Source organism: Ascidiella aspersa, chromosome 8, assembly GCF_963924565.1.
Source record: "Ascidiella aspersa chromosome 8, kaAscAspe10.2, whole genome shotgun sequence".
Taxonomy (NCBI): domain Eukaryota; kingdom Metazoa; phylum Chordata; class Ascidiacea; order Phlebobranchia; family Ascidiidae; genus Ascidiella; species Ascidiella aspersa.
The window spans coordinates 15,763,282-15,817,334 of record NC_139454.1 but is presented as its reverse complement, the minus strand read 5'-3'; the positions used below and the strand labels follow the sequence as shown (position 1 = coordinate 15,817,334).

The following is a 54,053-nucleotide window of genomic DNA, read 5'->3' as shown; positions in this document are numbered from 1 at the left end:
GGTCTTACTCGAGTCCCGAGTCTGACTCCGACAAAACAAACCGACTCCGCCAAGTCCCGAGTCCGACTCCGCAGCCCTGATTACCATGCAAGATTTTTCATGTAAAGCAAGTACTTTATTTTCTATAATACAAAACATTCAGTTCTAAACACAGACTTTTAGCTAGGGATGTTCAAAGTAGAATCCCAAGGTATTCTAGAATAATAGGTTTCGAATCTAGAATAACGAATCCAGAATAGCGAATCCTAGTATATTTTTATTAAATTATTTAACCTCGATTTTGTTTGGGGAACGGATTAATGTTAGTCTGCCCTACAGGGCCCACAATCACAGCAATAAATTGCCCAAACAATTTTCTAACATGTGTACATTATAATAAAAAAAATCTTCCATATATTTAACAATTTTAACAACTGTCATTTGAAACAGTGCAAACTATAATATGTCAACTGTCCAGGTTGTTGCCAAAACTTATATTTTTGCCAATAGTGAGTATAATGCAACACTGCACACAGAAGTCTTAAGCAATTTGGTCCTGTTTTTTCAAGCATTGTTTTGTCTTGGGGCTTATTTTTTTACTAACGTGATCTGTTATGCAGTCAAATAATGTACTGCAAAGAATACAAAGTTACTATTGACTTAACGAATTCTTGACAATTACACTGCGCATAACTGCATAACCTCACTGAATATTGGCCTAAAGTTGACCTTAAGTAACCCTATAGCGCATTTTGTGGACGGCCAGCACGTTTTACAACGTAATGTTACTTTTGCAACTTCATGCATTTAGGGAAATTGCGAACTCCACACCAGACATTACACGTTGATCGCTCGCACGCTTGATAGACACTTAATTATTAGACGAACGAGACGCGGTAATTGGTCGCCCGAAAAAACGCTGACACTGCACTACCAGGTTACATTTAAAGCAAGCACTGTAAATCGGTCGCCGCAGCAAGAGGCCAACTAACCACACGCGTTTGTGCAATTAGGCGCAACAATCCGCGGTAAAACATTAAATTATATCGGTTCCAATTACCCGACATAAACGGCAGAATTGGATTTGATATTTTACTTTGAACATCCCTACTTTTAGCTAAAATATATCTCCAAATTAGGACAAAAAATATGTTGTAAAACAAAAGATTCGCAGGTAGCACAAAAAATTCCAGTTACTGAGAGCCATGGCCTTGTGTCTAACCGCTAAGAACGATACTCGTATAACAATAACTTGAGTACTTTTTTCGCATGTATAGCTCAAAACAAACTAATTAGGGTACTTTTGTTGTTGTGCGTAGCTTGAATAAAACTAATTTGGGCCCGTTTATATCCGCACATAGCTTGAATAAAACTAATTTGGGCACTTTTTTGGTTGTACATAGTTATAATAAAACTAATTTAGGCAGTCTTTTGGTCACAAACTAAGTTGTTCCAAATCAATAAGAAATATGTGTTTTTGCAAACTACATGTATCCAGCTATTCAGATATGGAATTTTATGGACTTATCAAGTAAATTCAGAATTTCATAAGCATTTTTATGAGGGCATCCCATTGTGAAAATATAGCGTTGCGGACACTACAAAATATTTATAACTCTTTAAAATTTCATTATAAGAAGCCACACTTGCCACATTTATCAATACAAGGCACTATTTTAATATACTTAAGTGGTTTGACCAATAGAGACTTATAAAAGACAACTTGAAGTCATTTCTGAGCGCGAAACATTAAAAAGCACAACCTATTTATTTTCACAGAAACATATAAACGTGATGAGCACTTGTAATTACTTTCACAGGTTATGAAAATTTTAAAGTAAATGTTGATTTTGCATTCAAAAACATCAATAGTGTCATCAGTTTGATGTAGTGTCTGCAACGCTATCATATCTATAATGTTGTATTTCCAGGAAGAATTCTTTGTAGGTCCCCCAAAGTGACATGGGGTGTTCCATCATTACTTTTTAGCGATTATTTATTATGGATGTTCTAAAAACAGTTCATTATTGTGCAAGTGCTTTTAATGTTGCGGACACAACATATCGTTGCGGACACTACAAATGGCATATTTATTGAGAAATTTTGAGGTGATGAAATAGAAAATAAACCATCCTATGACATATATGCTAGGACTAATATACTAGTGATGTTTGGACCTACTAAGAATTCTTCCTGGAAATACAACATTATAGATATGATAGCGTTGCAGACACTACATCAAACTGATGACACTGAGGTGTTGCATAGTCAAATCGGCATCAGGTGGAACATGACTACACTATTCATAAAATATTTATATATGATGATTTACCAACACCAATGAAATAATTATGGACTTTAGTGTCATAATTACTATGTAAAATTTAAATTATATAGCCAATAATTACAATGTACATGAAAAAGAAAGAAAATGCATAACAAAAAAGAATTTTCAGCATTTAAAGTATTTGGTTACAATTCTAAGTTAACATGTTTCATTAAAAAGACAGTCAATCATTAATAGGAATTTGCAAAAGTGCTTAAAGATAACACTAAAAAAATATTGTAAAGTCCTGTTCTAATTTGCAGTAATCCATTTATTTGAAGTCATAGTGCCACTTTTTGCATCGCACACTTTCTACTTGGGGCCTTGGGAAGTGGAACAAATGCTGATAACAATATTTATTATCATTTTTTACTGATACCATTTCATAACATGGACAATAGATAAAGCAACACCTTATCCTGATTTACATGAATACGGTTTGCTGCATCCGGTGTCATAATTAAGAATGTACAACCTAGTTGTTAACTTTTATTGAAATAATGTAACAATGAAACAATTTAAAGAAGTGTGACATTCGCTGCTCTAAATCCAAGAAAGCTAATTTTTTCAAATGTCACGTGGTTGGAGACCACTGCTATATTAGATTGGCTTATGTATTGTGTCCTCTCATGTTTGATCACTTGAGCAGGTGTCCCAATTTTTGTATGACCTGAATTCAATGCACAGGGCCTAATTAATCAATTGTAAAAAGTTAATTGGGGTACTTTTTGGTTTTTATGTAGCTTGAAAATATATAATTTGAGCACATTTGATTGTTCATACTTCAAAAAAAACTATTTTGGGCACTTTTTTGTTTTTAATGTGACCACAAAAAAAATAATGTGGGCAATCTTGTTTGTATGTTAGTTTTAAAATTTAAATTGGGAACTTTTTAGTTTGTATGTAGCTAAAATGTAGAGAAATTTAGAAACTTGGACGATGTAAAAATGGATACTGAAGGTATTTAACTATCCTTGTAAAATAGTGCTCAACCGGACTACATAACACGATTGGCATGCAAAATCTGTAAAAAAATAAACATTTAGGTTTTGTGTCTGGAACTTTCATGAAAAAAATTATGGCAGTGGCCAATTTGTTTCATTTATAAAGAAGTCCACTGAATGGGAACAGTTGGTTCAACCCATACAATAAACATTCACCTTTTTAATAAAAAAATACTAAAGACTGTAATCAGGAAGATCAGCATACAAAAAACAGTACTTCTAATAACCAATGCTACATTCGTTTAAAGTTTAAACTGCAACTAAATAGTCTGTGCATTTGCTTGAATCTTGTATGTTGTGTGGATATTGTTTAACTACTACAAAATGCTTCTTAGGCCTAGCATTGTCTCAATTTATCCTTTTTTCAATATCTGTATTGCATTGTTTTTCATAAACTGTATCATCTTTAAAACATGCACAGTAGTGTGATTTTTAAAGTTCACTAACCTATGAAACTACCATATATAATTTTCTTTAGTTACCAAGACAAAACCTTGGCCTTGATTTGCAACCTTCTATTATTTAGGTTGTCATGTCATAGAATATTTTGAAAACTTATAAATTTATTGTTGTAGTTTTTTGCAATCTTAAATTTGGATGTAAAAGAGGCAGTATTTTTGAGAATTCATTTACTAAGGGTAGTTTTGAAACAAAAATTGGCTATGAGGAGAATACGCTTGCCAACAAATTTATACACTGTCAAGTGAGTCATCTTGTTTTTTACATTTTAGATATATATTTAAAGTTTGCTGATAGACCCATATCTTTTTGATGACTTGACATTAATCGATAATAAAATTGTGTTGTCCACAGTTAACGTTTGCTTAAATGCAATTTCATATTGCACTTACTGTATAGGCTGCCGCAATGCTAACTCAACAAAGAGCTGGGTAATCTATTTTTTCTATTACATTCATGTTCAACTATCCAGTTCACACTTTTTTTTAGATTTCCACTTCATTATGAAGGAGCGCCACAGAGAAGACTCTTCTTTCCTGAATGGTATTTCACTTTGGTAAAACCAAGAGAACCAATGCCAAAAAATTATGTTTGTTTTCATGTACCCGCTGAGTAAGACCTATTAATCGATTGTTTGTGTACAAGTAGTTGCTTAAATAACTGGTCAGTCACCATACCAGTGCTCACGAATTTGTGTTTGCCTGTTAGTACTTTTGAATGGTGTGGTTAAATATTTGCTTAAATAATTTAGTTAACAGTTAAATACAAACCTTTTTACGTAGACACAAAAAAGGTGATCAGAAAACGGTAGGAACCACTTATAAGGCCAAGTAGCTGGTTTAAAGTTGTTTGGTTAGTTTGAAAAAATTGCTAATAAATGTTTTTTTAAGTGGGCCTGGAATAAAGTGTAGTTGACATTTTAAATGATACATATCACATTTTTTACCATTGTAGGCTTAGTAGCTCGAGCGACTATCAAGATTATTTCTGGTTTAGTCAAGCATTGTATGTTATAAAAAAACAGGACTCAATTTGAAATATATGTAATTGTTGAATGTTGATGCCCACCAAGTATTTTTTTACAGTATGACAAAGTATGATGTCAAGGAATACTTGGACAAGATTTACAAAATTTCAGTGATAAATATAAAGCTTGGTGTAGTAAATGGGATCAGATATAAAAGTTCTAATCCATGGATGAAAGATGCCTTTACGTGGAAGTTCATGGAGCCTTGGAAGATTGCCCATATTTATTTGGTATGATAACCAAAATTGTTTTTAATCAACTTGTGGCCTAATGTGAAGTTTACTGCACATATCGTCAATTAAAATAATGGCTCATGTATGTTTTATTTCACCATTGCACACTTCAGAATTTATGGTTTATTGTTCTGTTACAAAAAAAAATTCTGAGTAAAGCTTCTGTGACCTTAGGCTTGACTAATTGTCTTTTTCATAATTTTTTATGTTCTAAATTTTATGATTAATTTTGTTTACAGGCAGATGGAAAAACATTTGAATACATAGATACTTTAAAGCCAGTTAAAGCAGTTGAAAATGATGACGATAGTGAACTAACAATTTTAGAAAAGCAAGAGAAAATGCAAAATCAACAGCTAAAAACAAAATCTGACCGTGACGATGTATATTTTGTAAACAAGTGGTTATAATAGACAACAATTCGACTTTTTGTAAATCTAGAAGTTTGCTGTGGTATGTGAATCTACCTGTAAACTGTTTTGTGTATTTTAACGTTATTAAGCGTGTACAATTACAGTTGTCCTTGCTTATGTGAATGTTTGTTTGTCACCTACAAGTTATAGATTAGGCCAGTAAACAAGGTGAAAAAGTTGCAACAGATGGTGAGTAAACTACGGCAACATCCTTTTTTTCGTTGAAAAAGACGATACCAAACTGCCAGATTTTGTCTCGCCTTCCCCTAATGTGAGGTGAAAATGCAGGTCAAGAAATGTAGATAGGGTTAGGGTTAGTGACGTAAACAAGCAACTCATTGAAATATATGAAACATGAAAATCAGCGTTTGTTTAATCAGTGTCGATTCTTTTATCAAATTTCTAACATGGCATAACTTGACTGTGCAAAATAGAAGTTGTGACTTCAGCATGGATCTTTGTCGGTTCGGCTCCTTAAAAATCTTACAAAAAACAGTTCAGGTTCGGTTACGGTTCGGGAAAATTTGGACCAAAACCGGTTCACAAAGTACCAGTTCCGGTTCGACTCCCTGGATTTAACGCAAACTATAAATTGTATCCGATCCGGAACTTTATGAACCGGTTTTGAAATAACAATGGTTGAACCCTAGCTGAACCGGGTTTCAAAAAAATCCTCAAACCGGAACAGAACATGAATCGGAAAAGTTAAACGGTTCGACCCCCACCATTTGAAAAGTCTAAGGATGTTTAGTTACCGAGAGGCTATTTCTGTTTCTGTTTTTAAGCATAAAGGATGGTTCGCTTTGTTTAATCACGGAAATTCCAGGTTGATTTTGCAAACTATCGCACGTATTGCAATAAACGCATTGTTATTATTTTTTTAGTAATGTTTTATTTATATAACGCCACAACAAAGCGAATGCAAAAGGAAAAAAAGAGGCGGGATAAAACACATGTCAGAAAGCGACGATTTGATTTCTGAACCGATTTGACTATACTGAGGAACATATTAAAATTCGGCACGGATTCGGCGTAGGTAGCCTACTTACAACGGTAAATAACAAAACGTCACACAACAGCAAACAATTCAAAAGGTTTCAGATTGATCTGCCACAATATCGAACAACATATAAACAGAATTAGGAAGCAGGGCTGCGGAGTCGGTTAAAAACAACCCGAGTCCGACTCCGGCCAAATGTAAGATTTTGTCGAGCCCCGAGTCCAGCTCTGACTCTACAGCCTGTATTTTACCAAGTTACGCAACTAAATTAAGGTAGATTTTCTGCAATCCACTTATATTGGTGTCATAATTGATCCACCCGCATTAAGCCTACATGGTTTAAAAATATTTCACCATTTGCTATTACACTTTTACAACTTAAATTTTTCTGCCCTAACAGTTTTAAAAATTGATACTGCGCACGTCGGACTCGGGATTCGGGTAGTTTTACGCGGTCTTACTCGAGTCCGACTCCGGCAAAACAAACCGACTCCGTCGAGTCCCGAGTCCGACTCCGCAGCCCTGTTAGGGACTTAGGGAGTACGTACATCAATTAAAAGTTTCACCGAGGTCCAGGCAGTTAGGCTAGTTCTTCTCAGAAAGTTACTACTTTGATACAAAAATAAAACACGGCGCTACAGTTTCTAATGCATCGCAGCAGAAAACACAATTATCCGAGAGCACAGGGCGTCGTGTTTATCGAACCTGGTCGTTTAAGTCAACATTTTATTTCATTAAATAAGCTATTGCTGCCAGGCATATGTGTTGCTCTTCTAGTAGTATATATAATAGATCAACGTCTTTATCAGGATACTGACGTATCATGAAAAACAGATTCCTTATAAATAGACAAATAACAATTCGTGCGATTACAAACTCGCACCAACGCTTATTGGTGTAATCGGCATTAGTACGTCAGAATGGATGTTCCACGACTCAAGAAAACCTTGCTTGTGGTAATCGGTTTCCTTCGTCAACACTTGAGCAGCAAAAAAGTTAATGCTGTGCTTAAGGGTAGTTGCATGGCTTGCCAACGCTGATTTCTTAGCATCCTTCTTGCCCACATCACTTTCGTGCTCCTTCCAGCGCATATTTAAACTTCTACCCGGCTTTACGATGTAAATTTCGTCACCCTCACCGCACGGTATAGCATACACCACACCCCTTGTCGCAGTTGCATCAACCGGGGCTTTTGGGTGCGACAGCATCTTACGTAGGGTGTTAATTGGTCCACACCACTATACTACGTTTCGTTCCGTGTGCCGTGCCCACATGACTTCTTCGCCCCATTCCATCCGCCACAACTTATCGTCCGCGAAGGAACAATGTATCTCCTGTAGCAATAGTGTGATACTTTTTGTTTCTAATAAAATTAAAAATAGATTTACGTTTGGTACCATCGCGAATACCGGCAACATTAAAAGAAGCAATGTTAATAGGCATAAGTAGGCTCAAGTAAACAAATAAAACACTTACATCTAAAGTAGTTTACACCCGCTCTACTCCTAAATCGATATCCCATTCGTATTCAAATGCACATCTATATGGGCACCTAGGTTTAATTTGCTGTGCTGTCTTTTGTCCACAGCTACAACTAATAAGTTTAAACTTACACAGGTGGTTAGTACATTCCTTGCTCGTAGTGAGCTTTGGAACCGGGTTAAGGGTTATGCATAAACAAGCAATTATGTACCTTTCACACTGGATGCATTCATAAACGTTTCCGTCCACTTGAAATTCGGGCTTGATTTCCTGGCAACATGGCATCCACCGCATGCTGGGTGGCATTTTGGGAAGCAGAATTCCCTTTGCTTGGCCGGGACCATCACGTACATAGCATCTTCGCAACAGGCCTAATTTACTACATTGAAATTACTCTTGTACTTGTAACAGTGAAAGTGCATGGAATTCAGAGCCATTGCGCTTTCCGTTTCACATTTGGAGCAAGTAAAAGATATGGTGTCTTCGCAGAAGCTTTGAAATTTGCTATCTAGCAAAGCTGGAGGGCTCGTGCGGAGACGTTTCTTGAAGTTCGTTGGTGGAAACGTTGTCTTGTTAGATACAGCTTCGTTGCTTGAATCTTGTTCGCAGACGTCTTTCCTTCGCCAGCCTTCAGGTGTAGGTTCTTATCAGTGCTCATTGGAGCGGCTTGTCCGTTTCGAAAGTGCTTATCAGCGCAAGTCTGGTCTGCAGGTTGCCTTTACTTTAAGGCAGACGAACCAGGCGAGATAGGCGTTCTAAGTTGCTGTGAGCTGGCATCTAACGGCGTTTTCCGTTGTCCGTCTGTAGCCTGGTTTAGGAGCTCTGGATTAGCCTTTTCGGGCATTTTAAATTTGTGTCCAGCTTCCCCACAGTATTTACAAGTAGGCTAAACTGCTGCCCATGGTAGGTTACACAAAATTCTAACCCATCCACGTAAATTTAGCTCGGAATGGGATTTTCTTGAACATCTGCTTTATTTATGGTTGCGATTCTCATGCCTGCCAGCAATCCCTGTTCATCTTTTTTATGAGTCATCTTTTACACCTCGCCAAAATGCGAACTCAGGTTTTCTTCAATGCTTTCACTAAAGAAAGCAATTGGCACCCAGCCGATGCCCACATTAATCACATCACTCTCGAAAAGACGCACATTTCGTATGTATGACACTTCGCCAAGCTCGTTGTGGAGCTCTAGTACAGGGTTTCCCAAACTGTGGTCCGCGGACCATTGGTGGTCCGCGACGACTGCACAGGTGGTCCGTGGCGATATGACAAGAAATTAAAAAGTTACACATATACGTTGTACAGCAGGGGTCGACAACCTACGGTCCGCGAATGTAATTTATCCGACCCGCAGCCTCTTTAACAAACTAGACACGAGTCCATTTCTCATACTTTTTGACTATTTTAACTACGTAAGTGCGAAAAATTTTCGCGCTTTGCGTTAACGATCCTTATACATCAGGTTTATTTACGTTATGAGGCTGTCATTTGAGCTAGATTAGCGCTTCTTGCGCTGTGGAAGACTGACTGCCAAGTGCCAAAGTGCTTCGCGTACAAACGGAAAACGTATTCAAAAATGTTGGACATACATTTTAATTCTTATTTTTGAAATGTAATAAAAATTTGCAAGAAATGCCGGTATACCCCCCAAAAAATATGAATAACGACGTGTGGACTCGAATTTTAAACCAAACAAACGCCTTTTTTTCCGCTTTGCGTCAGCACACTTTACTACTGCCTCCTTAAAAGTAACTAAAAGCGTTTTTCAGTGCAAAAACATAACCGAAGCCCGCCTGATTTACAGTTGTTCTATTTTTTAATAACATAATTCTTCGTTAACATTTTGTGCGGCCCGCAGAGACCTTTTTGAGTTTGGTTTTAGCCCGCGACTAGAAAAATGTTGCCGACCCTTGTTGTACAGTATGTACGCTTCCAGTGTCGTAAATCTTACGTGTTGCGCTTTGAATTTATGATTTAAGCAGAGGGAAGCAATCCCATCCGTCCCTTTGATGTTGTCAGTTTTGTAAATATATAAAATTTGGATTTATTTATTTTTTGGTTTGTATTGTGGTCCGCGAAAAAAACAGATTTACAAATAGTGGTCCATGGTCCAAAAAAGTTTGGGAAACCCTGCTCTAGTACATTTTCTAGACTTGTACGCGTTACTTTAATTTCTGTTCCCTTCATTTCCGCAATTACTATAACTTTGTTTAATGGAAAGTTGATGTCCTTTAACAGCTTCCAGAAATCTTCGCTATCAAGAGCGTATCAGCTCTAAAGGATAGACAGTTTCCTGCGCTTTTCACCGTCGCTTGCAGATAAGTCGCCTTGTTCATTGTAGGTGCGCACTCCTCGAGCGTCAAAAGCGTATGTTAGACGCATTATTTACCAGATTAATTCTACCTGGTAAAGGACTGCCGTTCTACCGATGATGTACATCAGTTACAATGGCAATAGGCGCAATAGTAACCAAAGAGCGATTAGAAACAAAACAGTTTTCAACTATTTAACCAACAGCGATTGCTTTGCAGCCAATAAATCCAGGTTAACGTTGTACAAATAGGCCCAATAGCTTTTTCAGTATTACAAATAACTGCTTTCGGTGTTTTTGAAATCCGAGTAATTAACAATATACCGTAGCATGACATTAGACTTTTGTTGGTTAGTTTCTGTGTCAGCTAATGAAAAACTCGGTTGATTGTGAAGAACAATCGTTATAGCATGCCATTGAACAGCGATTATTTGGGTACATGTTTAGGTCTTATCTAGACGATTTTAAATCTTATTCTGTCGTGCTTATTACTGCGAATTTGGATTATGTCGGTGGTATTAATACTTATGGTATTATAGATTATTCTGATTTAAATATTGTTGCTTGGTAATTTTTATTGTGTTTAACCTAAAATGTACTGTGGAATTAAATTATTTTTTCTTTGCTTACAGCGTAGGCTACCCGGCAGCCTTTTAAGTATATGCACCCCGGCGATCCGGTTAAAAAGCGCTGCTCTTATCAGTTCGTTAGTAAAGATACATCAGCGACGCATCGACGAGATGTGTTGAAATAACTTGCTGATATCCTTTTGCAAACATTCACTGCAAATAGAGGAATCAATGTTGAGTGGTAACAAATCACTTCTGTTGGAATATGTGCGTTTTGTACATAATATGCACGGCTGCAGGCTCAAGAAGAAGTGCTGTTTTCAATCAGCATTTGGTCGCCTGCATGTCAGTGCTGAACTGCACCATTAATTGATTGTCATTAAAAAAATATATTAACAAAATAAGTCGGAGTAAAAGCGAGTTCCGGCATGGATTTATCAATTGGCCAAAATAAAAATAAAATAACTAAAAAAATCAGGGTAAAATGGTCACACTTATCAGATGCAAAAGTATGATAAGTTGATAATGTGAGTACGAGATCACGTATAAGATGGGACGGGACTCCTAAGTACAATCTCAAGGCGATATATTCTTCAACGTGGTTCTTGTCTCCGAGCATAGACGGAAGGTGCGACGTCTGTCTTGCAAAAATGTCTCCTTCAGAGTTGTTGAGCCTCAAAGCGTGGAGAGTTGATATACACAAATTGTCTATTGAACTGATATGACGAAATTCTTCTGCTCTTGCGGTCTCGAAGTAATCGAAAGTTGTTCTTACAACGCGTGCTTCAAACGATCTGTTTTGCAGTCGTATTTGTTGAATGCTTGGTGCACGGATTCGTGCATAGAGATCAATGAATGGATGAATTTGCCTGGAATCAGTTTGTCGGTTGTAAAATGTTCTTTGTCTTGAAGTTTCTCTGGTTCTTCTTCTTTGGCGTCGACTATAAGATTCTAGACTATCAGGATAATAATCTGAATCTGATTGGGTTCTTCTGTCTTCTGGTGAACTTTCCTTAGACTTAGCTTGAGCACTTGGTATGTGCGTTGGTCTTTTCTCTCGTCCGAATGTCGAGCTTGATGGCCAATCACTACCCAAATCTACAAATGGGTTGAGAGTCCTTTTTGCTGAATGCGCTGATGAATCTTCTGACGAAGGGCTAACAGCGTCCCATTCGTCTAACTGTTTGTTTTCTACTGAACTTTGTGGACTGTAACCTGAACTAGATTTAACAGCCGAACAACTTGTAAATTGATCCTGAGAACTGGATTGGTTCAACTGCAGAACAACTTGTAAATTGATCCTGATTACTGGACATTTTATTTTTGTAAGCAATCCTTTTTATACACAAAACTTAGAAGAGAAATTTTCTGTGCGAGAAAAAGATTATGACGCAGCAATGACACGGCAAATGTTACATTATCTAATAGTAATTTCGTCACACGGGTGTTGGCTTATCGCCTTTCTTTCTCAACTTATCTCCTACAAGGAAGTTAGAATCTGTCCATATTAGTACACGAAAAGCGGCTTCTCCAACTGTAAAAACAATTTCAATCATTGTTTTGAGATGCGGCTAATGTGCCAATTCTCAAAGCGGCGATTTTTAAAGTCGCACATTTTAGTACAATATAAGGAAGGATATGCGTCAATTTTTGCTATTTGTCATCTGTGAACAAGTGGCCGAACTGTTTCGCAAGGCACTGGCAATTTACCGGAAGTTTTCACTAAAAACGCACACAGTAGCAATTGTCAACATTACATTTTCGAGTTTAGACACATAAAGCTCTTTGATAAATAGATATATTATTACAATTTTGATAAATATACAACAGGATGTTTTTGGTAAGGATGCGTTATGACAATTTTGATATTTAGACAAGAAATAATAAAGGGGCGCATGTTTTTGTTGTTCGTTAATTACTTAAAACGATTAATTAAACACGTAAAAATGGCCACTGCCACCACAATAACACAATAAATATCGAAACTTTGTAGCCTACAAAGTAAATAAGGGTCAAAACATGTTGTGTCAATTTTAAAATCTGTGCTAAACAGTGTTACAGAAGACGAACAACTACAATACTGTTCACATTTACTGAACCTGGAGAAGATGTCCTTAACCTCAATTGTGCCACGCTGGGTTATGCCATCATTGTCCGTTATCCTACAAACCTTACTATTGAACTTCAGTTTAGGTTTGACAATTTTGGTGCAAGGTGTCTAGCAAATATCCACTCATATGGAATGAAGTAAGACTATGGATTCTTTTATAATTCCGACGTTTTATTTGGTCGATAAAGGATTTCCAGCCGTAACGCTATTCGCCGTTTAATCAGCAGACAGGGTGATTCACAATTATAACTTAAAATGTCTCCGAAATGTATACTTTTAACTAAAATGTCTCCAAATAATAAAAAGCTCGTTAAATATCACCAAGCTCACCCCTCTCAATAAGCAATAACGTTTCTGCGTTATTAGTGTAGCCTATACTTGTTCAATGTATTTTTAATAAAATTCGTTCTTTCCGTCTTTTGTATTACGGTACACGATAGGGCGATGATGATGAATTACTGTAAGGGGGCATAGGCCTATAAGTTTAAAAATTACTGCGTTACACGTTTTGCGACACTTATTGAAACTTAATTATGTAACAACATTTTCCCCACTTTTAAAATTTAGAGAAAAAATCGATTAAAAATACTGCTATAATTTCTCTTTGTTTTATACCCGTGGTCAACAAAATATGGCCCGCGGGCCAAATCCGTTCCGCAGAGTTATAATTCCATCGGCCCGTGGCATATTTGTCTAATTAAGATAAAGTAGAGCTGAAATGTTTTCGAATATGTTTTGATGAAATTATAAGCTGAACGACTAAACACAGTGTCATTTCGGACTATCAAGGTGTAACTTGCATCGCCACTGGCGACTGGTTACCGCACGAGCTCCTTGTAATTATCTTCGTTAACCAACATCATGGTGACCTCAAAAGGCAATACTTTATGTAATAAAAAATAATACAGATTGTACAATACCATTAAAAGCTGTTAAAATGATTTTTTTAATATCTTCTTTCGTCTATTCCTTTCATCTATTCCTTTTTTAAGATGCGTTAAACAAGGCATGACAAAATTTATTGAATGCTTCCTAGGTTTGTTCTGAAAATCAAGAATGTTTTGTCCTCCAGACAGGAAACTGAATCAATGTAACAGCCATGCATTTGTGAAGTACCATATCTATTTTGTATTTTTCCCGAAGTTTCTGAAATGCCTTTATTTGTGTTTTTGTTTTATATTGTGACCCTCTTTACTTGATATTAGTATAGGGTTACCATATTTTCGTGGCCTAAAATCCGGACACTCTTTAGTCCCCACTAGAGGTTTTTAAAATGAAATATGAACACATTGTCTGTCAATATGACGTCACACTGGCAATGCTTTGCCTATCCATTGTAAACCGGAGCGGATTTTTGAACATAGTGTAGTGAATTCACTAGACTATTGGGTCATCTCTGATTTGACCTCTGGTGATCTCTAGGCTAGGGTTACTATATTTGATACTGCGCAATCCATAACAAATTTACCTCAGTTGCATGGTAAACCAACTTTAGAATATTACTAAAGTACTTTACCGCCATTGTTTTTTTGTGTGAAAGAAGAATAAACACGAAACTATACACAAACAGAAAAGAAATGTTGTATTGCAATACACGAATGCAAGTTCTCGTTAAGCATTAAACAAAACGACAATTTCATTGGTATTCTCATTTGGTCTGCAACAGACTTCTTGTTGCGCTATTTTTCTACTGCTTTATAATTTTTTTCAGCAAACGTACGCTCTTATTGTTTCAGACGTGTTCTAAAATTAAGTTATAAGGCCTTCAGCTACTAGCCCAGCTCCACTCATCCATGCATCCCAAATAGAGCGCTGTATTGTCGTTTTTGACGTAACAATGAAATTATTACCCGAAACGCAACAAAAATTTTTAAAAAATTCCGGAATTTTAAGCATATTTTGGCATTTCCCCCTCGGACGCAGTTTGAACACTAAAATTCCGGACATGTCCGGGGAAATCCGGACGTATGGCAACCCTATATTAGTAGGCCTACTACAGTATAGCGAAAAAATTAATAAACACACTGAAAACACAAATGTTGTGGACCGTGCGTTAATACAAACTTTTTGTGCACTTTGTCAGAAATTAGACTTCAAATGTTATAGGCCGGGCGGACACATGGCTATAGTGCCGGTCTTCCGGTAGGCTAAAATTAGGGCAGAAAAGTGACGAAAAAGCTGTTCGGAATAATGTATGACAACGTTGCTTTGTCACACTGTTAAAGTTTGGGAATAGGCGCGAGCCTTGGTTTGGAGCTAACGGATGAGTTAACGCAGGGTGGTCGAAGGTTGACAGCATCGCAGGCCACAATATTTCTATCTTTCTTTCATTCTTTGCGGGTAACGTAAATATATACATGCGTGCCAGGGGCGGATCAATGATTTTCGTTTGGTCAGGGCATGAAATGTTTAAATATGACGCCACAAGGCATCGTCAAAAAGTAACGTCGAAAGACATATAAGCTCCATAAACTTGCTGCTTTCGTCGAACTTGAGCGCAAATAAAATCGAGTGATATAGTGCTCGCGTAGCGCGAAAAAAAATGCGTATTTAACAAAACTTTTAATTTAGAAGACTGCATTTTAATAAGTGTGGATGTTTTTGAACTAGCTAAATTTTTCTGAAATTGCATCATGGAAAGGGTGTAAAAAACATCACTTTCCAGAAGCGCGATATATTTTATCGTTCATTTAGGATACTTTAAAGTTGCAAAAATTGTCATTTATATAGGGTCGTACTTTTTATGTTATGTTTATGTTTTACAAAAAATCTCATTCCCACAACCAAAATTTTATTTAGTTCCGCCAACAGGGGCGCAATATGTCAGTGTTCCATTGGTCCCGCAATTCCCTTACGCATTGCAAAAATCCAACAGAGCTCGCGGGCCACGAAAAATGATGTCGCAGGCCACATGTGGTTATGCACCGATACCACCCTAGTATCGGCCGCAATGTCTGTTCAATTATCCCCATTAACTTAATTTGTTGGCGAATCTTTATTGAACACCTTTTTTCACATGCGTCATGCTAACAAAGCTAAAAATGGAGACACCAAATAAATACACGAAAATCGACAATAGACACGTAAGCAAATATCTAACTGCCAGGCAATGGCATTGGTAAAAGTGGGACACCGCGAAGAAGTTGGAGTGCGTGAATCGATCGATTCCAAGGCCTCAGTCCAGCGGGTACGACGTTGTTGGTTCAAGTGAACGAGCAGCACAGTGGTTACTTCGTCTCACTTAGTACAGAGGCGGCACCGAGAAAGGGCCTGTAAGGCGATCGCACCCCTCATTACAACATCGCGTATATGACTTGCGATAGCCATTTGGGATACTTTTTTAGCCACTCGTACTACGAGATTGCAAGAGGGTCGGTATGCCTGATTCGTATCGGTGTTGTTGGGAGATGAAAGGTTTCCGGCACCATCGTTAATAGTCAAGCAAAAATTTTTCCTGACGACCTCGTTAAACTTCCGCCGCTTCGACGCTTTCTCGTGACCGAATTCACAATGTTACATGTAGCCTAGTGATCAGCCATGGACGATGCTTAAGGCGGGGGAATTTCGCCAGCACTCGTGTAGCTCTGGAGGTGGCAAGTCGCTGGCGGTCGCCACAACTTCCAGGCCAGGTTTGGTGCCAGTGCTCAAACGGGCAGAATGGAAGCTGTTTTTGTCTTTTGGATGGCACAGTAGAGTAGGTTATTAGGCCGGATTGACGAGGGTTTCCTAATCACTTCTGCTTGACTTGTATACTCATGTCGTGTGTTGACAGTTGAAGTCGCAAGCGCATACACATGAAAATACCGGGGGGATTTAGTTTACAGATGTGAGGCTGCTAGGTCATCAGTTCTCCTTACGATAAATCCAGCTAGCACATAGTTAGGAAGTGTTAGATTGTAGATGTTGTCCAACGGGGTTCCTGGAGCAGGATGGTTGAGGCTTTGTTATTAATGGCAAGTTGCTGGATGATGTTAAGCTTGATTGAAGAAGACATTTCACTGTAGGATGCTGAACTCACCGACACTACCTCAACAAGATTTTTTTCGTGGTAGCCGTGATGGGTTTAAGCCTTTGTTCTGCGAAAGATTTTTTGTGACATTGGTCCAACTATACAGACCGGGAGACCACATATGGACCAGATTCCATGCAAAATGCATCCGATTAAATGCCGCTTAGACACAGGCTATAAGATGACACTAAATGTGGGGAAGCATTTCGTTAATCCATTTCAGGGACAATCAGCGAAAAACAGTCAAGGGACGATCAACACGTATGCTGTATCACACTTTCGTATGCTGTATCACAAAACTTTACGTATGCTGTATCACAAATTTACATTTGTTAGTGATTTCCGCTAGATATACATATCACGAAATTTGTTACGTTGGGAGCCGGTTAGCGCTTACTTACTAAACTATCCCGAAAATTATGTGGCGCCGGAAATAGGAATTTGTTAGGACCGACCATTGCCTTCGCTATATTGAAATAGTGTTGCCACTACAACACTAGCCGTATTCTTAATAGGTTTCAGTTTAAACGTGTATTTTGACGACCTATTTTAGACACAATACGGAACATTTCTTTTCGCTTATCTTAAATTACACATTCATTTACACTTAGGCCTACACGAAAATGGTACACCATAATATGCGGTGGTGATCAAAAACCAACAGCTTGGTGGCTTTATACATTTTAACCGCGCAAAATCGGTGCATTGTACGAATGCACGTAATATATCGCGCTTATTGCAAAAGGCTGCAAAATATTGTTTAAAGTATGTGTACATATATATACTGTATATATACAGTATATGTGTGTGTACATACTATACACTTATATATTTTGATTACACAAAGTTATTTATTACGTATATATTTTATTTCTTACATTAAACAACACAAATTTAAAATTTATTATTTCAAATTGAAATACAGTATTAAATTTTTGATGTTTACATTTCACTGTGCAACCCTATTATTATTTTATGGTAGTTACACCAAAAAGTTGGGAGCACGAAAATGGTGTTGAATAAATACTCAGTGGAAAATTAAGAAAATTCCATAACATAGGGAATGTACATTAGGAAATTCGATAAATAGAACTATGACGGAATCAAGGAACAATATGTGTTTTTATACATGCATGTTTTAGGTTTTCGAAGGAAAATCATAGAAACTCATTCCCAATCTTGGCTCAGATGTAATAAAAAAACATGATCAAAAATTACGATTTTAGCTGATGTGATTCAAAATTCCATAATTGTGTTTGCAAGTATAAAATATGCGTTCTATTTTAAATTTTGCAGTAAATGTTCGTTCAAAAGTTTACTCTAATGAAGTGTTTGTGCATTTTAAAAAGTTAAGATTTTCACAGGTAATTTCGTAAAGAATCTTATTGTTTTAATCAGATACAATTGTTATTTAAACACATTTTTGATAAACTATATTCATGATCCCACATGGGGTTAACTTGGGGAGTATTGTGTCAATTTTTTTGAACAGTTTTACGTCACTGGAAATTTAAGTTAGATACACCAAAAAAATTCAGCAAATTCTGATCCAATAAAAACGTTTTCTGCGGTTGAATGATTTCCTAGGCTTTATAGAGAAAGCCTTAAACCGCCTTCAGATTACAGCGAGAAAGTTTATAAAATATACTCACACAGTATGCTATGTAAAGCAGATAAATTACTAACAAAGAAAAAAAATCAGGCCTTTAAATAAGGCAAAAAGTGGGGCGGTGACTGAAGCGAAAACGACGCATTGCATTCTGCAAATTAGATACTCGGAGCGAATAAAACACTACTGAGATAAGACCAAGGGTTTGGGCAACGCAAATAATGCCGTCGTCAACTACAACAGCCAGACTTCTCTTGATCAGGACTTGAGTCTTCCACGACAACTACTCCCGGTCTATTTACTCTGGCGGAACCTGAACCCCCAGTGGATGCACTAAATGACTGCTCACCTTGTAATTCTGACGTTTGAAGCATTCCTACAAAATAAACATAAGTGACGGATAGTAGAAAAGCATTGGGGAACTAGTTTATTTTTTAAACAAACACTGAGTGCAAGTTGAAAATCAATCATGGAATTTCTCCTCCTTCTTGATTGTTGTTAAGAAACAACTATTCTTGGTTCGGATTTTTTGTTTGGTCGACCGTAAACGCAGGTTTTTTTTTCTCTTTCGCCTTTCGTTGTTCGGCCAGGTTGCCTGATCAGCAAGTGTGTGTTCGACAATCAACAAGAATAAATCAAGCGGTCTTCGTTTTTTCTCGCTGTAAACGTCGAGTTAGGCGGTGCTAACGTTTCTCGCAGTTTGATGTCCGCGTTAATATCAGATGTTGGTGTAATACAGGAGTCGGCAAGCTACAGCCCGCGGGCCGGTGTAATTTATCGGGCCCGCTGACTCTTAACTATACACGAGTCCATTTCATGAATTTTCCATTGTTTTAATTATGTAAGTGCGAAAAATTTTCGCGCTTTGCGGGAATGATTTTTCTACGTCCGTTTTGTTTACATTTTAATGCTGTCTTTTGAACTAGATCAGCGCTTCGTTGCGCCGTGGAGGGCTGCCAAGTGCGTCGCGGACAAACGGAAAACGTATTCAAAAATATTGGACATATTTTTTTTCCGCAATGTAATTAAAACTTGCAATAAGTGTCAAAGAAATGCTTTAAACAAAAAACAATCGCGCTCGCTCCGCTCGCCAGGTGTGCCCTCACTTAAAAAAGTTAAAAACACTGATTTAGATTATCTATTAAAGTGGCGTTTTTATGTTGTGTTAGTCGAATAACACCCCCGAAAACGATCTTCGTTTATTATTGCTGGTGGCGAAAGACGTGCTTGTAATTTAGTCCGTACAGGCGTACATGGATCTACCAAAATCAATCACATATATTTCACGGTCTTGTTTTCGATTTACTCCTGAAGTTAACGATTGCATACTAAGCGGTTTTGCAGCTGGCGGCGGGCAGAAGTGTGGACAACGCACGTGTACGCTTGCGCCTAAAGGTTCGAATTTGCTGGATGTTAATCGGCTGTTTCTGACGATTCTTTTATTAATGACGTCATTACAATCACTATTTTATGACGTCATATTTGTCACTATTTTATGACGTCATTAACGTCAGACGGAAAAACGGGGAATTCCCCAGGTTGAAAATTCGGGATCCCCCCTTTTTAAATTTCTTGATACGCCCTTGTACATAGCGAACCAATTTGTTGTTTAATGTTGCCTTTTCATTATTACATGGTTTCCAAAGTAGGGTGATACTAATTTCTGTCTACGAGCGTGGGGAGTGGCATAGAACTTTCAGTAAGGATCTAAATATTTGGCCGGTGGGTGGTGACACCTGCTCAGGTAGTATGTAGGACAACTGCACAATTTGCATTGAAATGACTTTAATTATAAAGACAACAGCATAGAGTAAAACTATTTCAGCCTCTAATAATAACCTAGAGGTGATCAACCTACAAAATCGCATCGTACAATTAAAAACAAAATAAACATATGTGTGAAGCACTTTTTTCGAACCGGCCTATATTTTATAATTAAAAAAATACTATTATATATCGGCCATGTTAAACAACACAAATACGCTTGATCACCATTAAACCAACAAAGTCAGGAGAGCCTTGGTCACACCTTCCAAAGATGCTACACTTGAAACCACTGATATGGGGGCATATGAATTACATCAATGATACCTAATGTTAATATACATAATAACATAACCGATCGAAATAACACCTATTGCTTGCCCAATTGAAATTAAAATTGGACAACATTTTCATAAGACAGTTTAACAAAACATGCAGTGTCAAGAAAAGAAAAAAATCCTAAAGATAAAAAAAATTATATTTTAACTGAACATGCGCAATATTGCGACTTTTCATTCTAGCAACATTCAACCAAAAAAAAATTATCCTAGCAACATCAAACCAAAATAAATAAATAGACTTTCAGAAATATGCTGATAATTTCTAAATACATTAAGTGGTAAAACGTTTTATTTTTAATTAAACTCTTTTTTTGGGAAAAATTGATTACTTCTTCAATATACACTAATATTTCAATTTAGTCTTGGACCCCTATAATTAATTCAGAGGCCTCCATTATTATGCTCATAACTGCTCTTCGCCGGAAAGGAGTTAACGTTGACAATTCACGGCAATTTTCAAAACGCTTTGCTTTCTGTTCAATTTTGCTAAAAGCATCGTTCTAGATCAGGGGTTCCCAACCTTTTTACGATCTCGTACCACTTGGACGCTCTGTAGTGTTACGTGCACCACTTTAGCAGAAAAATAATTTAATTGAATCATATTTTTATCTATTTTTAGCTTACAACTAGCATTATTCAACGTTATTTGTAGCTTAAGGCTTAAGCTATAAAACACTAGATTATATCTATCAAGAGCAATCATTTGGCATAATTAACGCCCATAGTCTCACAGCGTTGCACACTTTACAAAGCAACTGTGCTCCTTGTCAACAATTGACATGGCCTGTATTTTAAAGATCGCATTGTTTCGAAACAACAGGAATAGTTACGTCACAATAAGAATGGGCTTCAGGGATTTTTTTATTTATTTAAATAAAACCAGAAAACAAAATATAAAGTTGTGAATCCAGGTTTTGTAAAAAACGGATGCTCCTTGCGTACCACCTGAAAAACCTTTGCGTACCACAGGTTGGGAATCCCTGTTCTAGATGGATAAATTAAGAAATTATTCAATGTAATTCGAATGATAAGGCGATTTACAGGTCCATGGACCCCAATTTAAGAACCCCTGCCATTTTTTTTTTAAACTCATAATTTATTTTATGAAATAACCATACAACCTACGTTTACTGAGACTGAGAAATAGTTCATCAATTCCCTTGTTAAGTTTGGCACTGGTGTGCACATGCTTTGCTCCAACTGACTTGGCATACTCTTCTGCATCTTCCACTGCTACATGACGGTTCTTTTCCAAATCAATCTTATTACCTGTCGATTAAGGATGTACAAAATATTGCATTTCTGCATTTTTCAAAATAACAAAACTGCATCAGTGTCAGCAAAAAATTGACTTTAACCATATTTCACTGCAATAGGGCAACTTCAATATCTTTAATAAATGAATGCCATGTCAATCAAAAACTAAGTGCATTTGGTCTTACAAGTTAAATCTAAACAATTATTATTAAATGTACCGACATTGATTTTATGATTCTTACAAAGTTAAAATTGTTTTAATAGAAATTGTATGATTTTTATGTTGTTTTAGCTATTTAACCCACCTTAGTAATACACCCTACATGTGAGTACTATGTGTTTGTGTATAATAATAATAGTACCCACATTTTTGTTCTATGTTTGAAACATATTTCGACAAATTTATGAAAATGCATTTGGTCATATATATCTGGCATTCCTTGAATTAAACATTGAACATTTCAGTTTTATTTGTTCAGTGTTTTTTTTAAGGTGTTTTGGGGGACCGAATCGGAATAATAATTTCAATCCTAACTTAATTTCTTACCCCACCTATGACCCACCAATAACACCGAACAGGAGCAAATAACTCAATGCCAAACCATCCGAAGCCAGACCGATTGCTCCTCAAATGTTCCAGACCCTCTTAGGCTTTATTCCCATGAATATAGGACTTTTTCCGACATGTTAGGTATTTTTTAGAAGATTTTAGATTTTTATCTGTCGTGGATATTGCTGCGATTTTGGCATTATTATGACGTTGGCCTGAATACTATTGTAAATTATCTTGCGTTAGTTACTGTTACTTAGTAGGCCTTATTGTATGGTCCTGGCCGAAGTCCTGTAAATTGCACCCCCGTTGCGAGTCAGAAAACATTTAGGGCAAGGTTAATTTAACAATCACAAAATGCAAGTAATACATTTACACTGATAGTTCATTATGGTTTCGTTGTTGTAAATAATTGATAATGGTATTTACATTTCTTGGTATTTTTGAGAATCAGGCAGATATTCTTACTGAGGCAGAACATTAGCGCTAAGATAAAAATAACCAGAACTCACGCTAAATTGTTATTTACGATAAATATAAGGTCGTAAAAGTTGCATGGGATAGAACCTGAAAAATTTGTTCTGTGATTGTGCATTGCCAGTAGCCTAATAAATAATTCGTTTAAGCAAATATGGCTATTTTTTGGTATTTAAATGAAACACTTGCGGTCTCTTAAAGCGGTCACCCAAACCAAACCTAAAAAAAACCCTGGTTAGGTCCATAAATTTTGCAATAGAAACATGTAAGTATTTTCCACTAGAATACAAGCATTATATTTACCAATCCCTATTAAATTTTATTTAAAACAATTTAATTTAATTTTTTAATTTATATTAATACTGTTTTTTTAAAGGTTTAAATCAGGGGTGGGCAACCTTTTTAACACAAGGGCCAGTAAGAAAATGTAATGCTAACAGGAGGGCCGCACATCAAGTAAACATTAATTCACATTTTCAGCTTTTACTAGAAAAACTAATGAGATACTAGGCTGTAACTACGGCAGTTTTGTCAGTGCTGTCTACTTGTGGATTCGGAAATACTTTTCCTACAATTCCAACGAAGCCTTTCTCGTACGGATCGGCTCAGTACAATTTAATTAACAGGCTTAATTCAAAACCAGCTGTTAAACATAACATCTCAGTCCATATGCGTGGAAAAAGTCTGTTACACCTTGAAAGTATCAGACAAGTGCAATTTTTGCAAAACAATTCCTTATCATAACAACGTGACACAAGTAAAACTTTATGAATGAAAATTGTTTTGTAATAGAAGCTTCCCATTTGAGTTGAACTGCATTAGTGTAGCGGTGTAACCTGTGGGTTACATCGCACTTCAGGTTACATCGCACTTTCGTGCAAAAGTCCCAACATGGTGCACGCTCATAGCCTTATTTAGGGAAAAATAGCTGGAATAGGATGAAGGGCCGCACAAAAAATGGAAAAGGGCCGCACATTGCCCACCCCTGGTTTAAATGTATATTTATTATCTTTAAAAACAAAATTTTGTTAAATTTTCACCATGTTTACCTTAAGCCACTGGGCACGAATTGCAAACCGTAAGTACAACATAAAAAAATAGCAATTTGTGCTTAAAAAAATGTTAGATGAAACAAACCGTACTTTATTATACATGATATGAAAATTAGTCAAAATGACAATTAAGACAACCCTACTTAAGGAACAGTTACTGTTGCCTAAAAGTTAGGCAAGTTGGGCTGAAGGTTAAACTTTGGTTACCCTATAGCAGGGTTTCCCAAACTTTTTTGGACCACGGACCACTATTTGTGAATCTGCTTTTTCGCGGACCGCAATACAAAGCAAAAAATCTATTAAACCAAATTTTATTTATTTATCTAGGAGTCTTGGCACCATCTTTGAAATCTAAGTAAACAGTTATCACAAAACTAAAAAGTGATTGCTGCAGTGTTACATCGGCAACATTGCACCTGGCATTCAAATCACGTCGGTGCTTATCGCAGCCAACGCTTAATCACCTAAATCAAAGATTAAAACGTCGGCGAACTATAGCTTTCTGCTAAACAGATAATAAATGGCTGTCTTAACTTTAGTAATAAGCCAGGTTTGTATTTTTCTTGCACAGTTTCAGCTGAATAATTTACTAATTATACAAAGGTCAAAAAGGGCGATTTTAAAGCCACGCTTTATACCAGGGGTTGGCAACCTTTTTCTAGCGGCGGGCCAAAACCTGCCTCAGATAAGTCTCTGCGGGCCGCACAAAATGATAACAGAGGCAGTAAAGTCTTGAAAAAAAGCGTTTGTTTGGTTTAAAATTCGAGTTCACACGTCGTCATCTATACTACTAATGAAAATTGTAATAAAACTGCTTTGAGGGAACGCGATAACAATTAAAGTTGATCTAGCTCATTGTTTGTTAAGCGTTTTAACTCGAGGCGCACCGGACGAGCGAAGCAAGCGCGATTTTGGTTGCCGACCCCTGCTTTATACCATGGAAAAAATTAAACTACAACTATCACCAGATTTGTTGATAAGTATCGTAAATTTTGCTGACAACGAAGTGCAACAGTTTGTGATTGATACGTCACAGAGGCTGTTCTGTAACCACAATTCCATAGCGTTTCGCGCGCAATTAAATTCCCTTGACAATCTGACGTGAATAAGACAATCGAACTTGAATACGAGGTGTTGCAATTTTTCTTACGTCAAATAGCCGACTTTAAACAGCCGTAAGCTCCTAATAAATTGTCGTTTTTAGCGTTTAGAATACACGAAACGTAAAAATTTTTGAGCTCCGCCCGTACACGCTATGAGTGTTCATAACACACACCCCAGACCCCCAAGGTGATTTGGGTTACTGATCATGTGACACAGTGACATATCCATTGGGGCTGGGGTCTGTGACTTATAAGGCCGGTACGCCTAATGTATGGATCAAGTACAGAAGTGCTTTATTGCCTACACTTAAAACCAGTACCGATAGATGAAAAAGAGGAGCGCGGAGAAAAAGTGGGAGGAGTAGGAGAAAGAGCGGAGCGGTTTACCACGCGGCTGAAGTCTTGGATTTTTTGTGGAGGCCTCAGCGTGATGCGAACGCCCGGGCGATTTGGATAAATTGATCGTGCGCCTTACAGCCCGGCCTTATGTATGAACAAAAATTAAATCACAGCAATTTATTGACAGTGCGCCTTATGGTCCGTAAAATACGGTAATGCGAAACCAAAATCTAACGCAAAACTCCGTTTTTGTCTTTTTTTGGTCGACCGTATAACAAAATATATTTTTTCTCTTTCGTTATTTCTTGAGGTTGGCTGATTGTATTATCAAGTGTGAATTCGACAATTAACAACACAAGAAAAAACGTTTTTTTTTTCTCGCTAAAACGTCGAAGTTAGGCGCAGCTAATGTTTCTCTCTGTTCGCTGTCTGCTGTAATATCTGTTGGTTAACAACGGATTTTTTTAACTGAAGCAGATTCTTAAAAGGTGGTATAATGATCACTGTCGTACGCATTTCAAAGTCGCCGTTTTTTAAGTTATGATAGTTAACGCAAAATTATTCTCTATTAGCATATTCTAAGACCACATGTTTAGTGTGCAGTTGACACAACTTACGTCATTACAATCACTATTTTATGACGTCACACACGTCACTGTTTTATGACGTCATTACTAAATTACGGAAAATAGGGGAATTCCCTAGGTTGAAAATTCGGGATACCCACCTTTACAAGGGCGCTACGCGCCTGATTTTAAGCATTATGTAAAGTTCTGTTATGTGCCTAATACATCACATATTCTGTTAAATAGAAAATTTTTGCCAATTCAAACAAATTACAAGTATTTTTTAGATCATTTTTTTAAATTACATGTTTGCACACAAAACATTTTACCAGAAAGTTGGTTTTGTCCAGCTGGTCTACAAATGTCAAACAGCCACAAGAGGACAAACACTTAAAATATATAAATATTAATAACCTGCAATACATAGGCTGATATCCTGGCCAAGCATTTTTCTCAATTCCTTCACCCAGTTTTTAACCTTTTGAAAAACACAGAAAAACCTGGTCAACAACTATATACATACATGATGAGAATTCTTTTTTTAAATAATCCGTTGGTTTAATAGATAGTTACACAGAATGGACGATGTGTTGTCGTTTTTAAAATATGTGTAAATGCTAATTGTTGTTTATATTATTGCTATTTTGACCATCTGGGCAATTTTATTTTGCCAGAATAAATTAAAACACTTTCAAGGGTTGATACTGAATTGCTGAAAATAGGCTTGTTGTCGATGAAAATGTCCTACCATATTGTTGATCCAATAATGTAACCTGCCTTTCTATTTCTTAAACAGTGGGTGCCAATCAACACTAGCCAGGGTGGTATTTAAAGGATACACACTTCAAACTATGCTAACCACAAAAACTGTAAATATAAATACCTTTTGAAAAGAATCTTCATCAGTAATGTCATATACCAAAATTGCACCATTGCTGTCTCTGTAGTATATTGGACCCAATGCATGAAAACGTTCTTGACCAGCTGTGTCCTGCATTCAAAATACATAATAATACAAAACAAGTCAAGGCATTTTAAAGTCATCTCACATAAGATTAATATCTATATATCTATATATAAATAGGCACAGAATGTGGGTGTGCAGAGCGTTTTGGACGCCCTGCCAAAAAGCAATATTACACTTCTGAAAAAACTATATTAACGATACGACACCAGTAGCACAGTTCCCTAAAATAATGTGCAAAGCTTATAGTGTGTGGTATCCGTTTGCATCTGTAGATATATATTAAACAATACGTCTTTTTTACCCATTTTACATACATAAATTTAAAATTTATTTATGCATCTGGTAAGTTTGTGTTTTAAGGGAAGATTTTCCCCTAAAGCGCTGGCCATGCATACCCTGAAGCTATTAACTATGAAAGGTTGGTCTACTGCAGGGTTTCCCAAACTTTTGTGGACCATGGACCACTATTTGTGAATTTGTTTTTTCGCGGACGGCAATACAAAGCAAAAATAAATAAAACCAAATTTTATATATTTACAAAACTGACAACATCAATGGGACGGATGAGATTGCTTCCCTCTGCTTAAATCATTAATTCATCATAAATTCAAAGCACAACAAGTAAGATTTACGATACTGGATAGCAAAAGATTTCGAAATCAATAAGTTGTGAATAACTGCGGCAATTTAATTATTTTTGAAAGAGTACACATACTATACAACAGGGGTCGGTTAAAACCAAACTCGAAAGGTCTCTGTGGGCCGCACAAAATGTCAACTAAGAATTATGTTATTAAAATGTTAGAACAACTGTTAATCAGGCGGGCTTCGGCTAAGTTTTTGCACTTAAAATCGTGTTTAGTTACTTTTAAGGAGGCTGTAAAGTGTTAGCACAAAGTGGGACAAAAAGTGTTTGTTAGGTTCAAAATTCGAGTCCACACATCGTTATTCATATTGAAAAGTGTAATTAAACCACTTTGAGAAAACGCGATAAACTTAATGGTTAACCGAGTTTAGTGTTTGTTAACATACTGTATTTAAGTCCGGGTGCACCTGGCGAGCGCAGCGAGTGCGATTGTTTTTGGGGTATACCAGCATTTCTTGCAAGTTTTTATTACATTTCAAAATAAAAAATGTATGTTCAATATTTTTGAACACGTTTTCCGTTTGTATGCAACGCACTTTGGCACTTGGCAGTCAGTCTTCCACAGCGCAAGAAGCGCTAATCTAGTTCAAATGACAGTATCATAATATAAACAAACCTTATGTATAAAGATCGTTAACGCAAAGTGCGAAAAAATTTTGCACTTACATAGTTAAAATAGTCAAAAAGTATGAGAAATGGACTCGTGTCTAGTTTGTCAAAGGATAAATTACATTCGCGGGCCGGATCCGGCCCACGGGCCGTAGGTTGTCGACCCCTGCTGTACAACATATATGTCTAACTATTTAATTTCTTGTCATATCGCCACGGACCACCTGTGCAGTCGTCGCGGACCACCAGTGGTCCGCTGACCACAGTTTGGGAAACCCTGGTCTACTGGACATGAAATGTTTAAGTATGGCGCACGCTCTGCATCGTCAAAAGTAACATTAAAAAACATGCTCATCAAACATGTAAGCAAAAAGTTTGAGTGATAATGAGACTGGCAAAATGTTGCGCGCAAAGTGCAAAAAAATTGCGTATTCCACAAATCTTTTAATTTGAAAGACAGTATTGTATAGGCGTACAATGTTTTTTGACTAACTTTGCTGAAATTGGATCATGGAAAGGGTCAGGGCGTTAGCCTTGTCACAGTGAAAACCTGTAAAGCAATACTTTCCAGAAAAAGTGTGATATAGTTGATTGAATTATCTTAAAGTTGAAAAAAAAGTAATTTATTTTGGGTCAAACTTTTTATGTTATGTTCGTATTAAAAGACGGAAAACAAACGCAAATTAAACTTATAAGCAGGGCTGCGAAGTCGGTGAAAAATAGACCGAGTCCGACTCCAGTCAAATGTGCAATTTCATTGATTTCCGAGCACTCACAATACATGGTTGGAAAATGTTCCACACTTCCACCTTCACAATTTCCAGTTGGCGGCCACATCAGTTTTAAAATTTGGTACTGCGTATGTCGGACTCTGGTAGTTTTACGTCTTACTAGAGTCCCGAGTCCGAATCCGCAGCCCTGCTTATAAGTTCGCAAAACAGACATTTTAAAAAGTTCTATAGGACATACTGCAACTTTCAAACCAGGTTAACACATACCAAAATTTAGGCGTCTTGACACCCCCTGGATCCGAACTTGATGAATGATACTAAACTGGTTTATTTAATAGTGTAACCGAAAAAATGTAATCATAACCAAACAATTCGAACATGCTTGCTATTCGTTGGTCGCTTATATTTGTTTGATTAAACCCTTAAAGGTACTCATTACAATAATTTAACAGTGCTCGCGGAAAAATGATGTCGCGGGCCACACCATCCTGTTTTACATTATGGCATGGCAGTGTTTTGGGCATTTAAGCGCCTTCTAATATTTCACCTTAAACTAAATCACCTGAATCCGACACTGTTTTCGTAGTGGTTTTACGTAGTGGACCTTTAACAGCTCTGGAAAGAGTACTTTGGGCCGCGACCAAAAAGTTTACCGACCACTGGTTTAAAACCTTGGAGTTAGAATAGTGAGTGAGGTCAAACATGTATATTTGCTATTAAGAAAAATCCACCAAGGAAAACTCACTATATAATCTTAATAAAGCAAATAGCCTGTAAGAGTCTAATAATTGTGTTTATGACATTAGCTTCCGTACCATATTTTACGGACCATATGGCGCACCCGATTATGGCGCACATCAATTTATAAGGGAAAAAAAGGATATAAACTGCGCCTTATGGTCCTTAAAATACGGTAAACAAATTGTGATAGTGATGCAGGATTGGGCTTAAGAACTCGCCCGCTCGCCAATGCGAGTGCAAATCGCTCCTGGCGAGTGCTGATTGACACCCACTCGGCCAACTGGCGAGTGGCTTCATTGAGAAATTTAATTAGTCGGTGTAGAACAACTTGTGTTAAGCACCACTCCTAACCAAATATTACTTAGTGCCAGTTATTTTCTTAAACACTAAGGCGCAAATACATTCAACACTACACAAATTATGAGGTTAATCGAAGGTCAGTTCGAAGCAATGATCGTAATAAAGACCCTTTGCCCCGTGTTATAATTGTAATAAAGACTCTTTGTCCCGTTTTAAGAAAATCTTTTACCGGCAAACAATTAAAGATGTCATTGCTGCAGTGGCAGATAGTTATGCGGTTTATTGTTTAACTTTCGTTGAGGCCTTTGGGAAAGTTTATATTAAAAAAAATCATCAGAAACAGTCAATCAACGTCCAGCAATAGCTAACATTTAGACGCAAAAGCGAACACGTGCATTGTTAACAATCCTGCCAGGCGCCAGCTGCGAAACTGCTTAGCTTGCAATCGTTAACTTAAGGAGAAAAACGAAAACAAGAACGTGAAATATATGTGATTGATTTTGGTAGATCCATGTACGGGAATATACGCTACTTTGCAAGCACGTCTCTCGCCACCTGCAATACTGAACGAAGATCGTTTTCCCGGGTGTTCAATTAGCGGTCGTTGAGGCCTTTGGGAAAGTTTATTGGACGTGCGATCTACCCAGTAATAAGAATTCTACTTTACTATATTTATTGAATTGTGTTGCAGTATTTTAAAATATCGCCAACTTGTGTAACTACAGCTGAGAATTAGCAATTATTCTACGTTAGTATGTTGTTGCAATCTTTTAAAGTTTATAGCGGTCAACCAGTGGCGTATCCAGGGGGGGTGGAGGTTCGGACCCCCCCCCCCTTTTCGTAAGTGACATTATCGTTTTTGTCAGGGTTTTACTCAAGCTGCGTGTTTTTAAATGTAATTGAATCACACGTCTTAAGCTAATGCGAAACCAAAATCAAATGCAAAACGCCATTTTTCGTCTTTTCTTCGGTCGACCATAAACGCAGGATATTTTTTTTTCTTTCGCCTTTCGTTATTTGTTCGGGATGGCTGATCAGCAAGTGTGTGTTCGACAATTAATAATATAAATTAAGCGGTTTCCGCTTTTTTTCTCTGAAAACGTCGAGTTAGACAGTGCTGATGTTTCTCGCTGTTTGTTGTCTGCGCTATAATCAGATGTTGGTTTAAGACTGGGGTTGGCAACCTACTGTAATTCGTCGGGCCCGTCGCATCTTTGACAAACTATGCACGAGTTCATTTCAAATACTTTTTGACTATAACTACACAAGTGCGAAAAAAATGAACTTTCAAGAAATTTACAAGAAATGCTGTTATACCAAAAAAAAATCGTGCTTGTTTCGCTCGCCAGGTGCGCCCAAACTTAAAAAGGTTATCAAACACTGAATTAGATTAACTAACTATTAAAGATCTTTGTTTAGTATTGCAGGTGACGAGAGACGTGCTTGTAATGTAGCATAGTCCCGTACATGGATCTACCAAAATCAATCACATATATTTTACGTTCTTGTTTTCGTTTTTCTCCTGAAGTTAACGATTGCACGCTAAGCAGTTTCGCAGCTGGCGCCTGGCAGGATTGTTAACAACGCATGTGTTCGCCTTTGCATCTAAATGTTAGCTTTTGCTGGACGTTGATTAACTGTTTTTGATGATTTTTTTTATTATTTATTACGTCATTACCATCGCTATTTTATGACGTCATATCCGTCACTATTTTATGACGTCATTAACATCAGACGAAAAAAGGGGAATTCCCTAAGTTGAAATTTCTGGGTACGCCCCTGCGGTCAACCAAGCCAAAGCTTAAAACAACACTGTCTGTGAATATTTTATATCGCAATTATGTTAAGATACGAATCGAAACCATTGCGGACACCCTTGGAAAATTATAACAACCCACTATAGAACATCTGGTGCATAGGGTTGTTAACTTTGCGAAAGAATGGTTTATTGTAATTTTACAATAATTTTGCTATTATTTGCTGTTCAACCAGTAACTATAGTGTTAGGTGAAATGTGGCGTGAAGCAACCTGCGGTGAAAGGTCCTTCAAACACAGAACAACCAGAACAAGAAAAAAGAGAGCGCGAGGATTTTTACAAACATGGAAAACAGGCAGGCCGTGGCTACCAAATTCCCCAAACGGTATGCAGTGTAAGTGGTGCATAGAGCATTATGAGAAAATAAAACATTGGTCAACTTCCATAAAATTTATCGAAGGGTACAAATCTTTCAAGTCTGAGTCAATTACTTATCACGAGAAAAGCGAAGCCCATGCATTAGCTTGTAAGTGTTATTAAGGGCAAAAATCACCAGCGATAGCTCCAGCTCAAATAGCATTAAATCAGCTCAATGAGCAATACAGCAAAAGAATGGGCAATTTATTTAGAAACGCTCGCGCAATTGCTAAGCACAGAAGACCGATCAGTGATTTCACATAGTGGTGTGAACTAGATGAGACAAAGGGTCTTGACGTCGGCAAATCATATCAGAGTAGAAAATCGTGCAAGACCTTTGTAAAAGAAATTGCTACAATTTGCAAAAAAGAAATAAAAGCAACACATAATAAATCTAAATTCCTCAGTATAACCTGCGATGGTGCAACATCGTTTAGAGCTTTCCCTCAAAGACGCAAATGGGGCTATACTATCTTTACCATAACAGCCCAAAACAGCGTCTAAACCTTAGACGGGCTTTTGATAGCCTCAACCAATGTGCCGTAATGCCCACGAGAGTTTGTGGTACAAGATGGGTGGGTCATACTCTGCTATCAATCAAGAATGTTATACGAGGGTACAGCGCAATCCGCGCTCTCAACTTGGAGATTTTACAGCAAAGAAAAGGGTAAAGGAAATTATTTAAAATTCGTTTTCGGTAAATTTGTTTTAATATAATTGGTATGTATTTACTTTACAGAGTGGTGAAGTAAAAAATAGAGTGGTAGGCTATTTACGGCTGATGAAGAGGTCTGATATTATGTCTTTTTTGTATTTACTTGCCGATGTGCTAACCTCGATTCATTTGTTGTCGCTGTGTCTACAGTCTGACCAGGTAACCCTGGCTGATGTGAGGGAAAAGTTTGAAATAACATTAGATGTTCTTCGCATTCTTGAAGAAGGTAATTTTTTACAGCAAACATATCTTTTTCAGTTTACACCAAAAATCTCCAAGACTGCGTTTTTTAGAAAAGTAAAATATTTTTTTTCAGAAATGGTGCTAATCTGAACAAATATTACGGGGAAGTTAATTTCGAGAAGAAAACATTTAAAGGGGAAGAAATGCGTGACGTGCCGATTGCTGAACAAGTCAGCAAATATCAAAAGTCCTTAGTTGCAAAACAAAACATAATTTACGCGCTAGAAAAAAGATTTTCTGTTGGAACCGACAGCTTCGTATCAGCAACATCGATTGCAAGCTTCCCAAGATTGCCTTCGTTTGACAAAGAAGAAATTAAAAGTAACTGGTTATGAAATAATTTCATTTTTTAGTTTGATTATTTCTTGTATTTTGCAGTATTTGGAGATAAAGAAGTGCAAATGATCTGTCAACACTATTCTACATTGCTTGTACGCGCTGGAATAGAGTGTTCCTGTGGCAGAAGAATGGCAGCTGCTAAAGATGCATTTATGCAGACGGTAAACCAATCTAAAATATAATCTTTTTTAGTAGTTGCAATATTTTATTTAGATTCAAGGAATCGGTCGCGAAACTATTTTGAGAGGAGGTTGGTCGTTCATTTGGTGACGATTACAGCAACATTTTTGCTGTTATTGATTTACTGCTGTGCTTTCCGGCTAGTTCATCCGAAAACGAGCGTGGATTTAGCAACATGAAATTGACGAAAACTTGTTTGAGGAACCGTCTAACCACTGATACAATGAACGACTTGTCGGTGGTGCAAATGTGCTCCGCTAATGTTACAGAATTCGACCCACAACCAGCCATTAACGGGTGGCTAAATGGAGCTAAGCGCCGCAGTAAAGGTACACAAAAAGAATCGCCATCAACATTTGTCATCGTTGACGCTGATTGCAGCTCCTCGGATGAATACGAAGAGGACAGTGACCATAAAGTAGAATTGATAAAGTTTTAAATTAATAGTGCTCCAATTTTCTTGTATAGCTCTCATATCAGGTTGTAAACAGGCTGGCAGAATCTTGCCAGCCTTCTGGTGACAAGCATTTTTGGCGTAAATTCTTCGTTTTTTTGGTTGTGTCCCAAAATTAAAATGATGTGCTCATCTAAGGAATGTATTAAGTTTATCAACCTTGTCATGTTAAGGCAATAAACAAGATTATTAAAAAGTAATCAAGTATGAATTAGCACGAAGTTGCCCCGAATTCGCAAATTTTTTTGTGACATAGAAATACGTATGGGGTGTGCTGAAGTACAGCCTGGTGGACTGGGGGTGCACATGTCTGCTTTTCTTTCTCTAACACTGTTACATAGATAATCTGTTTTGGGGCGAGCTCATGTGCACACATGCAGCTCAAAATCAGATTAAAAAGCAATAAAAAAATCCTAAAATTGAGCAGAATTTTTTTTTTTTTTGATGTGGGAGAAATTTTTAATTTAAAAAATAACAGTGTGTTACAATCCAGGTTAATAGAAATTAGAGTCACTCAGTGAAGTGCAACATGCCATAGTATGCATAGTAGCTTTGACTGAAAGATGCTTGAGAGACGCAACCATAGCTAAACAAGACCGAAGTTTGCGCGAAGCGCAAACATTTTTTGCGTTTACATAATTAAAACTGCCAAAAATATAGTTTAGGCCTTAGATGGAACAGCATGGTCTAGTACATCCTCGTTATGCCCATGTGAATGTCATACCTGTCTGTTTAACAGGAATGACGACTAACATGATTGCCTATTTAATTCAATAAAGAGGTATTTGCCAAATCAAGTAAAACTGCAAATACCAAACAGTTCTATCGAAATTTAGTACTTTTTAAACTAATAAACAATCAATATGCCAAACACTGGTTTTCCCTGCTAAATAACGCGCTACGCACTTTTCTCTGAATGGCACAAAAAATTATTTCCTGCCAAGTTCCTACATATTCAGCATTTTAAAAATATATTGGATTGAATATGTGTAGAACAAGCACACGTTTTTTTTGGTAAATGGATCTTTCAAAAAAATAAAATTAAAATTTTTTACAATTTTTTTTTTTTTTTGGACCAATTTCTTCGGTTTTCTGTCTGATTCTTCGGCCGACATAGTTGCCAAGTCGCCAGCTTTCTGCCATACTGGTTGTAAATATTGTCAGCGTATTTTTTTCAATAAAGATTGTAAATATATATTATGGCTAAAAAACTTTGTTTAAAGGGTAAACTGCTTTATGGGTCATTAATTTGTTCATCCATGCATGGAAATAAACGACCATACTTTTATAAAAACTAATGTTTACGTATAGAAACCATAAGACAGGTTAACGATAACCCAAGAAATGATCGCGGTAGGACGGAAGTTTGCAAACGGCGCCAAATATTTTTGGCGAGTGCTGATTGATAGCCGTTCGCCAGGCTAGGAGGGAGTGTAAAGTTTTGCTTAGGAACAACCGTGTGATGTTTTTGATCATTCAGACAAAATAGGCATGTATAATAAAAAAAACAAATGTGGTCCTTGTAAAACCTCCATAGACCCTTTTGCACCACCTGTTTAAAACTTTGATAAGATTTTGCAACAATGAGCTCAAAGGTGCTACTTTAATGGCTAAAGAACTACCATATTAAAATTTGTTTTCAGCTTTTAGCCCAGGGCTTTTTAACCATTTTTGTATGTTTTACCCTTTTAACAAAGATGAATATCAGATTTACCGCAAATATATAATATGGTGATCATTTATTACAAAAAACAAAAGTAACAAATTACATCAGTTATTTTTGAATGCGACGTCTGACCTTTTAAATTTTTAATTATACTGATCGATATCACATCTTTGTACCAAAAATGTGTAGTTTATAAAAGGGCTTCTTTTGCAAAATTAAAAAACTGATAAAAGAACAAAATAATTTCCACAAGAGACAAATATTTAATTAGCATAGTTTTTGTTTAAAGAAATGTGGATGAGTAAGCATGCATACTTAGTGGACACAATTGTTCGCTTAATAAGCCTAATCCTATATTTTAAAACAAATAATTTTACTCTGAGAAAATAAACCAATGCACTTAATAATCGAACTTTGCTGGAAGGTTGGGGACAGAAAAAAGACACCAAATGTTAGAGACAACTTCAACGTCAGGCAGAAAATGCTGAGAGAAAAGTTCAATGTTAAAAAAAAAATTTAAAAGAAAGTTTACAAAATATTAAAGAAAGTTTACACTATCCTTGCATCAAGATGAGGTATTTCAAATGAAAGCTGCCTAAAACACAGGCAGGGGCGTAGCGTGGGGGGGTATTTAGGAGTCTTGACACCACCCTTTGAAATCTCAGTAAGCAATGATCACAAAAATAAAACCGTAATTGATGTTACATCGGAAAACATTGCACCCTGGCCGCCTAATCAGGTCGGTGCTTATCGCCATTAATCACCGCTCGTTATCGTTGTTTCATTTGGCATTTTGCCTGTCACCGACTCAAGTAATCTGAAACAGGCCTTTTAACGCATATGTATTTTATTGGTAAAACGAACAGACTTCTCAACGACGTAGAGAAAACAGGCGTGTAAACTACATTTATGTGCAATAATTGCCTGTACGCCGTTAAATTTTCCGGACATATTGGCGGCGCCGTCGTAACCTTGGCCACGCATATTGTCTGAATTTAAATCCCACCTGTTTAAGCTGTCTAGCGAAACTTGCTCGATGTAAGAAACATTGCTAGTTTCGTTGGTAAAACGCTAAAATAAAAACGAACTTCTTGACTCGTGCAATATTTTTTGACGAATGACATCGCCGACAATATCAATAATTTCATTCTGGATTTGTGGACTGTAATACATGGCAGCCCGATTGGATTGAGGCAAATAATCTGTGACTGAAGTGCCCCCTGCCGAAGTTCGAAATCTTAAAAGTGCGCGAAAATTGCCTTCGTTTTCTGCAGTTCGAAAGTTTGCAGGAGCAGTTAGCTGACCAGAATCGCGATGCCCGCGAAGGGGAATGCCTTGAATGCCTTGAATATTATACTCTCTACCACAGAGACAAGAAAGTTATTTTTTAGAGGAAGCAATCGTTGTTGATCTCTATCCATTTGTTCCAAAATGTCTCCCCTCTCTAAGACCTGAAGAAATGACTCCGCTTTTACGGTTGCTGTTTTATGATATTCGAGCGACGCATAATCTTTCAACAACGTAGTCCCTTTTACATATTCTGCCGCACTCCGTAGTGGAGTTTTGACGAGCTGCTTTAGGGATGAACCTCCTGCCTTTTCCGGTGCAACAAAACGCAATGTTTGCAAAATGCACCTTGCACTACATCGCTGTAAACAAGCCAAGGATGCGCTTTAAGCCATGAAGCTAAGCAGCGTTAATTTTGCTGACAACGAAGTGCAACAGTTTGTGATTGACACGTCACAGAGCCTGTTCTGACACCACAATCTAATAGTTTTCGAGCACAATTGAAATCACGTGCCAATCGGACGTTAATGAGTCAACGGAGTGTTGTACTTTTCTAACGTCAAATAGACGACTTTAAACAGCCGTAAGCTCCTAATAATCGCCGTTTTTAGCGTCTAGAATACACAAAACGTAAAATTTTTCGGGCTCCGCCCGTACCCGCTAAGGGTGTTCATACGACGCATGTGTTCACTTTTGCTGGACGTTAAGTGTTTCTGCTTATTTTTTATGACGTCATTATTCATTACAGTCAGACGGAAAATAGGGGAATTCCCTAAGTTGAAATTGCGGGACACCCCCCTTTGAAATGGTCACGCTACGCGCTTGAACACAGGAGTCAAAAGTATGGCTCAACATGTCCAAGATGCTTCTCACAAAACAACTATTTGGGTTCTGTACCTCTGCTTTTTCCTAAGATAAGCAAGAATGCACATTTCCTATTCTACTCCTGATCTAAGCGGTTCGGCTAGTCTTGCCCATGCCAGCTATACAAAATTTCACATCTTTTCACTTCCGGTGCAGTTACAATGTCAGTTCCTGTTTTTTTGTATTATCATCCACACACTGGATTTTTGCAGCAAGAACAAACGCTCCACCAGATTTCACCTAAGGGTCAATACAGTTTGTTGCAAATTTACCTCCCAGTGAGAGCTTGTACAATACATGATTGTGCCCATGTGAACCCACACAAAATTGCTGTAGAGAAGAAATGGGTAAATGCTTTCTACGAATCGTATAGTTGACAAATTCCACAGAGTTCCAATGGACTATTGAAGCTTCATCAATCGCCATACCATACATATAAGAAAAGTCAATTCGTTCAACCGAAAGCTGTACTATCTCCTGCAGCACGGCTAAAAACGTTTGCAAGTTTTGTAAAGAGTTCCATTTAAAAGCAATTTTCAACCGATAAGAATACTTGCCGACAAGTGCCCATTTTAGACGGTTAAATCGTGCTACACTTGGCTAAACCCGTCACACAAACTATCCAGCAAAATCACTCCAAATAAAAATATTCATTTTTTATGTCTGTGTAAAAAATACTGCCTTTTTAATTAAGGTTATTGCAAAGCCTCTCTAAAAATCTTTGAAATTTTAGCTTAGTTTTTCTCACAACAGTGGCTAAATAAAGTGTTAACATTCATGGATTATTACGGAAATATGTCATGGACTTAAGCAGGTTTTTTTTAAGGTTTGGTTTAGGTGACCGTAGTTTTAAGAGACCGCAAGTGTTTCATTTAAATACCAAAAAATAGCCATATTAGTTGCAAGTCCAAATTTTGGGAAACAGCTGGAGAAATTTGGGGGACCGTTTCGGTCCCCCAAAACACCTTAAAAAAAACACTGGTAATGAGCTTGCCAGGTCGAAATCTAATTAGTAGTTTGATACAAACCAGCCTTTAGTATATTAATCTTAAAGGCAGCCATATTTTATACAAGTACAACATTTAAATAAAATTGGTTAAAGTGCATACAAAATACTTAGGAAAGCAACGATTTTTTTTTAATTTTGTAGTGCGCCTCTACTAAAACAATCATGCCAACTTTAATGCTGGTTAGTAGTATGTAATTTTTTTCTAATTATTACTGGTTGGGCAGTTCAAGAACCATTGATATAGCCTTATTTCAGCCTGACAAAAATAACTTGTTTGTATTTAAAATGAGAATATTTGTGCTTCAGTTTGGATGAAAACATCCCAAGAACAATTAAATAATACACACTCACCCATATTGATAGATTTACTCTTTTTCCTCCAACATTCAATTTTTTATTTAGAAATGAGGCCTGTTAAAAAAAACACTTTGAAAGAACATATTATACATACTCTAAATCTTAATAGATCAAAAAACTTTATAATTGTTATGAGAAACTAAAAAACTGCATTTTTCAAGGTTACTTGAGTATGTGTATGGATCATGATAAAGAGAAAGGTTTATCCCAGATAATGAGTAAAAATGTCATTTTACTATGATTAACCTAAATAGTATGGGTGACATGCATGTGAGTTGTAGTCCAAGTAAAAATTTAATTTATTTTAGACACGCACACAACATAACTTTTCGGGTATCTGGTAAATTTAAATAGTACACTGTTTTAGGTTTTGTATGTTTTTTTTAATTGTACAAAAAACAGTGAGCTGAAAAGTCTTAAAAATGGCTTAACTTTTGATTTGGCAAAAACGGCATAACATGACTTAGCAAGCCTTTTTATACAAATAATAGATTCAATCAAGCAGATAATTGCTATATTTTTCAATGAAGAGATTGTTTGACAGGCCACAAAGGCTTGGGGCGATGAATTACTTTGCGTTTTGCGATAACCTGCAAATAATAAATAAGTGTCAATCAAGTGTGATCGACTAACATGTAATGCCCGGTGCAGAGTCACAATTTCTTAAATGCGTGAAGTTACAAAAGTGCCATACCATCGTAGTAGAACAGTCTGCCCTTGAACAAAATGCGCTACAGGACTACTCAAGGTAAACTTTAGGCCAATATTTAGCAAGGTTATAAATGGAATGTAATTGTCTAGTATTGGTTAAGCTTTACTGGCAACAGTAATGTTGTATTCTTTGCAGTCGGTTATTTGACAGCATAACAGATCATGTAAGCCAAATAAGTAGAACTGAAACACAACTAGGTTTTAATTATACAAGGACGAATTGCTGAAGAGTACATTGTGTGGTGCTGCATTGTACTTACTGCATTAACAAAATTTGTTTTGTCTACAACCTGGGCATTTATTACAGTTTACACACAGCTACTTCAAATGGCAGTAAACATTTGGAAAATTATTTTTTATTACAATATATAATGTTAGTAAATTATTTTGTGATTTATTGCTGTGGCTGTAGGCCCTGTAGGGTATATTAAGAATAATCCCTCCTCCAAACAAAATCGAGTTGAATAATTTAATTAAAATATACTAGGATTCAATACTCTGGGATTTGTTATTCTAGATTCAAATCCTAAAGTCCTAGAATACCCTGGGATTCTATTTTGGACATCCCTAGTTACAACATAAAATAAAATAGTGGGAAAGAGTTCATGGCTTGAAAGATTGTTTTATAAAGTTTGACACTGAAAAATGCAGGTAGATTGCGCAATTATGCTAAAACACGTTGACACCAACAGTATTATGCGATATATTTCTTCAAGTGATAAATACATGTTTATCAACAGCAGTAAAACGTTTTACATAAAAAAAAATAAACAAACTAAAAACTAAATACTAGCAGGGCAAATCCATATCAAAGTCACCAACAAATTTAATCGCTATGCTTTAAAGATTTTTCAATAATTTTGTACATGTGTAGAGTTTTTTTGGTTAGGCACTTAAAGGTATTTTAGTAAAAAAAAATTATTTTATGCTAGCTGTATAATTAAACCGAATTTTTTTAGCCAAAGAAACTTGCAAATGTAAAAGAAACCAAGGTTTACTGGTCAAAATTTCAATATTTTTTGGTTATTTTGACATGTAATTTCCAAGTAGAAATATATGACAAAAAGTTTGTATTTTTTCCAAAATTACTAAAGTATACAATACAACAGCCAACCTGTAAGGTAGTGATGTGTTTGTCATTAAACTTGTCTTCACAGTATCGAAGAACCAAAGAGGTTTTTCCAACACAACCTTCCCCTAAAAGAACAACCTTAAATTGTTTTGTTCTGGATGCCATCTAATGCTACATAAATCTTTTTAAACAAAGTTAGCAGTTATTTCCTAAATTAAAAAGAAAAAAATCTTAAAGACCTTAATATAGTGTATAGTAGTTTAGAAGTTTGCCAAAAAATGAAATACAAGACTGTTTACTTTTTATGTGAAATACATGCTTCTCTCTGGATTTAAAATATGAATAAAATTCCCTAATACTAATTTCACTTAAAACAGAGCTGCAGAGGTAAAATCAACCCAAGTCTGACTCCACGGCTCTGGTTTAAACCTACCATCAATCCTACATTATTACAAAAAAGATTATTAAAATCTGGGGCGCTGGTCTAGAATCCCACCACAGTTCTAAAATCAACGCACACAATTTGAGTTAGGATGCGGGTTAGCGTTTGGGTGTGGGTGGGTCAAGTATTATTATATTCCTAATTTATTAATAATACTTGACCCACCTTAACCCAAGCGCTAACCTGTACCCTAACCCAAATGATGTTTCATTGTGGTAGGATTCTAGACCAGCGCCAAATCTGGTCATCCCCATTCAAGGACTAAACCCACTAAATTGTTTCAGTTCTACTTATTTGGCTTACGATGAATGGTCGGAACGCTCACTAATTTAAGTGTTACCCCGTTAAAACAATTATTAAACCAATGCACAATATTTGGGTTAGGGTGGGGATTAGCGTTTGGGTGAAGGTGGGTCAAGTGTTATTATATTTAATAATAATACTGTGAGCGTTCCGACCATTCATCATTCCGTAAACTAGTGTTACCCGTCTGTCCCAAGTCCTGATTCCTGGTACAACAAAATTTGTGTAATGACTGGAACGCACTATGGTCACGTGCAATCAACCGAGCACAAAATATCTGTCACAAGATCATCAACGGGAGTTTATTAGCATCACTTGGTTGCAAAATGTGAGGATATCTTCTTGCCTTTCGATCTAATCTTTTTAAACATTAAAAACAAAAAATAGATAAATTCGTCTACAAAACCGGATACAAGAAAATCACAAATAATAGCGCTTCACTTTATGTGAACTCTAATTCGGAAATTATGTCCATTATTATGTCACAATTGTATGGTAAGCCAAATAAAGTTTTTCTTGAGAAAAATGTTAGAAGAAAGATGGAGGTCAATCGTTTACGTCAAAAGAGTAAACAACCCCTTTCTTGGTCTTCTTTAAATCCAGAAGAAAGAAATATATGTACAGCAAATCAGTTAAACGTTCAGAATCAAAGAGTGAGGCAAGACCTTCAAGTTGTAAGTCTTAAGAACAACTTTTTTTTTAAATATGTTGGGTAGAAATGTTAATATCGTAATTCGTAAGTAATTGAACACGCAAACCCCAGACAGTTTATGGATAACTTATAAAGCGTTCTGGGTAACGTATTTTTCGTATCCCTTTATTAAAACAGACATATATAATAGCCTACATAAGTAACATTACAAAACTAAAAATTCTAAAAAAATACAATGTTGCCCAACATTAACAAGTTCAAGATGTCTCTATCCACGACAAAAGCATGAAATTTTGATTTGTTATGTTTCATGCGAGAAATTATTGTTCGGAAAGATACATGTTGCGAATAAGTGACATTTTAAACCGGGCTCCAGACTAAAAACAGAAATATGAACAACGTCAGAATAAAACATAGTTTGAAATACGATCAAATTAGGGCTATAATAAAATAGTTTTTTGTTATTCTTATTTTATCATAGAAAGATCTAAAGATCAAGTGGTAGTCTACTGTGACAAATTAAGTTATAACAAACTCAACGAAAATTAAACAAATATTAACACATGAATTTACAGGGATAGCCTAATTGTGTTTGCCCGCGTCTCTACGCAAAATTGTGACCCCAGGCTTAGGTGCTGACAATCTCGCATCACCCTGTTATTTTAACTTTTCCCCCGTTCTTCTGTTTACTTTCACTGTCCTAAGTGTAAACTGACACTTTCTATCATCTACATAAACAGTATTGCGAGATTAGTCGTCATGGGCTGAACCAGAGTAGAAGGAAGTATAGGACATGTCCTTCAAAGTTCAAACTGTTCATTGGAACATTTTGTCATATAAACGCAAATTTTTGTTGTTGTGTTTTTTTTAGATTTTAAAGAACTTATTTTTAGCCACAACGTGCCATGTACGTTAGGCTATGTGTATAGTATGTTGCGACGTACAAACCCATATTACTCAAGAGTAGTATATTTTGTTACATATTTGAACACTAGTACGGCCGAAAACTGCAGGGTGTTTTAAGATTATAGTTGTTGTAAAGGGCGGATTAAGGCGGGGCTGAGGGGGCTGCAGCCCCAGGCCCACCAAAAAAATAGGCCCACCGCTAAGAATTTAATAAGCCCAACCGATGTTATCTTTGTAAAAAAAAAAGTTATATTCCATAGAGCAGCGGTTCCCAAGTTTCAGTGGGTCCGCAAGGAGAATTACCGGTAGTCGTTAAGTTTTTTAACATTAGTCTATGTTTTAAACATTATATCTGTCATCATTATTGTCTTTCGTTATGCTTTATTATTTGATCATATACCGTGTTTTATAATGTCTCTCGTGACATCACAAAACATCTATTATGCTGTAGCCTAGGCCTACTATACCCGCTGTCAGCGAATTGTCCGCATTAGTTTTGTTACTTTAGAACAGGGGTTCCCAACCTGTGGTACGCGTACCACTAGTGGTACGCCAAGGTTTTCCAGGTGGTACGCGAGCACCTTCCGTTTTTTTCACAAAAACCTGGATTCACAACTTTATATTCTGTTGATCTGTTTTTTTTTACAAAAAAATCCCTAAAGCCTATTCATTGTTACGTAATTATTCCTGTTGTTTCGTACCATTACAATCTTCAAAAACAGATCATATCAATTGTCGACGGAGCACAGTTGCTTTGTAAAGCATGCAACGCTGTCGAACAGTGGGCGTTAATTATGCCAAACGATTACTCTTGATAGATATCATCTACCGATTTATTGCGTAATTTACAAATAGCATTGAATATTGCTAGTTGTAAGCTAAAAACAGGCAAAAATATGATTCGATCAAAATAGTTGTTCTACAACAGTGGTTCTTAACCGGGGGCACCAACCAAATCTTAGGGGGCGCAAGCTCTATTCCAATATTTAACTTTTTATAATGTTTTATCAGTTCCATGTTGCTTTAGTTACTAAATCTGCTTATGCTGTCTTATGCATAACATCAAAATTACACAGTTTAGAAAAGTAACTGAAGATCGAAACACGATTATAATTTAGCGATTTGCAAACTTTGGGGATGTGTTCATACAGAACAGTATGATATGGTTGAAGAAGATCTAAGTTGTGCACCATGCCTCCCTCTCCACAAACTGTGTTGCCAATTTTAACAACAAAACGACAAAAAATTTTGCGCTTCGCGCAAACTACGAACAACTTTTTGCGCATCACTAATTGGGGGGGAAGTTCGACTTTATTGCGCCTATTTGTAATGTTATTTGCAGTATATAGCCGTTGCATTGTGTGCCATCGCCCCTTTCAAAACACGATTAACGCAATGTTTCAATTTTTACATGTTTGTCAAAATTAGCTCGATGAAAACCAATATATCGAGCACGAGAAGCTTTTGTGTGTCTCGAAAATTAAGGTTTAGCCAATACAAACCAAATAAGCGCAATTTCTTTCGCGCTTCACACTACAAATTTCCTATGTTATTGTTGTTTAATGTCTAAGGTGGCGCAAGGCACAGAACAATTACCAAAGGGGGGCGCGGAAGAAAAAAGGTGAAGAACCACTGTTATACAAGAAGTGGTACGCGTGGCGTTAGAAAATGTCCGAATGGTACGGGATTGGAAAAAGGTTGGGAACCCCTGCTTTAGAAAGAATCGTTGCTGCACTAGTGTGCTACAATATTTTGGAAATCGCTGTTCTAGAGATATCACCACGGACTCCAGTAATAAGACCGAGTTAAGAACAACATCAACGTCGGAATAAAACACAGTTCGGAATAAGACCAAACTAATACCTATAATAGTCGTAATACCGTCTAAAACGGAAGCCCAAAATCCGTCGGAATAAGACCTATATAGGTCAGAATCAGGCCTAAACAACACTTTAATTAACCCTATAAAACCCCACCCCTAAGTGCATCACTCTTCCCTAATAATCCTAAACCATTTAATAATCCCAACCATTACCCACCAACAACCCAAACAAGACCAAAAATCCTGTGCTAAAAACAGCGAAGCCCTAACGGCACCGGTTAAACTAGGGCGTCCAAACCAAAACGGCCGATGCCTGACCGACGGCCCCGATCGTCCCATACCCTCTACTGCAGTTCCGGGAACTATTTTGGACATTTAGGCCTTTCCGATGAATTTAGGGCTTATTCCGGAAATTTATGCTTATTCAGACAATTTTGATCTTATTCTTTACTGCATATTAATTACTGCTTATTTGACTTTATACAAAAACAAAAATTCGTAATCATACAACTAACGGTCTCATACAACTATAGTCCGGCAGTGCAGTAGCAAAATGACTTTGAATATGGCGACAAATTTCCTTCAGGGTCTAATAATTTTGTTCAGACATTAAAGTCTCGATATCATGAATTTGATGAAAGAGGTACAATTTTAAGTGGCTGTCATTACTGAAGAAATTTCAAGAAATAACCTTGCTTCTTATAGTATAACCCATGATCTGGAAATCACTGCCTGAAAAGTCGATTCATTTTTCTGCACTGCTAAAAGAACGGCGTTTTAACGACGAAAGTAGCAAAGGAGCTCTAGTGTTTGAAGTTATTGATGAAAATAATTTCATGTTTGCGTTTTCTAACTTATCTGTTGTATTAAGGATGCATCTGATGATTACTAATTGTCCAGGCGAACGCTAATTTTCAGGCTTTAAAAGAGTGCTAAACCAAATGTGTTCGTCTATGGACCAAAATAGGTTGCATTTCTTAGCTCTACTCGAGATTTTAGAAAAAATAGACAGCAATAAAGTTTTTAACAGCTTTGCTTTATCTGAACTAAAGCTAGAACACATGTTAAATGAATCTGTTTTATTAATGAATCAAAAATCTTATTTCATGTTAATTCTGCTTGGAACAATAAACATAATAAAAACGACCAATATGCCTCTGAATGCCCTACAGCCCCAGGTCCATGAAAACCTTAGTCCAGTCCTGGTTGTTGTGGGACTTCACGCTATGAGGCATTTTTGTGATATCATCTCTAAAAATGTTTACCCCTGCCAAACGGAAATACTGTACCCGTCGTCCCTGGCCTTTTTATGCTCAGTTGAGCTACGTTTGCTTGGATGTTTAAATTGCGAAACGCCCCAGGAATACTAAAGCGGGGTATACCACAGTAGTTTATTCCTCGGTACCCGGGCACTTGGGTTCTTGTTGAGACTTTACAAAACGGTGGAGACAAAGTTTAGAGATAAGTTTTACTACGAATCAACTTTAACCTAAAAGTAGGTATAGGCTATTACTCGTGATCTTCACCTTAGGTGATTAAGTCTTTTTTATGTTTTATTTGACTTTTCCTATCAAGGTTAAACTGTTATTAACATCGCCCTATTTATTATCAATTGTCTTTCGGGTGCTTTGGAGCGGCTAACTTTATTTAATGTACACAAATTTTCTAGATTCATAAAGGGATAGAGGATGAGAAGAGATGCGAGAATGCAGTCAGGGCAAAGGAAGAAATCATGTTGCAAAATAGATTCGATCGCCTTTCGAAGGTATACCGACAAGCACAAAATAGTTTAATTTAAAAAATAAACTTTTAATAATAAATACGCAACGTGGGAATAATGCCAGACAACAATATATAAAATAAGTACCTTTATTATGTAATAAAAACATGCCAGAAGTGTAATATTTTTTTTAAACGAAACCTACAGGTTAACCGAAATCTTTAACGTCACATTGCCCTTAAAAAAGTGGTTCGAATAACCTCTAAAAGTCTCCTTGAACTGGCGTTGTCTAATATTGATGATAATTAATATTATGTTAATTCCAGGCAAGTGAAAGATTCGAAAGAAGGGCTCGATTTTCACTCGCCGATTTGCAGAGATTCGAGAGTCAGCAACTAATCGACAAAAACAAAGGTTACAACTATAAATAACATTTGGTAGCTTGTCTGACAGGGCATTCTTAAATTTAACATAGTCTTAGTAATTAGATATAAATTTGGTGGACGATTTGAAGTTTTACTTAGCATACCTGGGGTTTTATGATTTTCCTTGAACTATATGTGTGTTACTCTGCGGAGCCCATTAAAGCGTTCTTTGACAAGCGTAACAGAAATAACCAGTAATATTACTAAGCAAACGTTATTGGCACTGGAAAAAGGAAAAATAGTTAAAATATATACAACATACATAAAAGCCGAACAAAACTGTGTGAAGAGCAGCATGCGACTCGTGATCCGCTGGTTGGCCACCCCTGCCCCTTGGTTTGCGTTGGCGAAAATTTCAATTGATATAAAATAAAGGGATTCGTATAGTCCAGGGATGGCGATCCACTGACCCGCGATGGCGAACCACTGACCACACATTTTTAATCACCCACTTAGCTCTCTACGGAAATGTCATTTTCTGGAAAAGGATAAATGTAAAAAACAATTCTTGGTTATTTTTTTGTGTGGATTGTGCAAAAGTCTGTGGGTTGTGCAAAAGTGTCTTATGCGTGATGACCTACATTAACTGCACTTTAAAAATGCGTGCAGAAAAGCAGACAACTAAAAGCATTTTATTTATCGCTGTAAAACGTAAAGGGCGGCGATCCTTTAGAAAAAATTAAGAGATCACAGACTAAAAATTTTGAAAAACCTAGGTAAACCGTGCACCTCCAAACTATACTTTTAGCCAAGTTTAGCCATTGAAATGCATTTTTGCGCTATGGACGAGCTTGGATCCGTTTTACCTATAAAAATGTAGTCCAAAGGCGCTATGTATGCTACTTGTGTATAGTAGGCTATAACTGATGCACTCTACAGTCCAATTTATTTAGACTATAACAAATTTGACTGTAAAAAAACGTTATTTTGAGCAATACTATAGTTTCTCTTTTATGTGCCTCATGCGCCACAATTACCCCTTTAATTAAAGTTTTATCAATTATAATTATAATATAACTGTAATTTGTTTCGCGCTACGCGCGATCATGACTGGGTTTTAGCTGCATATTTGCGCACGAGTTTGCTCGAGTCAACAGGTGTATTTAAGATTAATTGTTTTATGACGTAACTTTCCGACAATTTTCTAAAAACTTGCATTACAAACAACTGGAAAAACTCCTGGATCCTGCCCTGTTTTCGTAATGGTTTTACGTTTAGTGGGCCTTTAATAGATCTGGAAAGAGTATTTTTGGCCGCGACAATAAAAGCTGACCACTGACTTACTTAAAGTTCTATAATTGTTACTCCTATGGCCGTATTTTAAATACGTTATAAATTTGTGCAAACAGTACAAAAATGACATAATATAGTATGCCGAACTAGGTCATATGCGAACGCGCGAAAAGATTTACATTGAGATAAATGTTAAGAAAAGTTCGGAACCCACCCTTGGTACTTAAATGCCTTATTTATTTACTTTTTTATTATTTTTAGTGGCTTGTGAGTTTTTATTTTGTTGGTGCCCAGGACTATCAATGGCTTAATTACATCAATTGCCTCGAGACCCGGGCCATTTTTTCGTTCTGTGCTCTTTTTCTGTAACCGCAAATCAAGTCTTAATCCAGCGGCCGCTATGGAAGCATCTGAAAAAACACAATTATTGACCTTCCATTTTAGTTTAAAAAACTAGTTCAATATACATGAACAGCAATATGAATAATTGTGACGTAAAACAAAATTGGATAAAATGAGAATGTTATTTATACTTCGTGTCCTAAAATAAAGCAATTTTGGGAAAACACCATTTCTTTTTAATGGACAACTAGCTAGAGGGTATATCACTATACTTATGGTAGCCAAAGAGACATTAAAATGAAAAAAAACGTAACTACTCGGAATTACCACTGGACATTCTAAAAATCTAAAATACAACCTAAACGTACGAGTTGCATAAAACTATTGAAGAGCCCCAGGCACGGTTTGGCCAGCCTGCTCTAGTGTAAATATAATAAAGATAACACACTAGATAATTTGAAGTGTACAATCTACTTTTAAATGCAATTCTAAGGTTTATACGCAATAAACAGAACCACTGTACCTTTTGATGTAACCATGCAACTATACAGAAGGGAATTAGCAGTTCCATTTTTGCATTATTTCAAATTTTCGCCAAAAATCAAAACTTAAAACGAAACCTGATAGCCATAATTTTAATATCTGCAACCCAAAAGTTTTCTTTTTATCTGAACGCAGACGCGCCAAGATCTGCCTCAAGCCCTTCTTTGCGAAACAGCAAACAGACGGAATATATTGACGTTGTAAGTTAAATTCTTCATGTTATGTTCTCTTATATCCCTAGAGTAGTGGTTCCCAACCAGGGGGAAACTCACCACTAGGAGGGAATTTTGTAATTTGTAGGGGGGGAATTTGTGTCACAATATTAATCTCTTACTGGTTGTCTGTGCTATGTGTTATTGCTGTATATAATATATAGCGAGTTTAGTTTCTGTTCTAAGAATTACATTAGGGTATTAACGAAACGATATTTTAGCAAACTAAATTTGTATAATAAAATTTGAATATCGATTAAAAGGAGACACAGGTAAAAATGTTGGGAACCACTGCCCTATAGAGTATAGTAATGAAGTGAACTAACAATTTCATACAATCGCATCATCGGCTAGTATCACGCTTTACGGTAATACTATTACAAACAACTTATTTGTAAAAAAATATATATTAAGATAAGGAACTGTACAATTTAGAACTCTGTCACCAAAGATGCAGCTTTAAACAACATCGAGCCTGACCCCCCTGCAACAGAACTGAACAAAAAAAAGTCAGTGCGCTTTGGCAGTCCAACCTACAACAGACCGGAAAGCGATAGCCCGAAAAAACAGGGTACTCTTTTAATTTTCGTATAGTTCTTTTTATGCTACAGCAGAGTTTTATAAATCGAGGTCCAGCAGCAGATTTTGGTAGAGCCGTCGGAATCACAAAAGCATAATGAACATGCTATAATGATTTGGACGCATTTTGTACAGTTTTATCATTTATACTTGTACATAACGGGTGCTTGGCTTCTTGCATTCTTCTTGCATAATGTAGCCACAGGCTAAAATAGCTGCGAGTATTGTCTTTACATCATTGTTTTTAAGATTTAAAAGTTGGAAAAGCGTCGTTTGATCGAATAGCAAATGACAGCACCAATCCAAGTCCATTGCAAAGCTTCGAAGAAACTATATCCCGCGAGCGATCGAGAGAATCCCCTGGCAAAACAGTGGCACCACTTGGAGCTTTGAGTTACTTGTATGACCTAGATTGAATTTTTTGTATATGTTGGACTATACCAGGGTTTCTAAACGGTGGTCCTCACCCCTCCCCCTATATTTGGCCACAGAACAGTCTTGTGGGAGCACGGGCAGTTGTCGGGCATATTATATTTTAGTTATCTGTTAGTTGATCTCAATTTTTTTAATTGTTTTTATTATATATAACTTCAGAGACCTCCTAACTTATGACGTTTTGTGACGCCATGGGCACACACAAGCCGTTGAGAGTCCATTTTAGGAATCATAAACTGCTAAGCACTTGACAACACGATGGAATTGCGACTTCACTTTGTCCGTTAGTTAAATCTTTCAAGCTTAAAAAAATTAAACCCCAAAAAGCAATTTGTTAAATGATGGATTCAGTTTGTTTGCTCTCGATACCTGTAAATCTTATCTAAGGAAATAAATAAAAAGTTGTTTTGCCGGTTTCTAAATGTTTAGTTTAGCGGCTTATATGATTAAACTATGCGAGACCATATTTTTGCCCAAACAACACTGGATTAAAGTATAAAGCAGGGTTTCTCAACCGTGGCCCTCGGCCCCCCTGGGGGGCCACGGAGAGTTTCGTCAACTTAATTTTGTGTTTTTTATTATGACTGCGTCAGTAGGGATGTTTAAAGTATAATATTGGATCATTTTTATTGGTATTATCGCGGAACGTTACGCCTTATTGGTCGTTCGCGTGTGGCAAGTTTAGTCAAAGGCGCTGTAGTGAAACAACTACTGTTCTGCTTCATACGTTTTTTCGGGTGGCCAATTATTACTTGTGATACCCTTGCCTAATCATTAAGTGTTCTACAAATGCTGTTAGGCGAGAAACTAGTGGGCAAAGCCAGGTGTAACGGTTTCGAAATTTCCTTCAAGGGCGTTCAGTTGCAAAAGAAACATTCCATCATAAAACGCATAAAGTACGCTACAGGTTTATTTAAATATTCAAGGTCATTTTTAGGCCAACATTCAGCGGTTCATGCACAGTTTATTTGTCAAGTAGGCTAATTGCAACGCATTATTAAAACGAAAATCGGACAAATCATCTCGACGAATGACATTTCTTGGCTCAGTACAAAACAGAGCGGAATATAAAAAATACCTTGGAGGCGTCGAAGAACAAGATTTGTAATGACTAACTAAGTTAATTTAAATTAAAATGACTTGTTTGTACAATTGTTTAAAAGTAAGTGCATTTATTTGTTTATTAATGGCTGTATTTGTTATAACGTGAAGAAGTAAAACAAGTGAAAAAACATTAAATACAATGCTAGGTATTTTTCTAAGCACGGGGGCCACGAAGGTCGAGAGCTTTTAAAAGGGGCCACGAAACATAAAAGGTTGAGAACCACTGGAATAAAGGATGATAAAATGTATATCGAAGCACAGTGTTTGTTTTTCAGTTTTTTAACAATTGGTTGGTTGTTTTTCACTTTAATTTTTCAGTAAATCATCAATGTCGCGACAAATATCGAAAGGTTTTTCTCGTGCATCATCGCTACACAATGTGCCAGACAAGATACAGGTAATACTTTCGGGTTTCGCTTATAATAGAATTTCTTGGTCGCTATCGTTTTCCAAATTACGTTTTAGAGCTCCAGCGCAGGCGAAGATGAGCTGCAAAAGTGGCGACGCCATTTTCACACACGGACGGTGGCTGCTCGCTTAAAAGGAGTCCGCACTCCAGGCCGACGTCATCAATCTCACGTTACATTGCAAGAGTCAATGGATGCCAACGCGAGAATGCGCAGGGATTTAGCAACCAGGTAACATAGCTATTCAAAAGGACTGTGTCAGAATCGGAAACAAGATAAGGGGGAACAAAGCCATGTCATCCGAAAAAAAATATTTAAATACATTTTCCAGATACATTACAGTACCGTGCAATCGTGCATAATACATTTTTGCATTTCAGGTGTTATATAAACATCTTATACTGTTGCAATATCATCATATCTATAGGTTTTCTGGGTTTGGACCATTGTTATTGTTACCTGGTTTAAGTGTTAGGAGTGTTATATAAAAGCCGGTTAATAAGTTTGAAAATACGAAATACTTCTAAATGTGACGTCATAAAACATGTAACTTAAAGGGGCCTACAGTTGCCAGTCAAATTCTCGACGTAAAAATAGGACGTAATGTTTTCCCATTGTTTGCGACAAATGAAAAAGTCGAACAATTTGCGCCAGGAAATTCGCCGTTATTCATGTTATTTTTTCAACGTCAACTATTTGTGAATTCGCTTTATCGCCCTTTATACTTCTTGGACGATAAAAATAGGCTACATTTTTTAAGAAGCCTTTATTCTATTTCATTTTATTAAAACCTCACAGCGGGAAGCCTTCTCTTACTGAACTAGCTGACAATAGTGCGCTAACAATCAACTCACTAATTCCTCTATTTAGTCCGTAAAACCCACGTTAGTTACAAACATGCAAAATGTTTCAAGATGTTGCTTTTTAGGTCCGAGTCTTTTACGGCTGACAAGGCCTGGCAACTACTCAACTGTCGCTACCTTCGTCTTACGCCACAAAACGTGAAGACGTTAGAAGGTATGTGTAACGAGGCCGGATACGACACATCATTTAACCCACACGATGTCGCTAGAGACGCAAGGAATGAACTGGAACCAGTTTACAAAGTCAGTGGAGTACTTTTTTATACGGCCTTTTACGCTTTACATTTACACAATTTCAACCGAAAAGGTAGATTGTTCGTGTAATAGTTTATAGATAAAAAATCTTGCTCTTATTACAACTGTACGTATAGGTTTTTGCTTTGTGCGTTAAGGGTGGGATGTGGGATTGTGTAACATTTATACAGTTTTCTATGAACGTATTCCTTATACTGTTTTGTTAAGCAACGAAGCACTCGAAGTTAAATGTGTTTTTTTTAAATGCGAAACAATATAGGCGAATACTTTTATCGTTTATAAGGGTTTTAGGCGTTCTATTAAAAATAACCATTTTTTTCTGCCAATTACTCAAAATCGATTTGAAACCCCTTTGTCTTATTCACGTAATATGGACATCACATTATTTGGCTACGTGTAATACACTAAAAAAACTGTGTTTTTTTGCAGCAACTGCGGGCGAACCGCACTTCAAAACCTCATCTGCCGGATATTTGCCATAAGTAAAAGCATTATGTTTGTTATCGTGATATTGCGTGGTATTTTGTTGCGTGGTGTGCGAAGGCATTAATATCGAAAAATAGTTTTGTATCATAAGCTAATTTTTGTGTGCATTTTTCAAAAGAAATTCGGCTTCAGTACGGACAATGTACGAACTTGTATAGTTAGCTAGCTTAACTATAAACTCCTCATTTTGTCTACTAAATGATGGAAATTCTACTGCAATTTGGAACATCTTTCTGTAAAATTGTTTGATTTATTCGACCTATTTACTTCTTTTCTT

General features: G+C 36.7%; 3 protein-coding genes across 4 annotated transcripts; 2 read left to right on the top strand and 1 right to left on the bottom strand.

Annotated features, from left to right (window-relative positions):
- The first annotated feature begins 3,245 nt into the window (after positions 1-3,245).
- LOC146136308 (large ribosomal subunit protein uL23m-like) lies at positions 3,246-5,558 on the top strand. 2 transcript variants are annotated; one of them, XM_083395476.1, is made up of 4 exons: positions 3,246-4,012; positions 4,258-4,311; positions 4,854-5,025; positions 5,268-5,558. In XM_083395476.1, the coding sequence occupies exons 1-4, from the start codon at positions 3,972-3,974 to the stop codon at positions 5,436-5,438; spliced, it is 438 nt and encodes a 145-aa protein (XP_083251602.1). In that variant the 5' UTR covers positions 3,246-3,971; the 3' UTR covers positions 5,439-5,558. The 2 variants fall into 2 exon arrangements, with proteins under 2 accessions (XP_083251602.1, XP_083251601.1); XM_083395475.1 differs by having other exon boundaries at positions 3,257-4,012; positions 4,258-4,380.
- Positions 5,559-17,780: 12,222 nt separating this feature from the next.
- On the bottom strand, positions 17,781-41,252 carry LOC146136307 (ras-related protein Rab-21-like). Its single transcript, XM_083395330.1, has 6 exons — positions 41,090-41,252; positions 39,259-39,318; positions 26,866-26,973; positions 26,397-26,460; positions 21,764-21,907; positions 17,781-18,909 (listed from the first exon to the last, which is right to left on the bottom strand). The coding sequence occupies exons 1-6, from the start codon at positions 41,210-41,212 to the stop codon at positions 18,764-18,766; spliced, it is 645 nt and encodes a 214-aa protein (XP_083251456.1). The 5' UTR covers positions 41,213-41,252; the 3' UTR covers positions 17,781-18,763.
- Positions 41,253-42,331: 1,079 nt separating this feature from the next.
- On the top strand, positions 42,332-53,776 carry LOC146136306 (uncharacterized). The gene is made up of 8 exons (XM_083396199.1): positions 42,332-42,466; positions 46,842-46,937; positions 47,219-47,306; positions 49,571-49,635; positions 50,083-50,235; positions 52,231-52,403; positions 53,101-53,278; positions 53,720-53,776. The coding sequence occupies exons 1-8, from the start codon at positions 42,332-42,334 to the stop codon at positions 53,774-53,776; spliced, it is 945 nt and encodes a 314-aa protein (XP_083252325.1).
- The last annotated feature ends 277 nt before the right edge of the window (positions 53,777-54,053 follow it).

What these genes read in the sequence shown, in the direction of transcription:
- LOC146136308 (XM_083395475.1), top strand. Translation starts at nt 3,972, where the DNA reads ATGAGGAGAATACGCTTGCCAACAAATTTATACACTGTCAA. An exon ending in ACAAATTTATACACTGTCAA is followed by an intron (nt 4,013 to 4,257) that starts GTGAGTCATCTT and finishes ACTTTTTTTTAG; the next exon opens with ATTTCCACTTCATTATGAAG. An exon ending in TGTTTTCATGTACCCGCTGA is followed by an intron (nt 4,381 to 4,853) that starts GTAAGACCTATT and finishes ATTTTTTTACAG; the next exon opens with TATGACAAAGTATGATGTCA.
- LOC146136307 (XM_083395330.1), bottom strand. Translation starts at nt 41,212, where the DNA reads ATGGCATCCAGAACAAAACAATTTAAGGTTGTTCTTTTAGGGGAAGGT. An exon ending in GAGTAAATCTATCAATATGG is followed by an intron (nt 26,974 to 39,258) that starts GTGAGTGTGTAT and finishes TTTTGAATGCAG; the next exon opens with GACACAGCTGGTCAAGAACG. An exon ending in ATTTCTCAGTCTCAGTAAAC is followed by an intron (nt 18,910 to 21,763) that starts GTAGGTTGTATG and finishes TTTATTTTGTAG; the next exon opens with GAATGCTTCAAACGTCAGAA.
- LOC146136306 (XM_083396199.1), top strand. Translation starts at nt 42,332, where the DNA reads ATGGAGGTCAATCGTTTACGTCAAAAGAGTAAACAACCCCTTTCTTGG. An exon ending in TGAGGCAAGACCTTCAAGTT is followed by an intron (nt 42,467 to 46,841) that starts GTAAGTCTTAAG and finishes CAAATTTTCTAG; the next exon opens with ATTCATAAAGGGATAGAGGA. An exon ending in ACTAATCGACAAAAACAAAG is followed by an intron (nt 47,307 to 49,570) that starts GTTACAACTATA and finishes ATCTGAACGCAG; the next exon opens with ACGCGCCAAGATCTGCCTCA.